This window comes from Cannabis sativa, chromosome 8 (assembly GCF_029168945.1).
Source record: "Cannabis sativa cultivar Pink pepper isolate KNU-18-1 chromosome 8, ASM2916894v1, whole genome shotgun sequence".
Taxonomy (NCBI): domain Eukaryota; kingdom Viridiplantae; phylum Streptophyta; class Magnoliopsida; order Rosales; family Cannabaceae; genus Cannabis; species Cannabis sativa.
The window spans coordinates 24021685-24093140 of record NC_083608.1 but is presented as its reverse complement, the minus strand read 5'-3'; the positions used below and the strand labels follow the sequence as shown (position 1 = coordinate 24093140).

General features: G+C 33.2%; 7 protein-coding genes across 11 annotated transcripts; 2 read left to right on the top strand and 5 right to left on the bottom strand.

The window, feature by feature from the left end:
• Positions 1-10945: 10945 nt before the first annotated feature.
• LOC115698593 (uncharacterized) lies at positions 10946-14357 on the bottom strand. 2 transcript variants are annotated; one of them, XM_061102619.1, is made up of 4 exons: positions 13989-14350; positions 12473-12621; positions 11550-11644; positions 11377-11509 (listed from the first exon to the last, which is right to left on the bottom strand). In XM_061102619.1, exons 2-3 carry the CDS (start codon positions 12593-12595, stop codon positions 11573-11575), a joined length of 195 nt encoding a protein of 64 aa, XP_060958602.1. In that variant the 5' UTR covers positions 12596-12621; positions 13989-14350; the 3' UTR covers positions 11377-11509; positions 11550-11572. The 2 variants fall into 2 exon arrangements, with proteins under 2 accessions (XP_060958603.1, XP_060958602.1); XM_061102620.1 differs by lacking the exons at positions 11377-11509; positions 11550-11644 and adding an exon at positions 10946-11029 and having other exon boundaries at positions 13989-14357.
• Positions 14358-17921: 3564 nt separating this feature from the next.
• On the bottom strand, positions 17922-26019 carry LOC115699157 (transcription factor HBP-1b(c38)). 4 transcript variants are annotated; one of them, XM_030626411.2, is made up of 12 exons: positions 25550-26019; positions 25049-25232; positions 24116-24219; positions 23484-23557; positions 23176-23370; positions 22902-22979; positions 22757-22816; positions 22459-22536; positions 22298-22349; positions 21219-21490; positions 19699-19947; positions 17922-18510 (listed from the first exon to the last, which is right to left on the bottom strand). In XM_030626411.2, the coding sequence occupies exons 2-12, from the start codon at positions 25144-25146 to the stop codon at positions 18364-18366; spliced, it is 1407 nt and encodes a 468-aa protein (XP_030482271.2). In that variant the 5' UTR covers positions 25147-25232; positions 25550-26019; the 3' UTR covers positions 17922-18363. The 4 variants fall into 4 exon arrangements, with proteins under 4 accessions (XP_030482271.2, XP_030482272.2, XP_060958600.1 ...); XM_030626412.2 differs by having other exon boundaries at positions 25049-25220; XM_061102617.1 differs by lacking the exon at positions 24116-24219.
• A 596-nt stretch (positions 26020-26615) lies between these two features.
• LOC133030497 (uncharacterized) lies at positions 26616-28273 on the bottom strand. The gene is made up of 3 exons (XM_061103257.1): positions 27647-28273; positions 27327-27425; positions 26616-27161 (listed from the first exon to the last, which is right to left on the bottom strand). The coding sequence occupies exons 1-3, from the start codon at positions 28271-28273 to the stop codon at positions 26616-26618; spliced, it is 1272 nt and encodes a 423-aa protein (XP_060959240.1).
• An 18-nt stretch (positions 28274-28291) lies between these two features.
• LOC133030496 (uncharacterized) lies at positions 28292-28699 on the bottom strand. The gene has a single exon (XM_061103256.1). It carries the CDS (start codon positions 28697-28699, stop codon positions 28292-28294), a length of 408 nt encoding a protein of 135 aa, XP_060959239.1.
• A 12077-nt stretch (positions 28700-40776) lies between these two features.
• On the bottom strand, positions 40777-41907 carry LOC115696642 (uncharacterized). Its single transcript, XM_061103255.1, has 6 exons — positions 41762-41907; positions 41520-41684; positions 41337-41441; positions 41185-41257; positions 40986-41087; positions 40777-40878 (listed from the first exon to the last, which is right to left on the bottom strand). The coding sequence occupies exons 1-6, from the start codon at positions 41878-41880 to the stop codon at positions 40777-40779; spliced, it is 666 nt and encodes a 221-aa protein (XP_060959238.1). The 5' UTR covers positions 41881-41907.
• Positions 41908-47048: 5141 nt separating this feature from the next.
• LOC133030495 (uncharacterized) lies at positions 47049-54141 on the top strand. Its single transcript, XM_061103254.1, has 12 exons — positions 47049-47136; positions 49613-49941; positions 50049-50161; positions 50261-50294; positions 52289-52375; positions 52735-52815; positions 52897-52929; positions 53180-53233; positions 53325-53366; positions 53472-53550; positions 53656-53724; positions 53832-54141. Exons 1-12 carry the CDS (start codon positions 47049-47051, stop codon positions 54077-54079), a joined length of 1257 nt encoding a protein of 418 aa, XP_060959237.1. The 3' UTR covers positions 54080-54141.
• Positions 54142-60965: 6824 nt separating this feature from the next.
• On the top strand, positions 60966-65835 carry LOC115700940 (nudix hydrolase 16, mitochondrial). Its single transcript, XM_030628619.2, has 4 exons — positions 60966-61713; positions 62575-62677; positions 64096-64179; positions 65196-65835. Exons 1-4 carry the CDS (start codon positions 61643-61645, stop codon positions 65484-65486), a joined length of 549 nt encoding a protein of 182 aa, XP_030484479.1. The 5' UTR covers positions 60966-61642; the 3' UTR covers positions 65487-65835.
• Positions 65836-71456: the final 5621 nt, after the last annotated feature.

Here is a 71456-nt window from a genome sequence, read left to right as displayed (position 1 = left end):
TTCACTCAAGTTTCGAAATTTAGAGAAGAAAAGAGAAGGGAAGAGGTTCGGCCTATAGAGAAAAGATAGAGGCTCAGTTTTCATCTGACAGAAGTTCACAAAGTTAAGTGTGAATGAGAGCCATCACTATCTATTTATAGGTAACCACCTAGGTTTAGGTTAGAATTATTTGGCATTAAAATAATAGAAAAATAAATAGGAAAATCACACTAAGTGTGCCGCCCATGGATAGTGGATTGGGCCCACTTGGCAATTTCGCCATTTTGTCATTTTTTTTATCCATTGTTATAACCCTAATGTGATCAATGATCCTCTATATAGATGATTTACACTGTAAAGGGATTAAATTACCGTAACACCCTACAATGTATTTTATCCTTAAAACACTTAACCCTGTATAAATGATATTTCAGCTAAGTGAAATGAGATCTCCACCATTTATTTTCGTTTGGTTAAGTTCAAAGGAAATCATCATTTACTTTCTATTCGCCATATAGAAGCTATAGATTCCATATTTATGTTAGCGCTCCCACTCAATTGCACTACCGTGTTCCCAAAATGTACGTATCACCCTAACCCAAAAGTAGGCTTAACTAACAAATCAAAGAACACGAATAACACTCTTGAGATTGAACCTAATCATATCAGGATTAAGATCATTTGATCTAGGATCAACAGGTGATATTGAATTGAATAGATATTACGGTAAATTCTAATATATCTAATCAAAGTTCAATATCGGTCCCTTCCGATGTATACTCCATACATCCGATGCTGGTAAACTTTGCCAATGTCATGGAAAGGACATAACACTTATCCAAGGTGTAAGAATACCTATCGATGATTATACCATGTCAGTCTAAATCCAGTGTTCTGACAAATCAGGGAATAAACTTTCGAACATATAATTAAGATTATATTCCACTGTGTTGACAACACTATAATCATTAACAAATTGATATGTTTTGGACTTAAATAGAATTCATACATTATGTACATATAATCATGAAATAAATCATGTGAACCATGCAACATTAAATGTTATTTCTGATCTATATTAATAAGTAAATCTGATTATATTGAAATGAGTTTTATTTAGGGCATAAAGCCCAACAAATTTAAGGGTGCATAATTTAGATGGTTTAAGGACAATTACTCAAATAACAAACGTTATGAGAGTTGTTTGAATAATGTACGTAGAATCACCATTAGTTGAATACATAGAAGAGATTGAACCTATAATTGAAGAGCAAGAGCCAAATGAAGTGGTTTTAACTAAAAATTTAGGTACATTGGATGCTTGCTCGACAAGTGATGATTTTGAGTTGGTGATCGAAACAACACCCATCCTTGGAAGTTAGGTCACTCAACAACATCAAGCAACAACACGGTGAAAGCCAGAAGAACTTCATCCAGAGAATGATGGAAGCAGTGGCAAAAATGAAGGTTAGTGATGACATGAAACTTGTAGCCCTTCAGTCTTGACTCATAGTTGGCTCCTTGTTATGGGGAAAATGTAAAGGAAGAGGGATGAAACTCTGTCTGAGTTCATGTCCAAGGCACAAGGGATCATCAATCTAGAAGATGCTTATCAGCAAGATTTTTGAGTCCCTCCGGCTCCAACTCCATTTGCAGCAACACCAAGTATCACCCCACAAGTACATGTTCTAGAAATTACGCTTCCTCGAACCCAGTAACTCTGGCTGTCTATGGACCTTCTTCTTCTGGGACTGCACCAACATAAACTCATTTTTCTGGGTATGTAGTGGCAGAAATTGGATATAGCATCGCTCCCAAATAGTTGAAGCAACAAGTAGAAGTTCAAGAATAGAACATGAATCATTCCAGAAACAAAAGGGGTGAGAAGAACTGAAATCGGATTGAAACTTCAAAAAATAACTAAGCAAAGAATATGAACCAAAATTATCTAAGTACACTAGCCTAGTTGACACTAGGGAAAATGTGTATAAGGCGACTTGCAACATGGTTCACTACTAGAAGCTTCTAAGTATCAATTTCATCCTTCAAGTAGTCACACTCATTAGTAGTGTGCCCTCCTGGAGGCATCCTCAGAAGCTTCTAGTAGTGAACCATGTTGCAAGTCGCCTTATACACATAAGGGTTAAGATCTTAAATATGAATATCTCTAAAACAATGAAATAAACACATAAGGGTTAAGAAAACCTTACATTGGTTGCAGCAGAATATAATGACTCTTTCCGTTCAAGATCTCTAGCCCTTGATTCCTTTCTGTCGCAGAGCATTATCAAGATTTGAACCTGGATCTCTTTCTCTCCTTCAAGTTTGGTTACCACCGTCTTACTCACTATGATTGAGTACTTGACTTGCTATGTATGGGCATCGCACTCCTTCACTCAAGGTTTCGAATAAGGTGAAGAACAATGAAGGAGGTTTTGAAATCAAAATGAAAGAAACTCTCCCATCTACTAGTTCTCAGAGAATGAAAACTAGATTTGGTTTGGTTGAAAAGTCAAGTTGCAAGAGGATGAGATGAGAGCACCCTGTTCCTTTTAGTGTTTCAACTAGGGCTTAGGGTTGAATTATATGTATTAAAAAAGAATTAAATATTGGGCAAAAATTCACTCTCAGGGCCGGCCATAAAGGACCAATCTCTAGTTACAATTTTGTCACTTTATTCAACCACTTATTTTTCTTTCAATAATACCATATTTTCCAATTCAATTCTATAAATGCCAAAACTATTTATTTAATAATAATAATTAATTAGCAAATAAAATTATCATTTATATTATTTATTAATTAGACCATACAAAGTCTTTTAATTAATAAATATACCCCAAAACCTCTTTTCTTCACAATTAAGCCCTTGCTTAGTGACAATTCATAAATAAGACATAGTCTAATTTTAGAATTATAATCGATTAATTAAAATCAATTAACTGAGTCTGTAAGCAGTATTATCTTAACTAGTGAGGAGATCATAGGCCTATATAACCGAGCTTTCAATAAGTAGATCTAGAATTTACTAAGTAAATTCTCTAACTCATTAATTTTGCCTTGCGCCACTATAGAATTGGAATTAAATAGCACTCTCAATTATATAGAATGCTCTATATGTACCACGATATAGATACGCTATGATTATCTATTGTTATAATCCATAATAGTCAAAGATCCTCTATAGATGATCTACACTAAATAGGGACAAATTTACCATTCTACCCTTCAATGTATTTTATCCTTCAAACACTTAGCTACCTATAAATGATACTTCAATAAACTAATATAATTACTGAAATGAGGCCTCAATCATTTATCTCTATTCAGCCAAGCTTGAAGGAAATCATCATTTCACTTCTAAATACTTATAGAAGTTATACATTTCATATATATGATTAGCGCTTCCACTTAATTGAACTACTATGTTCCCAAGATGTAAATATCCACCAGAACTATTGATTAGCTTCCACGAACACCTCTAAGAACATAAATAATACAACTAAGCTGAACCTAACCATATCAAGATTAAGATCCATAGACCTAAGATCAACCCTTGATATTGACTTAGAAAGATACAACGAAGTTTATGATATCTTATCCAAGTTTAATATTGGTCCCTTCCAATGTATACTCCATACATCCGATATTCGTAAACTTTGCCAATGCTTTGGAAAGGACATAACACTTATCCAAGGTGTAAGCATACCTTATCGTCGATTATCATGTCAGTCTAAATCCAGTGAACTGATAAATCAAGAGAATTAAACTTTTGAACATATAATCATGATTATATTCTACTATGCTGACGACACTATAATCATGAATAAATATATATTCTGGACTTAATAGAATTTATACATTAAAGATAATCATGAAATAAATCATGTGAACCATGCAACATAGAATAAATTCCGATCTTTATTAATTAGTAAATTTGATTATATTGAAATATGCTTTATTTAAGGTACAAAACCAAACACTCAATAGGTTTGTTTCCAAGTCTACAAACAAATGTATCCCATTCTTCAACATCTTACACGAAAATAAGAAATTCGAATGGCCTGGGGAATGTGAAGAGGCCTTCTAAAAACTAAAAGAACGTTTGACCAAGGCTCTAATTTTATCTAAGCTGGTGGAGGGAGAGTCGTTATACCTATATTTGGCAGTGTCTAATCATGTCGTAAGTGCTGTCTTAGTTCGAGAAGAAAGAAGGGTCCAATTGCCATTATATTACATAAGCGAAAGACTGCTAGGCACAGAGTCTAGATATCCAATGATAGAAAAACTGTCCTTTTACTTGCTAATAACTTCTCAAAAATTGAGGCCCTACTTTCAAGTTCATGTCATCAAGGTATTAACCAATCATCCCCTCCACCAGTTGCTACAAAAATAGGATTCATTCGGTAGACTACTAAAATGGGCCATGAAACTTAGCCAGTTTGACATCTAGTATCAACCCCGAGTTTCAATCAAGGGGGAGGCTTTAGCTGACTTTGTGGTTGAGTGTTCTAGAATGAATGATCACCAAAATGAGCCAATCCTAGAATTACTAGTTTGGAAGGTCTATGTTGATGGAGCATCAAACGAAAAGGGAGTCGGAGCATGAATCATTCTAATTTCTTTGCAAGGACATCAACTCCAAAGTTCTCTCTGCTTTGAGTTTCCCTCCTCTAACAACGAAGCAGAACACAAATTGATGGCTAGCCTACAATTGGCTAAAGAAGTAAGGACCCAGAGTATTAAAGTGTCTAGTGACACTTTGTTAGTGGTAAACTAAATATCTGGACAATACTAAGCTAATGGTGAGAAAATGGCTGCTAATGTGATACGGTCAAGAGAATTTTTGCAAAGCTTCAAAAGTCACAACATTTGCCAAGTCCCCTGGGACGGAAACCACACTTCTAGACCAAGCCTTTCAAAAAAGATTCTTCATCAAGGGTACTTCTGGCCAACGATGAAGAGCATTGAATACGTCCAGAAATGTGAACAATGTCAACACTATGAAAAGGTTCTGCATGCATCACCAATAGAAATTACTTTGATGAGCAGTCCCTCACCTTTCGCAGTATGGGGACTTGACCTAGTAGGATCTCTTCCAACTGGAAAAAGGGGAGTAAATTATATTATAGTTATTGTAAACTACTTCACCAAATGGGTAGAAGCAGAACCTATGAACACGGTCACCTCCAAAAGGCTTTGGACTTTGTAATTAAAAACATCGTGTGTCGTTTTAGACTTCCACATAAAATTATATAAGATAATGGGAAGCAGTTTGACAGTGTGCATTTCATGGGTTTTGTTTTCAACGCAGAATTATAAAAAGCTTCTCAATCGTGGCCAGACCACATGTAAATGGTCAAGTGGAAGCCAAAATAATAATAATAATAATAATAATAATAATAATAATAATAATAATAATAATAATAATAATAAATCTTGCACTATTAGATTGGTAATTAAATTTTAATAATCTTAGCATTGAATTTGTGACAAATTTTACAATGTAGTAATTAATTGAATCTGTGATATATTTATTTATTTTTTCAAAAAAAATATATTTATTTATTTATGTATTTGTTATTTAATGTTTTTGTATTAATCCATTATCTCAAAGGTTATGATATTATTGATAACAAAATGATATGTCTCTGTGCTTGTGATGGAAGAAGCCACGTGTGAGGTAGTGATTAGGGCGTGGGGAACAGGATGAGCAATGGTGGGGTGGCGAGGAGAGGAGCTTTAGGAAAAGGGCTGCGGTGGCACAAAGCAACGATACACATTCATAACATGAGTATTTTATGGTTAAGAAATGTTAAAAGAGGTACACCTCTAGTAGGGGTGTACGTCGGTCGGTTTAGTCGGTTTATATTACAGTTTATTTAATTCAATGTAAAGATCAGATTACGAAAATTTAAGTACAACTCGTCCAATTAAGAAAAACGAAAAATAACTCATCCAAACCCATCATTAATTTTTTTTTTTTATTTTTACATTTAATTGTTATATTTTAGTCAAATATAATAATGAGAAAAATATATATAGATTGAATTCTAAGTTAAAATTGACCATTATAAAAAAATATATATTAATTTACTTTATATTTTTTAAATAGTCATATAAATTATATGATAAATATTAAATAATATATAATAAAAACATATAAATATATTAAAAAAAAATATCTTAATCGGATTGGTCGGGTTAGTTCACGTTGATTGGGTGGGTTAGTATTATTTTCAATCTACTCAATATAAAGATTGGACAGATTATATTTTCGTTGGGTTTTTCAGTTTGTATTTTTTATCGGGTTATTTCAGTTTGATTTAGGCGATTTACAAAAATTTATGTACAACCCTAACTCGTAGTGTTTAGTATTCTCTTGTTAAAATTATTAATTAAATATCAAATCTCATAAATTTAATATAATAATTTTTACAAAATATCGAAAATTATTTTTAAATGATATATTTAAAAATATTACACACCATTCATATTCAATAACAATTTAAATTTTTGATAGTACTATTCAGATATCTTAAAGGGGCAAAGTGAGACAAACGCACATGCGAGCGGGGGAAACGTAGACACCACATGACTTAAACCTCAACATGTGCAATTCTTCCTTCTTTCTTTTTTTTTCTTTTTTTTTTTAAAAAAGTGAAATAAAAAAAAAAGTTCTATTTCAAATAAAGTTACTCATTTTATTTTTATAAATTATTGTCACGAAAATAATTTGGCTCATGTGAGTATATGCAAATTGATTTGCCTGCCTTATCTGTCGTTGATTGGATTGGAATAAGAACATTTAATCTGTACTATTTAACTTATAATATATTTGATTTGCACTAAGTTTAAATTTAATACATTAGATTCAATCTAATTTGCATAATAGCTTAAATTTAATTTAATTCAATCTGCAAAAATACGAATTAGATTAGTTATTTTAAATTAGTTAATTTTCAATATTAATTTAATATTTATAAAAAATATTTTTTTTTCACATAATTAGTAACAAAATAAAACAAATTATTATTATTTTATGTCTCTAATAATAAATTAAAATAAATAAAATAATAAATAACAAATTTAAAAGAAGAACAAATCAAAAATTATTGTTATTTTATGTTTCCAATAACAAATTATTCAAATTAATTGAGCGGTTTAGAATAATTTATAAACTACCCAATATATTCATTGGGCGATTTGAATTTTTTATTATATTATTTCACGTTGTATTTTTTGTCGATTTATTCGATTTAGTTTGGACGGTTTATACAGATTTGACGGTTTGTAAACAAATTATTATTATTTTATATCTCCAACAATAAATTAAAATAAATAAAATAATAAATAACAAATTTAAAAGAAGAACAAATTAAAAATTATTGTTATTTTATATTTCCAACAACAAATTATTCAGATTAATTGAACGGTTTAGAATAATTTGTAAACTACCCAATATATTCATTGGGTGATTTGGATTTTTTATTATATTATTTCACGTTGTATTTTTTATCGATTTATTCGATTTAGTTTGGACGGTTTATTCGAATTTGACGGTTTGTAAATTTTATTAAACACCCTTAGTGCTTAATATGCCAAAAATAAAAGGAAATTAAAAAAAAAAATAGTCTCCTCAGAAAATTTCATATGAAATTGAATAATACTAAACAATATATTTATAAAAACTGAATTAAGGTCTTGTTTTTCAATAGCATGTCCTTTCAATCATGTTATTGAAAAAAGTGAAACTTGTTCTGCTATAATTTTTTTTTTTTTAAAAAAAAATCCTTAAGTAGGACCCATCCAACTAATAAAGATATAAGGATAAGTTATGATTAACTTTTTTTATGGAAGTTATGACTAAATTTACTATCAATAATTTTATTATTGATGGTGTAAACTTTTGTTATGCCGAAAATAATGATAATTAAAAGAAGAAAAAAAAAAAGTAAAAGAAAGAGGTGTATGTAATTAGTTCCTTAAATTATTCTCACACGCTTTCCTCCACACGTGCGTGGCAATTATTGCCATCTTGTTCGCGATGGACAAAATTCATTATCAAAGGCAATACAATAGAAAACAAAATAGTATTGCTATTAGGTACTACTAGTGTCTAGCACCTTCTTGACATGTCGCGTTGTGATTAGTTAGCGATATTTTCTAAAAGCTATTATATTAAATTATTTAGGACCCGATACTTAGTTGAACCAATAACGAAATTGACATATAGGAGGGTGCTAGACACCACTAGTACCCTTTAGCATTTCTCAAAAGAAAAATATTAACAAGTAAAAGAAAAATAAAAAAAAAAAAAAGCAAATAAAGATATACAAAATCTGACACGTGACCTATCCGTACATCTAAAAACTGTTTAATATTGTTGTATTATTTGAGATAATAAGCTTGAGGTAAAGTGGGATAGTGCATGTTATGTTACATTTGTGGCAACAAAAGATATTATTATTATTTGCTAAGACAGAAACCTCAATTATCTGGAATTAAACAAAATAAAAAATATAAAAGAACCTCAATTATCTTCTGTTTAGGACCCACATTAGTAAAACTCAATCTAATCACAAAAATAATTGGTTTGATTAATAAAGCCACGTTAACATGATAAATATTTAGAAACAAAGGAGATAATTATATATTAAAATATTTGATCAAACAATTTGAGTTATTCTTTTGTTAAATCTACAATTTTGAGCACTCAAATCTTTCTAATTAAAACTAAAAAGAAAATATTGGTAAGAATAAAATCATAATTTATTTGTTAGAGTATTTTTATGGATAAATACAAAAGTTATTATTGGACTTTCTATTTTGTTAAACCCTGTATTTTTCAAATTAATATAAATAGGATCTTGAATTGATTTTTAGTCAAAATAAAATTTAATAATAATCTGATCTAAAAGTGTTATGACAAAACTGTTTATATTTTCTGTATTAGAAATTGTCTTCAAGTTTGTTATATTAAAAAAAAATTGTCAAAAATTATACTCAAAGTCTTATTTTTATCATTTTAAAAATACAAGGTCTGTTATGTCATTTAACAAAACATAAGGCATAATCAATAACTTTTGCTGAACACAGTGTCTAAAGTTATATTTATCCTATTTTTATTTAGGCACAATTTGATATTTAACACCATACTGATATAATACGTTATAAATGGTTAGTGATTTTTTTATATTATTTATTAAATTAAATTGTATGGAATATGATATTAATTTGTACAAATAATCACATGACACTTCTTGTAGTACTTGATAATTAGCGTCGATTCAAGTTAATGGGATGATGAAACCAAATTCCAATAATGTTATGGATGATTGCATCGACTTGAGTTGTAAACCTCAGTTTTGAACAGTGTTTAAAGCAATAATACAATTCTTTGAGAAGCCATTACAATTTACAGCCCAAACAACAAAGAGAAGCAATAAATAAGGAGGGATTATTAGGCATATCAAACATTTTAATTTTTATTGGCAAACCATTTGATGAGATTGATAGATGATTTATTTAATTTTCCAAAAGATGTTTTATGAACATATTTATTAGAGATTAATACCCTTTTCCACCACCATCATCAAGGTTGGCTATGGTGTATGGCTGTACAAGTAAGTAAGTATATCATTATTATATGGGGACCAAGACCCATACAAATTAGGAAAGGCTGTAGTTTTGTTTGTGTCAGCCCTTTTAAGCCATAAAAATATAAATGGTTATCAACAACAATCATAAATCACATTCTATAGACCATAGCACTCAAAATTCTTCATTATTTAGATTTTTTATGGAAAACTTTGCTTGCAGATCACACAGATGAAAAGGGGGATGACCCATGAAACAGTGGTCTTGCATTAGGACCCTGCTGTTGAAAGTTCAACATCCAAGATAATGATATTGTTTTTGTTAATGATAAGATAAAAATCTCATTCTAACTTGGAAAGGTGTGGCATGTAATAAGACAGGGTAATAACTTTCACAACACTGTTGCAGAGCATTGGTAAGTGATACTTAAGAAGACCTCGCTTTAACAGTACCTACTACCTAACTTACTACCAATTGAAAGCCAGCTCTCAATTTGAGTATTTAAGATTTGTAAATAAATTTGAAAAAGGTGATTTTTATTGGCATCTATGGTGTTGAACACCAATGTTGCTCTCCAATAATTCTTTAAATTTAACAAAACCCCCTACGTGTTGATGTCAAATTCCCTAACTAGTGAGCTAGAAAACCCACCATAATTGATATACAGAGTTTTTTTTATTCAAAATTAATTGATATATTGAGTTACGGCCTTATTTCCTAAAAAAAAAGGTGAACACGCAAACACAGTACATTACATTCAAACCTCATTTAGTAAGCTGTATTGTACTGTGTTACATTATTTAATACAATACGATATTTGGTATTGACTTATATTAATAGATTGTGTAAAGTTTATATTTTCAATAAACTCTACCCAACATTGACTACAAGTCAAAAGTCCGGGTCCGTGTCTTGGTCCCAATTCCGGTCCCGGTTCGAATTTCAAGTCTGAGTCCAGTCCAATTTGTGCCCAATCTGTGTCTAGTCTGACGAGTCCAGATTGAGTCCGAGTCCGATTTTGGGTCTGGGTCTAAAGTCCGAGTCCGAGTTCGAGTTCAAGTTTGGGTCTGGGTTTAGAGTCCGAGCCCCAAGTCCAGGTCCCATCCCGAGTCCGGGTCTAGGTCCGAGTCTAAGGTTTGGGTCTCGTCTTGAGTCTGGGGTCAAGGTTCAAGGGCTGGTGTCCGAATCCAGGTCAAAGATTGGGATTAACCTTTTATCCTTTGTAAAGATTATAATACAAATTAATACGAACTATTTTTTATGTATTAAATAATACAATAAAATTTAGTCGTAATAATTAATACAATACATTATTTTATCTAAATATAATATTATTTATTATTTAATACAATACAATTCTTATACGACGTACCAAATGAGGTCATAACCGCTCAACAACTGTGACCTTTGATATCATGAAGTTGCTGTATTGAGAACCAATTAGTCCCATCTAATTTGAGAGGAACGTTTTGCTATACGACCGACTAAGTACACATCTTGACATGATATAAAAATACAGAGGGTTACTCCAGCAAATAGCATAAAGTTACATTATTATTTGTAATTCACATAGCATTAATTTTTCTTTTGAACGATACTATAGCATTAATATAAATACACATATTTGTAAGTATTAGACACTGTACTACAAGAAAGAAGGGATCATAAGACCGTTATGTATTGAAGCTTAATCAAGTTCTACAAGACTGGCAAGTTTTTAACTATTTGGTCTTTGCATAATTAACAAGGAGATACAGAGCTTTGATTAAAACACGTCAATCAAGATACTCTGCAAAATCATGATAATATTGTTTTGCTTTTATTCCACAGCAAGAGATGTACATTGTATAAAGAACCAAAATAAAGGGATCAAGCCATGCCAAAAATTCCTAGTGAGGCTTTCCTCATTTCTCTGAATTCTATGGTACAATATGTAATACAACCTCACTAAATAATAGAAAAACTTACAAGAACTTGATATTTAAAGATTTAACTAGTAACCATTCTGTTTTAATTCAGAATTCTTCTGTTTAGCTGATTCACGCTCTAGACAGCGCCTTTCCCTCTGTGCAACAGAAACAAAAAAAAAATATATAAGCTTATGAGGGTAGCAAGGGGTTAAATCAACTAATCAGGTTTAGCGAGATACAAAATTGATACAATAATCCCAATGAACATTGCACCGCACAAGTCGCCTCTAATCTAGTGGGTGAGTTTCAGAGTCCTCTTGCTATGAGAAAATATATGATTCTTGTTGCTGAAACAAAACTCTCTTGATTGACATTTAATTAACATGTGGTTCATAAACCTCTCATATCTATCTAATCTGGTTTTAACAAAAGAGATGGTATTCATATTTCATGATGAGCCCGCTCTAATACTTCTCAGATATTTTCAAGACAAACACACTAAAGCGTCTATGTAGCAGCTAATTGAAAGTTCGGATAATTTAAAGTTTAACATCACCAGTTTTTAAAAAAATGATTTGATAATGATCAGCCTAGTGGTTACTCTATGTTTACAACCTTGTACTAGGAAGTTTTTTTAGAAGATATAAATGGGAGCAAAAATAATTAAAATTACATACCCAAATTTTCACTAAATTGGTATAAAATTAAAGAAAAATAACTAGTCATAACAAAACATTTTGGAACATTTCTCAAACACATTCAGTAAAAGTTAATAAGCAGTTGAGATTGATCATGCTTTGGAATCTGCATGCATGCAATTCAAGTTGCGATTATTATTGGAAGAATCTATTTACCCTTGAATACTTTGTACCCCCCACAACCATTTAGAACAATAATCTTCAAGGAAGAAAGCATAAAATTTGCAATAGGAGATTATAACCCAATAATAAATTAAATTAAAAGAGAAAAGAAAAAGTGAATACCCTTCTTTCCCAATATGGAAGAAAGCAAACAAAGTCATAGACGGATTCAATGGAAGACACTAGTACAGCATTGACTCCAGTGAACACCAAGAGTGCAGTCATAGGTCGTGTTCTATGCGGCATCTTCCTTCAATACTAAGCTGTCAAATCTGTATGTACGAGTGTACATTAAAATGAAAAACAAAAAGGTAAACATTGCAACATGTAACAAGAAAACCTTATAGCCTAACGCAATCCACAATTAGTCTGAACATGAGTTGCCAGGTCTAATAGTTAGAAATGAGAGAAAATCAGTATGTGTTGTATTAATTTAAGGCAAAACTTAGTTCTCAAGAGTGTTTCATTTCGTTTCTACCTTTATGGGGGCGGTTTCCTTTCATATATAAAAAATAGCATATTATGCTAACCATTAAAACTACAATATGATCACTAGCATTGCAGAACCTCAAATAACTTGAAAACGTAATATAATAGTTCTTAAAACATTGGAGACAATACATTTTCAGCAACCCAATATAAACAAGTCTACAAGAAGAAAGTCAATACTAAAATGTTCTAATACACATGTCATCAAGGCCTTTTAAGTTTGATACATGTAATTCAGACTCGTGGGGAAAAAAAGTTATATAATCAGCACTTCAAGCAAACAACTATCAAAATATATAGAGGAAATACTTCTAGGTAATATCTATTGAACTATAAGCAACATTTGCATCAATGTAAATATTCATTTCAGTTTGAAATCTACTAGGAATGACAAAGATCACTGCAATAGCCTCATCACAGATTTATTTCAAAATTTCTATCGCACTCAATGAGAGAAACCAACCTTTTCTCCATCTAGATCACTCTAAGTCTCTAATTTCCTAACAGCATCAAATCAAATACATAATTATAACAGCATAATACTATATTGTTTCAATTTAATTTGAAACCTGTCATAAATCATAAGTACACATATGATTAAATTGTACTTACACATTCCAAAAGCGGAGAAAAAATAGACATCAAGAGGTTGACAAAAGAAAGCTAAATCAAACTCAATATTTAAAAGAACATTATCAGTTGGTTAAAGTTCACAACACACACACACTCCTATTTCTCACCGCTAATCACCTTCCACGTTAAGAACTTTCAATTAAAAAGAAAAAACTTGGATGCAACCTTAATATACTATGATAGTCAATGTGAAGTGTAAAATAGCAAATGACCACAATCATGTGTGTGTGTGTGCTGAGTGTTTTAGAACTACTATTGATGATTATAAAGAGATACATCAAACTCCTTCAGCTTGCATAGTCAAAACCATAAGGCTAATCATAATTATAACAAAAATAATCTCTTAGTATAACCTTAGTACATTATACAATGTTCAACTGAAATGAGACACTAAGATAAGTTCAAATAGATGAAACCCAAAAACTATGGAATGCTTAACTCAGAAGCACTACCCAGAAAAAACGACAAGAGAAAATTAGAATAAATAACAAACTCAAGCAAACAGTTGATAACTCACCAGGAATAAAATGGAGGCACCTCCTGGATTGACAGATGAAGAGTTTGATAGTGGTGGAAGCAGAAGAGACCACTCTGGAATTTAGGGTTTTTATAAATATGAGAGAAAACACAATCCCAAATTAGTAAACAAACACTCAAGCTTCTCACGGTTTCAAACCCAGAACAAACTCACTCAACCTATAAAGTTTACACATTTCTCGGTTTAAAAACCAAGAAATCACACTGATCTTTAAGACCCAAAACCACAAAATAAAACCCAGAAACTAAAAACCTCTCTATTCTCACGGCGAAAACTCAAAACCCAGAAACCAAGAATTAAGGAAATGTTATATTGGCAATGTGGGAGAATATAACTTGCATAAATCTGTGGGCTAAACAAGGTATCACAATTCTTATTGGAATAATTACACCAACCAGACACTATTTTTTTGTAAAAAATTATATTTTTACATTTAAATATATTTTTTTTACATCTTTATGATTTTTTCATAAAAACAACACGAAAACAACAAGAAAATTACATAAAAATAATTGAAAAATAGCATCCAAAAATATCATACAAATAACAAAAATTCAACAAAAAATTAACAAGAATACAATATAAAAAGACTGTATTTTCTGTAAATAAAATAAAAAAAAAATTATAAAAATATTTAAAATTCCGTGAAACTGTATTTTTGTAATTTTTTTGTTGTTTTTGTGAAATAATCCCTTTCTTAAGTCCGGCCCAATACAAAGAGAGCATGCAATGATTTTTTTTAGGATTATAAATTTCTAACTTATTTACTTTATTAATTTTTTTCATACTGTGTAAATTTTATACTGTATACTATGTTAAATTTTCACTTTTATTCTAAGGTTATTTTTTAGTTATTTTACCGTTGTTTTTAGTTGTTCTGTTTTATATTCCACTATTGTTTTATAAAAACACAGTATTTTGGAAAAAATATTCGTGTGACAGTATTTTTGTAAAAATTAACCCAAATTCCATTTTTATAAGTTCTCTTTTTGTTTAAGTAAGTTGCTGACTATTTTTGTGACAGTATTTCTTTCTCTCATCTCTATTTTTCTTTTCTATTTTTTTTTATCTTTGTATATATATAAATATAGGGATATAATTTTGTCCCGTGATGTACTTTCAAGGAATGTATTCCGTGGTGCATTAGATGAGTCTCAAGGTACATTAAATGAGTGTCAGGGTACGTTTCTACTTTTTAACCCTAATTACCCCTAGATCAATCTCAGCCGTCAGATCAAATAACTCCCTCATCTGACAGCTGTCGTACATCACGGATTACAATCCGTGAAAGTACAATAACGGGACAAAATGATATCCCTATAAATATATATAATAAGTGTACATTTTTAGATCTAATTTTTTTAACACTCTTTCTCTCTCTGACAAAAAATTAAAAGCACTCCTCTTATATTTTTTTATCTTTTACATTAATAAAAGTAGCATATATTTTTTTAGATATTTTGTAGTTTATTCAGAGTTAATTTATGAATGATTTGCATATTTTAACAAGATTAAAATCTTGTTATTTTTCTGCTGATTTACAGTTGTCTTTTTGTTAGTCTATAGTTATTTTATCGTTGTTTTTATGTTATTGTTTAGGTATTCTATAATTGTTTTTTTGTTATTTTATGTGTTTTTCTTTTTATACAGTTATTATTTAGTTTATGTATATTTTTTATCGTGTATATTTTTAGTTTATTCGAGATAATATTTTTGTTGTATATATGTGCATTTGTTTTGTTAGTTTTTTGTTATTTTTGAGTTTATAGTTATTTTTTTAACTATCACTAAAAAGAAAAAATGAAAAAAAAAAGTTAAAAGAATAAAGTTGTAACGACAAATTTCATGAAAAAAAAACACAATTTAATAGTACAAAAAGATAAATTAAGTTATCAAAACTTAGTAAAAAGAAAAAAGAAATTTGCAGTCAAACTCCCGTATGTTTCAATTATTAAACACTTAGCCCCTAATCTTTTTTTGGTGGCAATACCCCTTTACCTTTGATCTTGTTTGCAAATAAGTGAGTTGGGGCTTGAGTCTCAGGAAAGGCAATTTGTGCTCAACTGAGTTTTAGAGGGCAGTAAGAGCGACGAAATGAGGCTAGCTATATCCTCTTTGTGCCTTAGCTTCATTTGTGTACGCTTATATATGTTGATGTTTCCTCGCTAGCAACCAACCTTGCCCGAGAAGCAGCCTTCCCTTTCCACCCTAGTGTGTTATCTATCCGTTAAAAAACTTTTCCTTCTTTCTTTTTTCAAAGTCATGATCAGAATGAAAGGTAGTTCGATGGGTATGTTGACACTAGCTAACCAACTGCAAGAACAAGGTTTGGATGTAGGATTGTCCTTACAAGGAATGAACATTCCAAGTGCATCCAACAGGAATCGAACCTACGAATTTCCCTGGCTAGGCACTTTCACCATTCAGCCATGGATGCTTAGAGACTCAGCGAGTGAACTAGGTTTTAGTATTCCTTCTCGAGCTTCTATTTCGTCTGTTAAAGGAGATCAGGAAAAAGATGTGGGGAACAGCCGGATTGGGTTGGTAATGAACTTGAGTGGGCAAAGGAAAGGGAACTTGGGGTGCACTTGGCAGAAATTCTTTTTCTTCAAGTTGCCTTCATTAATATCTTTGTTTTCATTTTTATTAACAAAAAATTATTTACTCAAAAATATAATTGAAAAAAAATCAAATTAAAAAAAAAATAAAAAACACAAATAAGAACATGTCAATTTGCATTCTTCTACGATATTATAGATATATATATTTATTAATTTTAAAAATATTAAACCATTAGATTTTAGTCCAATAGCGACTAATAAAAGAGAAACTTAAATTTCTATGCTTAATTTAACTACTTAATTAATAAAAATAAAAAAAATACCTCTTTTTACACTATATGAAAAAAAATATATATGTATATGAAAAATATTTAAGTCAAATTTAACTTTTTTTTATCACTTTTTTGCCAAAATACTCTTTTTAATTATTTTTTTTTTCAGCTGATAGACCAATCCCAGTTTATATAATGTAAAAATAAAAAAAAATTCCAATTAAATAGAAATAGTAATCATAAAAACTCAAATTTTCTAATATTATCCTAATACCCATTAAAATTACACCCATATATATTTATTGAATAAGAATAAGAATATAAATTTCAACATCAGCCATTAGAACTTTAGGAATTAAAAAATATAGTATGTTGTATTATTAATACGCAAGAATTTTACAGATCTGTATTGAATGAAGTTTTTCTTTATTCTTAACAATTTACTTATATACCGCACCTAGCAGTGTTGTTTTATTTCTTTTCCTTCCACTTTTGGTGCTTTCCAATTATTAATACGAGTTTTGGTGCATTATATAACTTTTGAATGAAAAATTATGGAGTCACATGCTTGACACATTCAAGTATCACAACTCTCACATACTGATGATTAAAGGGTGTGGTAAAGCAGGACAGTACTTTGAGCTCATGCCGTTTAGGGGTGGAAAAAGAATGTGTGGTGGATTAAAAATGGTAAACAATGGCTTGTGTTTATTCTGTGCTTGGACACTCCTTTCACCTACCTTTAGCTGCAGCTGGAGACGAGGTGCTCGGGCCACTCCTGTAGATGGCTTAGGGCTGAGTTGCTCAACTTTCTAAGACTCCCAACCACCCCGCTCTTTACTGATATGGTTGGCCACTTGTTAGCCATTCGTACCTATTTCCAGTGTAAGCCCAAGACCCATGAAAATGTGAATTCCGGGTATGAGAAAGTAATTACAAAAACTGACCGATTCTCGTGCATCATTAGAAAGAAATGCAGCACTGACTACTACAAGACTACAAGTTTGAGGACAAAGATATGTCAAAGAGTAAAAAGTAGATACAAATAGATTAATCCCACTGCATAACAGATCACATAATAACACTGGAAATGTAATTCTTATAACAAACTTATGAAACAGTAGGTCAACAACTTTGCAAGGAAAAAAAAAGATATTTACATGTTCACTCGAGGAAATGTTCAACCAATGCACTCTTGAATCTTGATAATACGTCTGATTTCTGGTATACAAATTGACAACTGTAACCTACAATACAACACTATTCTAATTTCCTCTTTTAGTTCTATTAAATAACTAACATAATCAGATTATTAGTACCATGATTTCAAACCTAAGAAATACAACATTACCAGGTGAACATGTCTGAAACCATAAGAAGTATTTACCTTACTGCACAACAGAGGTCCACCCATTGCCCTATAATATTCATATTATTGCTCCAAGACTCTGGATCATAATGACGATTCACTCCTTGTGGAGAGTCAACCTTCAAATGACTATGAAAAAAGTAGAGTGATTTTCACTCACGTGGCCTGGCAAGCCAAAGAGAACTAAGAGCTCGAAGACGAGAAAAATAATCATTTATTGCAAGTAGCGCACGAGCTGATTGTCGGGTTGTCAATATGCGATGCATTTGCTGTAGTGTTTGTTGGCGCAGATTATCAGCCTTGAAAGTAGAAAACAAACAATCACTTACTATGACATTATAATTTATATAAATTATCACAAATCTGTCAGTTACTGTAGAGTTGAGAGATAATTTTAAAACTTGAAATTGAATGGACCTTCTATCATAAGAAAGGAGATACCTGAAAGTATATACATACATATATATATATATAAATATATATAATCATTTCAATTCCAGCACAATTTGGATCCGAATGGTAGGAAATAGGTATAATTATGCAAAAGCTATGAAATTGTCCTTGGCATCAAAAGTACATACACTAACACTTTGATTTTCTTTTTCACAAGATTCATTTATGGCGGGATTCAAACCCCAAACCACTTGCAATAGCCTAGAGTGGCGATACACTAAGGTGGCGTTTGGTTGGAGGGAATGAAATGAAATAGAATGGGAAAGAAACAACTTGTATTCGATTCCTTTGTTTAGTTTTATTTTAAAGTATTAAAATGTCATTCCTATTCTAATTATGTTTTCTTTCCTTCCAACCAAACATCATCTAATGGGGTTTTTGTTATGTGAGTTTGAGTCAGAGAGAGTAGAGCAGAAAGGAGTAGACTTGGAGGGAATATGAAACCCGTGTGTTTGAGGGGATTAGCATTACCACCATTTTAATTTAAAAAGTGAGACCTACTTGGAAACACTAATCCCTTGTCATTCAAATTTAATTTAAATTTTACATTCCCATTCCGATCAAATCTAAACCTCATACCAAACGCCCCATAAGATCATTATATTCATCCTACACTCTAAACAAATTTAAATACCCTACTCAGTTCTCAGAAGTACATACACTTAACACTTTTTTTTTTCTTTTCCACAAGATTATTTATGGGGATTCATACCCCAAGCCACTTGCAATAGAGTGGTGGAACACTAAGAAAATTATGATCACCCCACACTCTAAACAAATTTAAATACCCTATTCAGTTCTCAGAAGTAAGACTAAATAACCAACTAAGATATGGAGGACATCATCAAAATCCACTTTGCTAACAATCCTATATTTAAGCAAAAGCTTTAAAAAGGACTAGGAAGTAGGAATCTGAAACTGCCATTTATACCCATACATTGTCTAATAATTTGAACCTTAGTTTATTGGTGATCGACTGAAGTTCAGCTATGGAAGTTGAACTTGCAATACAAAGATGAAGAAACAGAAATTACCTGGCGAAGGAACCCTTCTAGAGTTCCTAGCTTTCCCATGGCCATTGCCATTTGACCCATGTAGTTTGCCACGTTCCCTGATGCTCCTGATGGTCCAGGTGAACCATTAGCCAATGTTTCGGCCAGAGACTGCTGCAGTGCCTCCATTCCCTGTGACAGAGCATCTTCAGCTTGCTGGGATGATTGCTGCAAGTTGCAGATTCCCATCAGCTGCTGCTCAGTTAAGGGCTCCAATTGACTCACAAGAAGCTGCACCCGTTGCCAACTCAATTATTACAAAAGTCCAAAGGAGCATGACACGTGAGAGAATGCTTATGAAAGGAAACAAGTTATTGTCATGCAAAATGGATTGTCACTTTTGGAAAAACTAATGATTCTTACAAGTTGAGGTGGTGAATTATTTCATCTATTTAAGGAAAAATTTCTACCCTTTGCATGCATAATAATACTGCCAATTAGATTTGGTGTTCTGAATATGACAAATGTGAATTTTCGACTTAAGAACAAACAGTAACCAAAAACCATGAATGCATGTTTAGTCGAACCATAGAAAAGTGTATTTAAGTAAAATTGAATAGTAGAGTCAACATTATAAACACCAACCTTTACATGGAACAAATAATAATAATAATAAAAGAAAGTGAACTTGGAGAGGGAGAGGAAGCAACCTGTGTTAATAGAAATACTTGATACTAGTCTAAAGGCTACAAGATTTGTAGAAGAGAACTTTGTTCTGCTTTAAGTAAGTTTTGTTCGAACTAAGCCAAGTTCTACTTCAAATAACTAACTTTGAACTAAACCATCGCGAGCTTTTCTATCGAAATGTTAAATTTGACTAGTACTATTTCAACAGTGAATTTTGTTAGCCAATTTACAGAATAACTTGGACAATTTGCGCATCTTACTTATCACAGGTTAGAAAGCTCTGAACACAATTTAACGAAAAATTGTAATATCTAGAAAGTATTTATCAAATGCTAAATATAACGGTTGAATGTGTCCTGATATAAAACTTATACATGAAAAGTACAATATTTTTGGCCATATAAATAATCTTCTTGCAAATGAAATCAGGGGCGTATGGGAAGATATAGCTTCATGTAAAGTGCTAGCCTACTTGAGTACTACGTCTGTTAGACTAAATACACACAGGTTCTTTTAGAGCTCCCAACTCCAAAGAACTCATACATATTCCCTTTTAACCTTATCAATTGAACTGAAAAAATGGAGCATAGGATTTACTCTCTTCTCTTGAGGGACTGGATTGTAGTCAAATCAGAAGACTACATTGGTGCTAGCTTCTGTTAACGAAGCATATTGTCTTCCCTTGCGGAGAAATGCTCCTCTTCGTTTTGTGCTTCTTTTTCATGTATCAATCTATGTACCAATTTCTTGTTTTTGATCTTTTGATTTATTATTTTTTTAGGAAAAAAATAAGCAAATAGTGCACAAATGAAAAGTTTCTACCACATCAACATCTTTGAAATGAGGGCAGACAAATCATGGAAAAGAATTCTCACCTTCAGGAGCTCAGATGAGCGGAAACCACCAATCCACATGAAACACCGTTCTGCTGGTGTCTTCCACATTCCTGAAAGAATGTGGAAAACATCAGCTTTTGCTGCAATCCCTTTCAACCTGAATATGTCATCAAAATGTGTAGTGACATTTTCAATAATGGTCCGAAGTTCGCCATCTCCAGCATGTGAATTAACTGCAGCCCTCAATTCATTTATCTGCCTATTGTGTTCCTCGAGCCAACGAGCATATTCAACATCAAATGCCAAAGCACCTGAATATTGATGTAGATGCAAAATAAGAAAACTTGTCACCACTGAATTTTTGCCACGGAAAGCAGCACTAATAAATAAACGATATAATAAATAGCCATGTGTGATTTATGATATATACATATATATACATACATATATATACATGTAAAAAAAATTAAAGGTTGTTTGTACAATAATAAGACTAAGGAATCCTAACAAACAAACCAAAAAGAAGAGAGAGAAACTAGCTTAACAAAGAAGTCTTTCAGCAAAGAACAATTACATAGGGAGGATAAACAAAAATGCCAAAAACATTAAATTACACAAAAATGCCAAAATCAAAGTCAAGAATAGGTACATTTTTAATTGAACAGATCTTTATAAAGTTTTTTTAATTTAATACGTAAGGTTTTCTTAGAGCACGTAGAAAACTTAATTAAAGAAAAGGAAGGGGTAAACAGCACCAAGCTTTAAAAATCAAGGTGGTGGAAAATAAACTCAATACTAAAAAAAAATTATTATAGTACCAAACCATCAAGAAACGTCACAGAGATACCCCAGATCTCATGATATCAATACCAACACAGTGACATCCATTGACAAACATTTTTGCATAATGTAAATTGTTAATTGAGCAATTATCATTGTACATTTTATGATTTAAAAAATCAGGTTAGAACTACCGATGCAGCCTAAAACTAAAAGCATGTGGTTAGAATCCTAAATCTTTCATTTTGCAATTAAGGAAGTCCTCCAAATTTGATAGCATTGAACAATTGTAAGCAATGGCAACTTATAATAGAAATTAGGCTATAAGGTTATAATACCATTTCCACTCATTGAATGTGATTGGTCTCCTGAGCTTGAAATAAATATACCCTGCATAAATAAAACAGCATCATGAGTAGTTCACAAAAGCCACTTATTCTAAATATATACAATAATGAAAAGACATATCTAAAAGATGAGTGCAATGCAAATCGGAAACCTGTTGGCGGGCGCGCTGGAGTTCTTGTTCTAGCTGAGTTAGCTTTAGCCGGCTGCTTTCCAGCTGTTGTACATACGCCTGAAGATAAAGAGATAAAGAGTTAAGACCTTAAAACTCAAAAAAAAAAAAAATAGAAAAGAAAAGAAAAGAAAAAGACAACTACCATCTTATACTAAAACACAACTAACAATAGCATAATAAGCTGAACCCAACATATAAGCATTGGTCAACTACAAACACAGCTTGTGAAGAATACCATTGACAAAGCACAGCAAAATTCAAACACAAATTAACATACCTTTTTCCGTAATCTGCTTTTCCTTGCAGCTTCACGGTTTTGCGCAAGCCTGCGTAATGTCTGCAGAAGTGTCAGTTTTTTTTAAAAAAAAGTACACAAATATAGATCTATAATGTCAAAAGTATGGTTACAACAAGACAAGAACCTTTTGATCCCCTGCTTTTTCTTTTGATTTGTCACTGGAATCAGAAGCTCCAACACCAAGCAATTGATTCCTTTCATGCTGCAAGAGAAAACAATGCTATTTAGTATCTACCATCCACCACTAAGCAGCAGACAAATATTTAATTACTGTAATAGTATTATTTATATATTCATGTTTTGCATGAGAAACAAAGAAAGTAATGTTAAGTCAAAGCATAAACAATGTACAAATGAGATAAACATAACATATGAAACTTCAACAATATAAGTATTACCCTTTGATTCTTATCATCAGTGTCATCTGTTGATGTGTCAGTTCTAGGACTTCCCTCTGCCATACTGGACTCACCCCAATTTTCACGATGACTACCAGATAAAGATGCTAGTTTTGTTTGCGAATCTTTAGGTAATGACAATGGTTGAGACCCCACAATTGCAGCAGACAGATTTGCATCTGACAATGCAAGAGACTGAATGACATAGGAGCATGCACAGTAAGAGGAGTCACTAGTGAAACTGAGCAGACACTGAAGTAGTTTCTATTGAATTTTCTAGCCCAGCAAAAAAACAATTAAAAGCTTACCTTGCTTAAAACATCAAATTGGACATCATTACCCAATGCCGAGCTGCCTGACTTAAGTTGATTGAATACAGGATCTAAAAGATACAAAATAATCAAAAGAAGGCAAACAAGATTATATTCAACTACAATAAATTTCAAAATTACAGAACAGAATGCAGTTCCACCCATGCAAAAGCTCCAGCTTCCACTAGAATGCTCCCCAAACTAACATGGCGGATTCAGATTGGACTTTTTCAAGCATACAAGCATATATAGTTGTCCTAGTGTCAATTTAGAAATTACACATCCATAAAGAAGAAAAAGGTAACCGAAACATGAATTTTGAATTGCAACAGCTTACAAGGAAACGCATCAATAAAATGAAAGCTCATCCCTCCATCACTTATATTAGTAACTTATCATAGAAATTTGTCCTAAAAATATATATAGTCATGAAGATAACAGACTATACTGAGTTGTACCATACAAAAAAGCAAACTGAAAAGATACAAGAAAACAAAAACTAACAACACAACAAGCAACATCAATTAGTATGATAGCAAAATCCAAGGCTCGTGCAGAAAGGAATTTATAGAAGGAAAAAAAAATGATCATGTCTGCATTTGAGAAAGACCAAGGATTTATTTGCATACTTCGGCCAATATCAACAGCATCCTCTAAGCGAAATCCAAGAGATTGCTCAAGTGTTCCAAAATCTGAAATTCGAGAAGAACGGGTGGTGCTACCTTCGGTGCCACTGAAAACCACAAACTATTAAAACCAAGATTTACAAAAAATGATATGCATTTACGTACTAACTATGCACCCTACTTTCCTAGCTAAAACAGAAAATCCGTAATAGGGTACTTTTATGTTATAGGAAGAAGAAAAATAATATAGAAGAAGTCTGCAAGCAAAATATCCAGTTTATATATAAAGTTAACTTTAGAAATAGAGCAACAACAATTACTTAAAACATTTGTTATACGGCACGCTGAGAAATATGCAAAAAATTACAAAACCAACACCTTGAACAATTTCAGAGTAATATCCAAACCTTAACAATCAATGCATCGACAAGATAAGAGTTGTTGAAAGTAAATGTGTGGTGAAAGGTCTGAAAATGATAACAAAAAAAACACTGGAAAACTAATGCATTCTATACATTATTTTCCCTCCAGATATTACGTAAAACCTGACAATTAACTGCAGATGACCCACCTTTGTCCTGAATAATGAAAAAAAAAAAAAAAAAAAAAAACAGAGGTATACTCTATGTCTCTTTCTAGATAGTTGTAAAAGCATAAGATTCAGTTCCAGCAAGAAGTGATAAATCAGCATTTCCAGGGGTAATGTTTACATATTTATCTGAAGAACACCGCAACTGGACATGACCCAACTAAGATACGAAGGGGGCCCACATAGACAAAAGTACCATCTCAAAGAAGACAAACATTAACTAAGCAAAAGACAAATGCGGTCTCTAAGTAGTTAAGAATGGCAACAAAATAAACACTAAAGTGAAACTCCAATCAATTGTCATAAATATAACTCAATAATACAACAGAGAGAAAATTTGTAGTTACATTGGATTAGGAGACGATATTGGAGGAACGTAGCTCGGCATCTCGTTCACGACCTTGTTACCATCATGGGCACCTATTTTCACTGTTCTACTACCCATTAATCACCATCATAGCCACCGCCAGCCTATACCCCAAGACCGGATCCACACACCCAAAGTACTCAGAGGAAGTCCTACAAAACACCCTAAGAAACAAATATCTCAGTACCACAAACAGAATTTAACCTTATGTTATGTCTGATTCCTGCCCTATGGCAATTTCCAAACTGCAACTTTAGATTGAAAAGAAAGATAAAGACGCAAAACCCACGTCATAAAACTGCTAAGATAACCAACTTAACCTTCTGAACAAAACCTGAAATCATCCCATGGAACAAAAACCCCAAACCCGTCCGTACACAAATTAGAGCCGTAGCAAAATTCGTAAGTTCCCCAAAACCCATCAAACTAAATAAACCCTTCAGTAAGAAAAGCTTAAGTTTGAAGTAAAAGGAATACTAACCGAAAATTAGTCGGTGACGAAACAGAGCTTTGAACACTGAATTGGCACAGCCAGAGCTAAATCTCGAAGCTGAAGTTGATAAAACTGCTCGAGAAAACCCTAACCCGTGAAGCTTCTTCCAGATAAATACAATAATTTTTTTTTTTTTTTGACTTTTGGACAGTATGCTCTGTTGTATTATATATTAATATTATTATTATTATATATCATACATACATCTAATTCTCTCCGTACCTCTTTCTTCTTTGCTTACCTCTATAAAAGGCTAGCAATTTCAACTGGCCCACCTCGAATTTTGGATGATTATTTATTTATTTATATTTTAATTTTCTCATAGGTTTTAGAGATAGAGAAAAAGAGAGAGAGGGAGAAAAGACGAAGAAGAAGAAGCGTGACGTTCAGACCATATCAATCTCCGCCATACGTCTTTTTCTGTAGATATACATTTTATTTTAGGATAATTAACAATTTTATCGCTAAATTTTCCACGATTTTGGCACTTAAAATATAAAGCTTGTTCTTTTTTAGTAAAAAAAATACAAAGTTTTTTTTTTTAGCCAAACCATGAGCAATTTAGTTAGCATCTCGACGAACATGAAATACACAAACATTAGAGAAATTGGATAAATGATTTTTAACATCAAGAACTGAATCTTTAAAAGATGGAGGACAAGATGCTAAGTTGATAATTGCTTTGACAAGCATCAGAGAATCTGTCTCAATTTGATCCACATGCAAGTTCATTTGCAGATCCCATTGAAGAGCATGGAACAAAGCCTTTGCTTCCATTTCTAGAGACTTGAAATTGCCCACAATCGGCTTGGAAAGAGCAGCCTAAACAGCCCCCTCATTGTCCCGAATAACTGCCCATAACCCAACTTATTTGAAGATAACACAGTTGCATTAATATTTAATTTGCACAAACCAGGAGGTGGTGGGATCCATAGAGATTGATCAGCAGCCCTACTCCGATCCCGAAGGCCAACAGAATAGGACCAAAATCCTATGATGTTATCCCATGCTAATGTATACAGAGCGTAGGCTTGCTTTGAGCACTCTAATTTCTTCAAAGTAACAGCACATGATCCTTGAGGACAATGGAGGGTGTATGTGAGACTTGATTGAAATGGCTGAGGTAAGCCATAGAACTAGCAAAAATATCAGCCGGTTTCTTGGAAGATTTTTGATGCACAACACTGTTTCTATTCGACCAAATAGACCACATTAAACATATTATTTGTTCAAGCTCCGATTTAGTGTATAACTTTGACAAGTGCATCAAAAAATCCCCTGCAGTCATTATGTTAGCTGCTGCTAAATCAAAAGAAAAATCAGAGAAACGCCAAACCAATTTAGCGTGTTTGCAACTGAAAAGCGCATGTCCAACCGATTCCCATGCACATGTACATAAGCTACAAGAGCTAGAATCAATTATTTTCCTCTGAACTAAACTGGCAGCCACTGGTATAGAGTGATGAAAAACTCTCCAAGCAAATATCTTAACCTTAGAAGGTAACTTTAAACTCCAAAAATATTTCCACCAGGTTGCATGACACTCAGAACTTGTTGTGTTTTCTTGAGCGGCTAAGGAGTATGCAAGCTGATATCTGGACTGGACAGAATACAGACCAGTAGAGGTATAATGCCAAATGAAACAATCATTCTGAGCAGCAAAAGAAAGTGGAATTTTGAGGATATTATAAACATCAATTGTTGAGAAATCTTCTTGTAGCTTAGTAACATTCCACACTTTATTTTCATTTATTTAATGAGCTACTCGAGAATCTGGTAAACCAGTAAACATTACTGGTGTGAAGATGTTTTGTGCTAGAATCCACGGATCAGTAGCAGTTCGAATGTGAGAGCCCGATCCTACCTGCATTCGGAGACCTTTAATCAATAAATCTTTACCCCAGCATATACCTTGCCAAGTCATGGAGGATACACCAGCAGAAGAGGCAGATAAAAAGTCAGATGTCCTATAGTATCGGGCCTTCAATATCCTTACCAAAAGTGTGTCGGGGTTTTGAAAAATCCGCCAAGCTTGCTTAGCAAGCAAAGCTTGATTGAATTGAACATAAGACCTGAACCCCATACCCCCTTCCAATTTTGAAGTGCAAAGAAATTTCCATTTCTTCCAGTGAGTGCGCTTCTTATCATAAGTTGTACCCCACCAAACTGAGCCATCATTGTGTCTATATCCTTACAGAATTTGGTTGAAAGCTTAAAGCAACTCATAGCATATGTTGGAATGGATTTGACCACCGCTTTAAGTAACACTTCTTTTCCCCCAATGGAAAATAGTTTATCATTCCAAGCATGCAACATTTTCCAAATTCGATCCTTAATATCAGCAAACAACTGACTTTTGTTTTGCTCAGAGTAAGCAGGAAGCCCCAAATATTTCTCATGGCATTTACTAATAGACATACCTAAAATCTGAGTGGAGGAATGTTTAATATTGTTAGTTGTATTTGGAGAGAAGGACATAACCGATTTATCTTCATTAAGGAGTTGTCCAAAAGCCCGATGGTATATATCCAAAGCTCTTTTGATAGCACCACAAGACCTATCATTGGCTTGGCAGAACAACAGGCTATCATCTGCAAAGAGTAAGTGTGTAATTGTAGGAGCAGTTCTTGAGATAGCCAATAATTTCAACCTCCCAACAACCTCTTCATATTGCAAAAGTATAGAAAGACCTTCTGAGCAAATGAGAAACATGTATGGAGAGAGTGGATCTCATTGGCGAAGACCCCGTTGAGGCAATACCGAGCCCGTGACAGTACCGTTAATGAGAAAAGAGAATGTAGTTGTGGTCAGACAATTCATAATTAGAGTAATCCAACGGATATTGAACCCCATTTTCCCCATAACAGCAGCTAAATAAGACCATTCAACTCGGTCGAAAGCCTTGCTCATGTCCAATTTAAGAGCAGCATATCCTTTAGAACCTCTTTTACTGTGCTTGATGTTGTGGATGAGTTCAAAAGCAACAAGAATATTGTCTATGATTTGCCTTTGAAGGAGGAAAGCACTTTGCGTTTCAGAGATAACATGAGGAAGGACCTCCTTGAGTCTTAAAGCCAATATCTTCGAAATCAACTTGTAAATAACATTACATAAACTTATTGGCCCAAAGTCCTTCATAGTTATTGGCTTCTTGATTTTGAGAATTAAAGTAATCAAAGTCTTGTTGAAAGAGGTTGGAGATGCACCTTTATTCAAAACGTCTAACACTACCTTGGTGACCAAATTCCCCCACAATATGCCAATTGTGTTGATAGAACATGGCCGACATACCATCTATTCCCGGACTTCAATCACTTCCCATATTCTTCAGTGCATAAAAAACTTCATCCTTAGTAAATTCTTTTAAAAGAGATTTATTATGGAATGAGGTGATTGTTGTTGGAATGGTAGATAAGACATGTGAAAGAGCCCACTGATCTTCTTTCCCAACAGTGAATAACTCATGGAAATAGGAAGAAACAATATCAGTAATACCATTCTTGTTGACCAAAAGTCAATCACTCACTTATTTTGATGATAAACAAATATTTGATTATTACTTGTTACTAATCTTTTCTTGACCATTTTGCAAGCAAATTCACAAAGTATCAATATTTGCTCGGTAAAGTCAAACATAATCAAAGAAGTGGATTCAACAAGTATATCAACTACTTCATACTTCATAAGATCAAAAGTTTTATCAAGAGATCAAGAATTCAAGACCCTATCCAAAAGAGGACTTTAAAAACTAAAAGTCAAAAGTCAACCCAAAAGTCAAAGTCAAAGTCAACTCTCGGGAAAAAGTCAACTTTGGATCAAAACATGCAAATCAAGTTAGGAAGCTCATCTACATCAAGACTACAAACAATCAAATGGTATAAATTTATTTTAGTCTTGTTAAAGTGATTTGCATAGTATACTAGGGTTTATAAGTACAAGTTTTGGCCCACTCACTAACTTGTGCAACAAGTTTTCTCACACGATAGTCCAATTTTTTTTTTTGATTGAATTTTTAAATCACATTTTGTTTAACTAAGAGAACATAATTGGAATTTTTGAAATCGGATAATCGAGTAAAGAGTTATGCGCGTTTTAGTGCCGAAAAATGCAAGTTTTGAACCTGCCTGATTTTCGGCCTACCTATTGAAAATAGGTTGTCCGTTTTTTTTTTGCAGATAGGTAGTCCGTTTTAAAATAGGTAGTCCGTTTTCCCAGGATTCTTTTTGAAAAATGTGCTAACGGCTATAAACGGCTAGTTTTTGTTCCTACACTATATAAACTTGTTTTTCACTCAAAAATCATGGTTGGTTGAGCTTCTATTGATCATATAACATCATTCTAAGTGTTCTAAACTAAAGAGTTGTCATCTTTTCATAAACACACCAACCACACACACTTGAGCCAAACTTGTTCTTATCTTCTCTAGTGTGCTTGCAATTCTCTCTAGGATTTTATATTGTTTTCCATCTTATTATAGAGAGTTTGCTTTGTATTTCAAAATTACATATTCATTGTATTGAGAGGTGAGGTTGGCACCGATAGAAAAACAACTCGGTTGTAGGTGAGGTTGACACCGGTTTTGTAAACAACCCGAGAAAAGTGAGATTGGCACTTCAACAATCCGGCGAGGTTGATAGTCCTTGGAAGAAAACTATTGTGAGAGGTTTGGGAAAAACCTTGGTGAAAAATTCCCCGGTTGTAAGGGTTAGTCAAGCCCGTTAACTTGGCTCGATATTGGAACTCAAAGCTAGGTCCATAGCTTTGAAGACCAAGGACGTAGGTGGCATAGTTCTACCGAACCTTGTAAAAATCGAGAGTTTGCATTTTCTAATCCTTAAACTCTTTACTTTACAAGTTTGATTATTTGTCATAATATATTTCTTGCCATATTACTTGCTTTTATTTGATTAAGTGGCTAATTGCTTAATTTTGTGTTAAAAGTTTTAATTTACCGAAATTAGTATAAATTTCCAATTCACCCCCCCTCTTGGAAACATATCTTGGGCTAACAATTGGTATCAGAGCAAGGGCTCAAATTATTTGATTAGATTTCACAATCTAGAGCATGGCATTTCCAAGCAATTCACACAATAACATGCTAGAAGGTTTAAGCACAAGTAGAGCACCATTCTTTGATGGGGTAGACTTTCCTTATTGGAAAATTAGAATGGAAACTTATCTTCAATCCATTGATTATGATTTGTGGCATATTGTATGTTATGGTCCTTACATTCCTATGCATGTTGTAGATGGTGTAGAAACTATAAAGAAATATGATGCATATAATGAAAATGATAAAAAGATGATGTCTAAGAATGCTAAGACTAAGTATGCTTTAATATGTGGACTAGATAGAGATATATTTAAAAATATTGAGCATGCCTCCTCGGCTCATGACATGTGGAAAATGTTAGAAGTAACTCATCAAGGAACTAGGGCCATGAAAGAAACTAAAATTCAACTTTTAGTTACTCAATATGAAAATTTCAAGATGTTACAACATGATACCATTGCTAACATGTATACTCGTTTCACAACTATTACTAATGGTTTGAACTCTCTTGGCAAGGTACTTACACAAAAGGATATGGTGACAAAAATTTTGAGAAGTCTCACCAAAGCCTACCAAGGCAAAGTAGTTGCCATCCAAGAAGCCAAGGACCTCTCAACTCTACCATTGGAAGAGCTCATTGGTTCTCTCATGAATCATGAGATTTTCATGAATGCTCAAGAAGAAGAGGAAGTTGATAAAAAGAAGAAGAACACAATTGCATTCAAATCCACTTCACATGATGATAGTGAAGCTAGTGAGGATGGTGATAGTGATATGGAGGATATAACCCTACTCACAAAGAACTTTAAGAAGTTTTTGATGTTCAAGAAGAATGCAAATAGATTTTACAAAGGGAGTAACTCAAGGGAGAGCTCAAGAAAAGATGATCAAATTATTTGCTATGAATGCAAAAAGCCCGGTCATATGAAAACGGATTGTCCTTTGAGAAAGAGGAGTAGAAGAAGGGCAATGATGGCTACTTGGAGTGAAAGCGAAAAAGAAAGTTCTGGAGATGAACAACATGAGATAGCCAATAGTTGCTTTATGGCCATTGATGATAAGGTAAGTAATCCTAACCATACAAGTGATTTTGAGAGTGAAAGTGATGATGATGCACTTGATATGTCTTATGATGAATTATCAAAATCCTTCAATGATTTGTTTGTTGATTTTGAAAAATTGCTTGCTAAGAACTCAACTCAAAGAAAGAAAATAAGTTTATTGCATGAAGAAGTTGAGACTTTGAAAGTCAAAGAAAATGAGTTTTTGATTGAAACTCAATGCAAAAATTGTTCCTTATTTGAAAAAGATGTTGTAAACTTGAAAGCTAAAATTGATGATTTAAACAAGGTGGTTTACAATTTTACAAAAGGAAAAGAGAATTTTGAAATGATGCTTGGGAGTCAAAAATGTGCTTTTTCAAAAAGTGGTATAGGATATAACACTAGTGTGAAACAAAAATTTCTTAGGAATTTCTTTGTCAAATCATCTAGTAATTTGAACTTAACTTGCACTTATTGTAACCAAGATGGTTACACTAAATCCTATTGCCATGTGAAAAAGAATGCCTATTTTGGTAAGGCTATTTGGATACCAAAGTTTTTAAAGACTAACATCAAAGGACCCAAAGTTATGTGGGTACCAAAAAGAAAGATATAAGTTTGTTTTGTAGGTATCAATAAAGAGGAACCCAAAGTTGGTTGTTGGGTGTTGATGCTTAAAGAAGAATGCCAAGTTCCTACATTACCAACAAGTCTCAAAAAGCATTGAAAAAGAGCGTGTCAATTCTTGAACACAACCCAAATTAACAAATTTGGAAATCGGTAATATCATTCTTATTCATTCTACTTATTTTGATGAGATTAAGATGCCCAGATGAAAAGAAAATGAAATTTGACGTGTTTGGTTAATTGACTTGCTTTTGATCCTTCTTGTACATTCTCTTATGCATACATGCTTAATTGGTATGTCACATACTATTTCTATGAATAAAAGTTTTGATTAGTTGAGTTTTGACATTCTTGAACTATACATGCTGAAAAATTCAGATTATAAGTCATTATGCAAATTTTTGGTGAACTTTGGACATACATTTGAACTAGTGAATATGTGAACTTTTACATGTTTGGCTAGTATATATGTTTATATGTTTGAACATGTCCAAATGAGTATATTTAGCATGCCTAAAGGTTTTTCTTGATTGAAATATGCTTTGAACAAAATTTTGGTATGTCATTTGCTTATTTTTAACTTTTTAAGGCCATAATGGGTGAAATTTGCCAAAATTTCATATTGTTGAGAAAATTGTTGTTTTGAAAGCTTTTACATGTTTAAATACTCATATATAAACTGTCTCAAAAATAATTTTTCAAAAATAATGCTCAAATCTTGATTTTGGTACTATCTTGCATAATTTGACTTTTTAAGACCTAAAAGAGTTTTTTTTACCAAACTTGATCAATTTTCAATATTTTTCAATTCTGTAAGTTTGTACACCTCACATTTAACATTCTTGAACTACTGAAAAAAGAATTTTTCAATTTGGTTGCATAGAACTCATTTTTGGTAGATTTCTAGTTTTTAAGCAAATCGAAAAGCTTACCGAAAAGTTAGGATTTTTGATATTCTTCTAATTTTCTTGTTTGAACATGTTTGTTTCATCATTTATCAGTTGTCAAAAAAGATTTTGCATAAAATCAATTTTTGGTAAGTAAGTTGCTTAAAATGACCTTCTATGACCAAAACGAGTAAAACTTGCCAAAATCTCTCATTTTTGAAGCTTTTTCTGTTTTTCCAGCTTGTACACTTCATATTAATCATGTTTAAGCTTATGGAAAAAGAATTTTTCAAAAAGGCTGCATAAAACTAATTTTGGGTACATATGTTGTTTTTGCTTAAATTTTTGAAAAACTTACCAAAAAGTCTCAATTCTTGTCATCTAATTGATTTAAGTGCATGAACACATTTGTTTTATCATCTTGAGGTATGAGAAAATATTTGAAATCATAACTATGCCATTATTTACCAGTATCTCTTACTTTCAAGGTCTTTGACATATTTTTTTTGGTAGATTGAATGTTTAAACTTGTTTTGCCTATATGAACTTTCATCTTTTTATCCATTCTAAAATTTCTCTTTGCCTATTGTGCTTCATTGATACAAGTCATATCTTGTATGATTAAGGGAAAGAAATATATTTAGCTTGACCTTGCTTCCTATGCCACCCTTTTTGATGAAATCAAAAGGGGGAGAAACATTGGAATTGATTATTTTGGCATTAATCATATTATGCTTTAAAGTATTACCAAGTTTATTGAGTATATGATTAAGGGGGAGCTTTGTCAAGTTAAGAAAAGGTAACAATAAATATGCAAAGGTAAAACGGTATAAATCAATATATGCATATATTAAGGGGGAGCTAAACTCAACATGTTTAAATTTACTTTTTCTTTCCTTTAAAATAATCAAATATTTTGATATCATCAAAAAGGGGGAGAATGTTGACCAAAAGTCAATCACTCACTTATTTTGATGATAAACAAATATTTGATTATTACTTGTTACTAATCTTTTCTTGACCATTTTGCAAGCAAATTCACAAAGTATCAATATTTGCTCGGTAAAGTCAAACATAATTAAAGAAGTGGATTCAACAAGTATATCAACTACTTCATACTTCATAAGATCAAAAGTTTTATCAAGAGATCAAGAATTCAAGACCCTATCCAAAAGAGGACTTTAAAAACTAAAAGTCAAAAGTCAACCCGAAAGTCAAAGTCAAAGTCAACTCTCGGGAAAAAGTCAACTTTGGATCAAAACATGCAAATCAAGTTAGGAAGCTCATCTACATCAAGACTACAAACAATCAAATGGTATAAATTTATTTTAGTCTTGTTAAAGTGATTTGCATAGTATACTAGGGTTTATAAGTACAAGTTTTGGCCCACTCACTAACTTGTGCAACAAGTTTTCTCACACGATAGTCCAATTTTTTTTTTGATTGAATTTCTAAATCACATTTTGTTTAACTAAGAGAACATAATTGGAATTTTTGAAATCGGATAATCGAGTAAAGAGTTATGCGCGTTTTAGTGCCGAAAAATGCAAGTTTTGAACCTGCCTGATTTTCGGCCTACCTATTGAAAATAGGTAGTCCGTTTTTTTTTGCAGATAGGTAGTCCGTTTTAAAATAGGTAGTCCGTTTTCCCAGGATTCTTTTTGAAAAATGTGCTAACGGCTATAAACGGCTAGTTTTTGTTCCTACACTATATAAACTTGTTTTTCACTCAAAAATCATGGTTGGTTGAGCTTCTATTGATCATATAACATCATTCTAAGTGTTCTAAACTAAAGAGTTGTCATCTTTTCATAAACACACCAACCACACACACTTGAGCCAAACTTGTTCTTATCTTCTCTAGTGTGCTTGCAATTCTCTCTAGGATTTTATATTGTTTTCCATCTTATTATAGAGAGTTTGCTTTGTATTTCAAAATTACATATTCATTGTATTGAGAGGTGAGGTTGGCACCGATAGAAAAACAACTCGGTTGTAGGTGAGGTTGACACCGGTTTTGTTATCAACCCGAGAAAAGTGAGATTGGCACTTCAACAATCCGGCGAGGTTGATAGTCCTTGGAAGAAAACTATTGTGAGAGGTTTGGGAAAAACCTTGGTGAAAAATTCCCCGGTTGTAAGGGTTAGTCAAGCCCGCTAACTTGGCTTGATATTGGAACTCAAAGCTAGGTCCATAGCTTTGAAGACCAAGGACGTAGGTGGCATAGTTCTACCGAACCTTGTAAAAATCGAGAGTTTGCATTTTCTAATCCTTAAACTCTTTACTTTACAAGTTTGATTATTTGTCATAATATATTTCTTGCCATATTACTTGCTTTTATTTGATTAAGTGGCTAATTGCTTAATTTTGTGTTAAAAGTTTTAATTTACCGAAATTAGTATAAATTTCCAATTCACCCCCCTCTTGGAAACATATCTTGGGCTAACAATTCTTTGATGACACCTTGTTACCATGATGATCATGCAAAAATTTGATCTGATTGTTGGATTTTCGCATGAAAAAACTTCGTGTTTCGATCACCGGATTTAAGCCAATCGATTCTAGAACGCTGTTTCCAATATTGCTCTTTAGTCGACAACAATTCATCCAAAACAGCTTCAGCCGTGAGGATTTTTTGGGTGTGATCAGGACCAGTTGCTGCAGAATTATTTAGCACAGTGACCTGTTTTTGTGCTTGCTTTATTTCTTGTTTCATACGTCCAAACTTTCTAGTGTGCCATTGCTGTAAATTTTCAGCACAATTATTTAAACACTGTACCAACAATACAACAGGATCACAATGAGAATCCATCTGCCAACTGGACTCAATGATCTCTGAACATTCAGCCGAATCTCTTCAAAATGAAACCGAGATCTTCTTCTTAAATTACCAGACTGATCTTGTTGAGAATTGAACACAACATCAATTAATAAAGCTCTATGGTCCAAACTATAATAATCCAAGTGAATGACAGCCGGTTGTGGAAGTTGATCTTTCCAAAAGTTATTGATAAAACACCAATCTAATCTTTCTTTGAGAGCGAATGAATTTTTCTTATTCTTAGCCAATGTGAAATCATCTCCCGAATAAGGTAGTTCATTTAAAAAACATTTATCCAGTGTGTTTCGAAATTCCTTCATCTGCAACTCGTTTCTTAAAGGACCACCATTTTTATGTTCATTAGAAAAAATCTCATTTAGATCACCAATCAACAACCAAGGATCTTGTGGAGAGACATCAGCAAGTCGTTTTATTAGAGCCCATGGATACTTTTTATTATCAGTTTCAGGAAAACCATAAACAGCTGAGAAGTGCCATCGAGGACCATTATCAAACATCAAATAGCAATCAAAATGATTTGTATTCATTGAAAGTAGAGTTACATCAACATCATCTTTCCACAATAACATAAGTCCTCCTTTCAAACCAACACGAGGGACTTCAAGTCCATTACTAAACTTTAAAGATTGCTTAAAGCGAGAAAGAGAATTAACCGATACTTTTGTTTCCATGAGAAACAAAATATGAGGAATTTGCTCGTGGACAAGCAAACGCAAACGACGGAACGCACTTGGGTTCCCCAAACCCCATGTGTTGCCCTTAATTTTGCCCAAAATACGTGGACCAATGCGACTGCGACACGTGGATTTGAGAAATATGGTTCTGAGATAATTTGGCTAAGTCTTTTTGGATCAAGAGTATCAATAAGAAAATACCTCCTGGAGAAGATATGAGGGCTCCACGTACTCCCGGAGGACAAAGTTGTGGCAAAGCACCTCCGGGAGTCACCAGACCCCATTTGAATAGTCACCTCACATTTAATGCCGCATGGGAGGAGACGTATTGAAACTGCCATAAGCATTAAGTCTGACAGCGTAAGCCCTTTTATGCAGCTATTACGCTATGATTAATAAGCCTAGTGACGACTACTTTATGAGGGATCACATCAGTCAAGAAGGGATAAAGGATTATATCCACCTAACCCCTAAGATACCTAGGGTATAGGTCATGCATTTCCCATTTTATATCTGCTGGGAATGTGTGCCCCTACTGAAAATACACAGAAAGACAAGAAGTTCGGTTCTAGGGATCACCCTAGAAAAATACTAGGGGTGTGCAGAAAGTCATCCAATCCAATTCCAACCGACCGATCCAATCTCAATCGATCCAATAGAATCGGATATCCAATCATAATTGGATCGGATCGGATGCAAATTTTAAAAATCCAATTGGATCGGATCAGATGTTGGATGAGACATCCGATCCAATGGATAACCGATCCAATCCAATCCAATATCATCCAATGTCCATCCAATCATATTTAATATTTATAATTTTATATATTTAATTATTTTATTTAATATTTTATATATTATTTTATTATCTAGGCTAGATTATTAGGTTTTAAATTATGTTTTTTTATATATATTTTTTTTAATGAAATTAGCCTAAATAGTGGTTAAATTGGATTGGATTCATCCATTGGATCCATTGGATGGATCCAATCCAATCTAATAAAAAACCAGTTAAAGCATCCAATGGATGGAACCGATCCAATCCAATACATCCATTGGATCGGATCGGATCAGATGACTCAATTCAATCAGATTGGATCGGATGGAAAAATCCAATATCCAATAAATAACTGGATTGGATTGGATGGGTCCAAATCCATTGGATGTGATCCAATGAACACCCCTAAAAAATACTATAAATACCCCCCAAACACATTAAGACGGGGGTCGAGAATTCTGGGTTTGTGAGAATTAAAGAGAGAAAAACTACCAAGAACATTCTCTATAATAAATACTCTCATAAATAAAAAAGACTCGTGGACTAAGGCTCATTAATGCCCCAACCACGTAAAAATCTCATGCATTAAACTTCCTACAGCTTTTCTTATATATTATTAAATCGGTTGCCAAAAACCTCGGTCAACATTTTGGTGCTTTCATTGAGAGCTGAAGGAAGCATCTACAAATAGACAACAGTCTTATAAGCTAAAGCAACAATGATGGAGACTCACAACACACGTCAACCCCGTCCTCCTCAAGACGCCCAAAATCCTGAAGATGAGGAAGTGGCCTCAAGAGTCAACGTGGACTCTGAGGTAGGAGGAGAGACCAATGACGATGAATACGAAGGAAACTTTGACGAGTACGACGCCTACGACGAAGGTAGGTACACAAAACTAGTGCTCTTGAGACAAAAGGCTGCTGATCATGAAGCTGAAATCACGGCCCAAAAAGAACAAAACAAAAGGATGCAAGAGGTGATGCTCGCCATGCAGAAAGCCATGGAGGCAGCAGGGATCCATGTACACCCTAAAGCCATCCCTGTAGGACTTGGAGAAACACCAGAAGAGTCCTCACCAAGCACCCAAAAGCATAAGTCCAGGGAGCCTAGCCCTATACGGTATCCCTCTGAAGGGAGCAGCAGAAAAATCCTACTTCCACCTCGGGGAAAAAGAAAAAGGTACAGGATCCGCGAAAGGTCCGCTCAAATTTCCCGAAAGGGAAAGGTCCGCAGAGGGGCAAACTCCAAAAAGGGAGTCTTGGCCCTCAGGATCGAGAGGACCGAAAGAGTGTTTCTGTGCACCAGGAACCCGGGGAGAAAGGAAGAAGGAACCAAAGATACCCTCCCGTTGATCTAAGACATCAGATCAACAGAAAACATGGTGATCTCTGGGATCACCTAGACCAAAAGAAACATATATTGGCGGTCTCCACGGGAACGCTGAACGAGGGAATTATGGCTGAGCTTGCCATACTACGCAAAGATATTGCTCGGGTCTCCCGGAGATAAAAAGGTGATGACTCAGACTCTGACTACGAGGACCGAAAACCGTGCGCCAGACACATTCTGGAGGTGGAGCTCCCCAAAATCTTTAAGATGCCCGAAATGGCAGCTTACACCGGGGACTCGGACCCCATCGATCACTTATCTCGATTCAACCGAGTAATGACGGTCATGAGAGTCAGCAATGACGCCAAATGTTTATGCTTCCCGCTACAGTTGAGTGGGTCTGCGGAGGAATGGTTCAAGAAGTTGGAACCAGGATCAGTGGACTGCTGGAACAAGCTGCAAGTTAGTTTCCGGAGACAGTTCGTCGCCGCAAGAAAGATAAATCTCGAAGTCAGCGCCCTGACTAACATCAAGCAACTACCCACGGACATTGAAAAATTTCATAAAGAGGTTTAACGAAGAAGCCTCGAAGACTAAGAAAGTTGATGACGGACAACAGCTTGCACTTCTTCAAGCAGGGATCCGTATAGGAACTCCATTCTAGAACGAATTATAGCAAGAAGGAGCTTCGAACCTTCAAGATTTCTAGAAAAGAGTCCAAAAATACATCAACTTAGAAGAGGCCCAAATAGTGGCTTATAGGGGATACTATCCGACCGGAGTGGCGGGATATGTGCCCGGAGTCCAACTCCCGAGAACCTTACCTTCGGCTACTCCACCAATAACCGATATACAATTCTCCGCTACCCTAGGATATAATCAGAGCCAGGCATTGGCTCCCGCATCTTCGCACTATGGGAATCCTATTGGGATGAGTGGACAAGTCCCGTCTCACTCCGCTCCTGCTGCAAGCCTAGCTGGACCTTCTCAAGGCTCTCGAAGTAAGAGGTCCTCGAAAGCACTACAAGAAACCAACTTTTTAGCAACGAAAGTTTAGCTACCAAATGTAGTTGGTAGCAGTTAATTAATATTAGTTACTAAATTTTCGTAGCAAAATAATTTTGTAGCAAGTTCTAATAAAAAAATACTATATGAGTTTCCTACCAAATATTTTAGTAGCAAATTTATATTTTTAGCTACAATTATCTTTGGTAGCTAACATTTTGAGCACTAAATAAAAATTTGCTACTAAATTTTAGTAGCAAAATGAGTTTTAATCAAAATGACACTAAATATGCTTGTTACTAAAAATTTTGGTGGCATATGAATACTTTTAGCTACTAGTATTTTTTGTAGCTAAAATTTTATATTGGCGTAAAATATAAAGTTGATGCATTTTGTGTATATTAGAATTTATTGCAATTATAAATTTATTGCTACTAAATTATATCATATTTTTACACTAGCAAATAAATATTTCTAGTTAAAGTGTTAATTTATGTATTACTAATTAATAAATGTAGAATATAATATAATATATACGTAAGAATAGTAAACATAAAAACATAATTAAATCTGTACTTGTGCTCCAAATTAAAAAAATTAATCTATATTTTCTTAAAAAACAATATGTATATAAATTATATTTTGTTGTAATATTAAAGAAAGGTAAAAAGAAATAATTAAATTTATAATAAATGAATAAGATAAACTAAATTTAAAAAATTATAAACGCCACAAAAAATTGAAAGAAAAATAATGTAATAAACAACTACATAAGTCATATAGGATATATATAATTTTGTTGAAACAAAGATACTAGATGGACCCTCTAATAAGCTTCAGTAAAAATTTCAAAGAAACCAACATAGATAAAAGCATCTTAGGGAAAAAAAAACACTTACTACCTTAAAACAAATTAATAAACTGAAAGGTTTGCATAACACAATAACAATGTTTCTTTTATTGTGATCACTCAATTAAAGCACTCTATCTTCTGTAATTTCTTCTAAAAATTGGTCAGCCCATTCCAAACGAATTTCATCAATTTCTTGTTTTGTATAAGTTTTTTTCCCATTCCACTGCAATGAGTAAGGTAAGTATTAGTTCATATAGTAGTATTTATAATAAAATAGAAAAATATTTTATCATAGTGTATATACCCCAAATATATATATATATAACTTACTTGAGTGGTTAGCCAATTGATAGGTCTAGAATTCATGCAAAATTCACGCATGTATCTCATTACATAATATCCACACTCAAAATCCGATATTTGTTGAGGACACTGCACATATTTATGAAATAAAAACACATAAATATTTTAAAATTTATAGAATAATTACTATATTGTTATATTAATGTAATTTTATTTTACAACTTACTTTTATAGATTTCCATGTAATGCCAGACTTTTTTGGCTGCCTATTAGTGGAAGCATTGTAGTAATCAAAAGTCCTAATAAACAAAAGAAATATTAAAATAATTTAAAAAATAAAAATTAAATTAGACTAAACTATAATATTATTTAACTTACATTGCCATTAGAGATTTAATTTTATTAGGCGGGGGTAATCCAATTGAGTCAAGCCAATAACATGTTTCACGCAATACATCAATAATTGCTAGCATCCAATGGTCTCTGTTGACCACCAAAGTAAGATATTATATGTAAGTCAAATATATTGATAACATAAATAGTTAATTAAATAATTCTTACCCAGTATTAACAGAAAGCAACCAAAATTGTCCCGCTTCTGTTCCTTCCATGCGATCTGCCATTGTCATTGCATTTTGTGCTTGACATGAATCCAAAGCTAAAATTGGATGAAAGAAACGAAAATATTGTGCTCGATTTGCCTTCACCAACTTTTCATGTAAGATCCTAAATATTACAATTAGATTAATAAGGAAAAAATATTATTTAGTGCATTAAGTGTAATTTAAAGATAAATTTTTTACCTAATGTAAAATACTATGCAAGCAGCTCCAATCCGTTTCATAGTGCCTAGATGAATTACATCGATAGGTGAAATATGTAAATATTCATCATTATCCAAAATTTCTGGGTCCATGACCATGGAAAAAGTGTGTGAAGCTTTTATAAATCGAACAACTAGTAATGCAGCTTTTACACCCTTTGGAGTGTCCTTAGGAATCTCAAATTTAATTGGAGAATCTCGCACTTCTTCTAAATTTGAGGACGATTTAGTGGGTTTTTGTGAAGATGAGGGTTGATCTTTTTCTTTACTTGGCTCCAGTTGCGTGAAAAAACTATTTTGTTTATCCTGAATCAAAAAAAAATTGTTATAATTTATTTTAAATACATGAAAAAAAATATGTAAGAGTAAATTTATGTTCTAATGAAACCATTGATGGAATTCTGATTGGTGACTCTGATGATCGTTCCTCTAATAATCTGCCTTGTTGTGATTCATAGAATATTTTCATATTCTCTTGAACGATTCTTGCAACATTATTATCTTGGTCCTTCCTTAGATCTTCAATGATTTTCTCTAATTTGTCCAAACATTCTTCTTCAATCTCTTTATGTTTGGATGATAATTCCACTGAGATCTTTTTTCCAGGTGTAGGACCTAAACCTCGTAACCAACTGTATTTTCCTTCACCTAACACCTGCCTATATATAGCAGCCTCATCAACTACTAGTAGCAAGCCATCTTCAAATTGAATAAGTTTATCTCGTCGCAACTCAACCATTTCATTCTACAATAACAATAAAATAATGAATTATTACTTTTACAAAAACGATTAAATAAAATTACTAACTTTTAAAGTTAACATACATATTTTTCCTTGGCTATTTCGTTGATCCATCCATTCTCAATCGTATAATGAGTTTTTCGAAACATTTCGATCTCTCCACACTTCATAGTTTGTTGTTGTACTTCATCACCTATGCTTTGTTTTGATTTCTGTAATACATTTAAATAATAAATAAAATTAAAATATAATAATATTTTAATGCTATTATACGAAAAAAAATACTACCTCTTCATGTAAGTATTGAATAAAGGATTTTGTTCCACCAGAATGCATAAAAGAAACTTTTGCTCTATTTTTAGAACACAGCGGTGACTTTTTCTACATAACATATTTCATGTCAGTATTGAGAATTTAAAAGTATTAAATGTGTACAAATTGAAGAAATATTATGATACCTTCCATTCTTCATTAGAAAAACAGTTTTTACACATCCATTCCCAGTCTTCGTCTGTTAGCACCAACTTTTTAGGTCGATTTTCTAATGGATTTTTACCTTCCTCGATAAGAGATTTGTATTTACTGTGGCATTTGTTACGGTAGCCCCTATATCTCTCTTGACAATAGTGATTGCAAATAGTTTCGAGGTATGGATCTTTTTTAAAATCTATGTCAAAGATGTCCTAAAAAAAAGATAATTATTAAATAAATCATAAAATTATAGCTTTATGTACATAAAAATTGTACTATAAATATGTATACCATGATGCGAGCATATACTGCTTTCTTATCTTCTGGAGGAATTTTGGCCCAACCACTATACTGAAGTGGAGCATGATGACGTACTTTTACACCAACAGTGTTTCCAAATATAGTTGCATTTGGCCCATACACTCTAAGTTCACCTTTCCTATAAGAAATTATTTTCTTACTTGTATCATTTTTTGATGAACGTCTAACTCCATCCCCACGAGTAGGGCCACGGGTGTTCTTCTTTGATTCTGTCCATAATTACAATATAATTTGTGATATAACTATATTTATGTATATATTATCTTAATTAAGTCATGCATGTATGAACGGTTGTACCTAACAATTCTTGAATTTCATCATCAGATGGTGTTGTTGAATCTTCATTTGGAGAACAAGGCACAGGAGGTGGAGATTTTGTAGATGTTGAATCATTATTATGTGTCTTCTTTGGACCAAATGACCTTGTACGACTTAATGGTAGATCGCGTGACTTCTTATTTGACATGACTGTAAAGCTGAAAAATACCAAATTAATTAGTATTGCATGTAACAAATTTTTATATTGAAAAATTAAAAAAACAAAAAATTGACGCACTTTATACCTAATTAGTTTTATCACTCAATATTATATCTTCAGAATCATCAAGTTACGGTTCTTCTTCTGTATCATCATTGTGATTTATTGGAATATCACTAAATACTCCATCATCACATTCTATATCTTCGATATCATCCCGAATAAGATTGATATTACTTATTGTTGAATCAAAATTTAAATCAATATTATTCGAAAATTCTTCTTGATATGCTTCAGAACCGATGATAGTGGGATCTTCATCATCATCTTCACCATGATACGCTTTGGTGGTATATCCCAAATGTGGCGATGATTCACTTTACGCACTACTTTCCAATCTTTATTTTTTTTAATATCATCTAAATAAAAGATCGAACATACTTGATTAGCAAGAACAAATGGTTCATCTTCAAACCATTTTGAGCTAATGTTTATACTAGTAAAATGATACTCAGTATACATTTTATTCCCATTGGTATTGTACCAAGAACATTTGAACAATACAACTGTATTCCAATAGAGGTAGTGTACTTCCCAAATTTCATCAATGACGCCGTAAAAATTACACATTTTTCCTTCATATTCTGCTTCAACCAAAACACCATGATTTTGAGTTGTACGTTTTTCATCTCGACTTTTTGTATGATATCGAACTCCATTAACCATACAACCATCATATGAACAAACCAACAAATCAGGTTGCACTTTGCAATTGCATACAAATCTTCTCTTGCTTGACCGAAGTTGTTTCGTTCATTTTTTATCTGTGAATATTTCAAATTTCATATTGTCATTTTATGATGCAAACACAAATTTATGTTATAAGATATTTTAATTTATATTTTATACTTACTTTATTTTCAAACCATCTTGAAAATTCATTTTTTTGTACTTGGTCAATGTCGGAAAATCCTTGAGATTGTAAGAATAATCTATGTTCTCTGTTTTCATAACAAGTACTATGAAATATTAATTTTATGCTAAAACATAAATATTATAATATTTGGGAAGGAAAAACAAATTAACTTACGTTAAGTATGTGTCTAACTCAGGACAATTATTCAAAATGTACCATTGAACTTGGTTTCGTTCCTCTTGAGTTAGTGTGAAAGATGATTGTTTGCCAAATGGTCTTGTAGGCATGTTGAATATAGACAAGGTAGATTCTTTTCTGACGCCAAGGTTTTTAGAATTACGATCGGGGCGATTAAATCGTGTCTCTATTCCACGAAGATACATGGAACAAAAATTTAATGCCTCGGTAATAATGTATCCTTGAGCAATACAACCTTCAGGTCGAGCTTTGTTCTTTACATATTTCTTTAAATGACCTAATTCCCTGAAATTTATTATGTTTTCAATGTATAATTTTAAAATATTGTACTCAACAATTATCGAATAATACAAATTTAACTAAAATACACTTTATGATACCTTTCGATTGAATACATCCATCGCATTTGTACTGGACCTCCCAACTTAGCTTCTAATGGCAAATGCACCGCAAGATGAATCATCACATCGAAGAAAGCGGAGGAAAAATACTTTCCAATTTACATAAGGTAAGTACAATGCCCTCTTCCAATTCATCTAAGTCTTTCACATTTAATGTCCTCGCACATAGTTTTCTAAAGAACAATGATAACTCAGCAATTGCATCCATCACCTTTTTATTCAAATATGGCCTTAAACCAATAGGTAACAACCTTTGCAGTAAGATATGACAATCATGGCTTTTCAACCCAAATAATTTTCCATCTTTCATGTTAACATTTCGAGAAATATTTCCTGCATATCCATCAGGAAATTTTACAGATTTTATGAACGTACAAAATTCTTGTCGTTCCTTTGCCGATAGTGTATAACATGCTACCGGTTTCAACCATTTATTCCACTTTCTTTTTCATGTGTAGTTTGCTTAGAATATTTAAGTCTTGTAAATCAAGTCTTGCCTTTTCAGTATCCTTAGACTTCCCATCGATACTAAATATTGTACCGACCACACTCTCACATATATTTTTTTCAATATGCATCACATCCAAATTATGTCTTAGTTTTAACTTAGGCCAGTATTCTAACTCCCACAAAATACTTTTTCGCCTCCGAGTTTGTTTTGTTTTCATAAGATGCATCCTTCATTTGTTGCTTATCTTCCTTAATGATCTTATCATTTTTCCACGGCCTACATTTCCATAAACCTTTTACTTTGTCCAAGATTTCATCTCCTGTTAAAATTCTTGTAGCCAGAACGTCTTTCAATTGTGCCATCGTACTCTTTATCCTTGCGCCATTGGTGGTTCAGACTCAAATCTCGACGATGACCCATGAAACATGTTTTTCCTCTTACTCGAAGTGAAGATGTGTCTTCCTCACAAACAGGACAAGCTTTATACCCTTGAGTGCTATACCTAGACACAGTACCATATGCTGGAAAATCATTAATCGTCCATAATACTGCAGCACGCATTGTAAAATATTCTTTGTCAACAATATCAAAAGTACGCACCCCATTTTCCCATAATTCCTTGAGCTCATCAATTAGAGGTCGTAAAAAGACATCTATGTCTTTGCACAGACCGGGTCCTGGAATTAGTAATGCCATCATTACGAATTCTCGTTTCATACATTTCCATGGAGGCATGTTATATGGCATTAGCAACACTGGCCACATACTATGTGCGTTTGATAAATCACCGAATGGATTGAATCCATCTGTTGCAAATCCCAACCTAACATTTCTAGTTTCTTTTGCAAAATTAGGATATTGTCGATCGAAATCCTTCCAGACTTCTGCATCAGCTGGGTGTCTAAGTTCACCATCAGTATCAACACGTTCTTCCTTATGCCACCTCATATCAGTTGATGTATGGCGAGACATAAAAAGTCGTTGTAGACGTGGAGTTATGGGAAAATATTGCATCTTTTTGTATGGGATCTTCTTGCCTTTAGTTCCTTGAAATTTGTATCGTTCATGATCACATACAGGACATCTTTCAGCATTTTCATTCTCTTTCCAAAATAAAGCACAATTGTCCTTACATACATGAATGGTTTCATATCTTAAACCAAGATCACGCAACATCTTCTTAGCCTCGTAATATGACCGTGGAATCTTATTGTCTTTGGGAAATGCTTTCCAAAGTAAGTCCAACAACGAGATCAAATGATTTGTTACTCCAATCACACATCACTTTAATGTGCATTAGATTAACAATAAATGTTAAGCTCGAGAATACTGTGCATCCGGGGTACAACTCCTTTTCAGCTTCAGCAAATAAGTTAGGTAATGAATTCCTTGCATTGTTGTCGCCATTTGAATCTCCAAGGTTCACAAACTCACTATTTCTATGAGATTGATTAGCCAAATCCTCTAATGCTGGTATCATATCGTCATCATCTTCATCATCACTATCATATAATGTGTTGTCTTCCTCAACGATTGATTCTGCATTCTCTTCATCCTCGTGTATTTACGTGATATCTTCCCCGTGGAACTCCCATAAAACATATTTTGTATAAAATCCTCTTACAAATATATGGCGCTCAATCGTCTCCAAGTCATAATAGTATAAGTTCATACATGAAACACATGGACATCGAATCTTATTTTCATCATTCAAGTGAAAGGATGATAATTTGAGAAAATTTTTAAGTCCATTGAAAAACTCCTCCGATAATCTATCCTTTTGGAAAATCCAGTTCTTATCTATCATTTCTTATTGTATCTTCCGATAAACACGATGAATTATACTACAAGAAAAAATATTTAATATTAATAATTTTGATAAATACTATATTGTATTTGAAAAAATATATGAAATAATATAATAATAAATAATATGATTTTTTTGTTTGGGTTGCTCGGTAGTTTATATGTGAATTTTTGTTACGATTTAGGTTGTTCAATTACTATGAGGGTTTCTATGTGAAATTATGTGAAGATACAAAAAAATTATTTTCAAGTGTAAAAGTAAAAAAATCCTATCAAATATTCTTTAGTTATTAATAATTATAGGTGCCGGTTGGTAACACTTTTTTAATCACTTTTCTGTTTTTAAAATTAGAAAAGTCAAAATATTTTTCAAAAACATATTCTATAAAACTGTTTTTACTTTTCAATATTTTTAATTGAAAATTAAAATTTTAAAAACAAAAAAGTCACTTTTACTATTTTTTTAAACAATTTTTTTAATCAATGTTTTAAACTCCGACTCAGACCCAAAATTTTTCAGAAACAAAATTTTAAAAACAAAAATTCTACCTCATTTTTGTAATTTAAAAATTAAAAAACATAATTGTTACCAAACGGCACCATAGTGTATAAATTTTTGGGGTTTTTTCAATAATATACTTAACATTGATTTTATTTGCAAAAATACCTTTAACAAATTTATTTGCACAAATACCGATGTGCCACATCAGCATAAATGCCAAAATTTAAAATTATTACCGAAAATTAAAAAAACTTAAAAATTCTCGCTTCCAGAAATTTCAGTGTTTTGCAAGTAAAAAAAATAGTAATCTTTTGGTTGCTTTTGATGTAAATAATATATCAATTAGTTACTTTTCATTAAAAAAATATATATTTCAAAATAATTTTTCTCATACACATTTAGTTGCTTATTTTATGGATTACTACAATAAATATTATAATAGTTTATATTTAAGAGTTTGCTAGAATCTAAATAAATTTACTTTAAATAAGTAACAACAACACATCCTATCTAACAGAGAAGATATCATGTTTAAAAATTTAGTTTCTTATAAATTATTTTAGAAATTAGTTGATATTTAAAAATTCGATTTTCTAGTAAAGAAACTAAAAGGTTACTTTTGATTTTAATTATTTTTTCCGACATCAGTAATAAAATATATACTTCCCATATGTTAAAACGATCTCCTTGAAAAGTAGATCGTGGTGATATAATTTTTGAGCTCAAATAATTATCGGTGTAACCAAAAAAATTGTTTAAACTTTTCTTAAAAAAGACAAAAAAAAAAAAAAAGAGTTATTTTTTAATATTAAAGAAAATTATGAATATATTATGTATATATATATTTTTTAAGCCTACTAATTCCTCTCACGTAGCTACTATGAAAGTGGCCAATAAAATGATATGGAATGCTTACCGGAGAGAGAAAACAATTTAGAAAAAGAAAAAGTTTAAGAGAAATAAAATGATATGAAATAAAACTTATCCTAATTTGAATGTATACCGCTTAGCAATTTAAGAGAATTAATATTGGGTATATCCTTAAATTAAATAAGTCATCATATATCTATAAATAAAATATAATTAACGTCTCCTGCTGTAATTAATCCTAAATTTTATTGGCCCAACTAAAGTGACGATCTAATATTTCTTATTTATTGTTGAAGTGTATAAATAAATTCATATTTATATTTATAATTGATAATTTATGGTTTATATATAGTTTCAACTCAAAAATAAGTGCTACACAACTAAGTATAAAGAATATAATACTAATTTTTGTTTCAGATATATATACTTAATTGCTACTATTTTTGAAAATTAAAAGTTATGATACTCTAATTTTTTTAGTAATTAATTACATTTGTCATTTAAAAATAAAACATATTATATTTTTTAAAAATAAGGTCACTCAATTTATTTTTTGTTAAAAAAATATTTTTTAAAATAGATTACATTTAATTAGTTTTGGTAGGCTAATAATAATAATATAATAATAATAATAATAATAATAATAATAATAATAATAATAAAGACTATATACAGCTAGCTGCAAATATACGCAATATCAAAGAGCAGCTGTATCAACCCTAAACTGCTCTTTCCCTTTGTTCGACTTCGCCGAAGAACGACAGCTCTCAGTATCAACCCTAAAATCGATCTCAGTCTCTCCCTCTCGTTCTGCTCTGTTCGATCCCTCTCGTTCTGCTCTGTTCGACTTCGGCGAAGAACGGCAGCACGAAATATGGAGAGTTCAAGAGATTTGGCGGTGGGGACAGTGGCTGTGGGTGCATCGTGTTGCTAAGTCTGTCTCTCATCAACGTGAGATTGAGAGGCGGAGAATGAGGGATCAGTTGGAAGATCGGCTACAAAGAGTAATAATTTGTTCTACTGTCAATCTATATCTGCATTTTATTTGTTGATACTGTGTTGCTTGTGTTATATGCATATTTTCTAAAAGTTCTCTTTCTATGATTATCAGGCAATTAGGAGACAAAGAGCCGAGTATTTAAGGCAGAGAGGAAGATCGTTGAACGGTATTCTGCACCTACTGTTGCCAGGTCTTCGTCGAGCAAAGGTTTATCAATTGAGAAGGTAATAATACTTACAAATTCTGGTATTTTTTTGGGGTTGTATGTTAAATTTCCAATTTCCAATTTTTAATGCATATATGTTTTATTTTTCAAATTTCAGGGTCGTGGTACTCAGCTCAAAGACATTCCTAATGGTATGTTTTCATTTTTTACCTTTATTTAATTGTATATATTATTATTGTGAGGTTTATTCTTGAGGATTCTGCAAAGTCACAATGTGAGAAACAGAATTTAGCTAGACATTTCCTGTAACGTAATATTAAATAACAAGACTTTGATTGGCCTTTCCCTGGATTTCAGGATTTGATTAGTGGTTGAGTGATGATGATTTCTTAGTATAGTAATTTAGATGGTTTCTCAAGAAAAGATAGGAAATTTGATTTGAGTTGCTTATCTGGTTGATGTGTAATTCTGCATTTGATATTTATATTTTGATGAGTTTTTGTTATAAGTTGTTTCCTGCTGTAATGTCCCCGTGGGAGTATTAATTATTTAGGTAATTATTTGTAATTCTAGTTATTTATAATATGTTATTTGAAAGCATTGTAATGGCTTTTTCTTCTATTTCAAAATGGAATTGCATGCCACCAAAGTAGAGTAAGAAGATTGTAAATTCATTAGCCCAACAAAGAACAACTATACAGATTCGAAAACGAAGATAATTAATCCATGTCAATTCTATATTTCCTAGTTGATTTCAATGCATATTGTTTTAGTGAAATAGTATAGAAATTTATTCAAACTTTGTTTGTGTGTACCCACTCCTTGTATCCTTTTTGAAATTCTTTGAAACACCTCACCAATTGAAACACCTGAAGGGATTTTTTAATTAACAATCTAATCAATGCAAGATTATAATGTCAATCATGATATATATCAAATATCATTTAGCTCATACCTTTATACAACTATGGCACTTAATTGCTCTTTAGATTTGTTGAGGCTGTTGAGGCAAATTAAGGTTTTTGAGAGAAAAAAAAAATCGTTAACAGTGAATGTGAATAGAGTAAAGAAAAAAAAATGACGATAAAAATTAATGTATGGTATATATATACATACACGTATTTATTTAAAAACCAAATTCAAATTTTAATTTTTGAAATTTTTGTTATTTTTTAACCTTGTTTTGTGGGATACTTATCTTTTTTTGAAATTTAAATTTAAATTACTCTGTCCAGATTGTTTGTTTATAATTAATGTTTTTATCTTATTTTAAATCTTATAATAAATGTTTGCTAGGATATACGTCTTTTTTTCCTTTATCTTTGGATAAATTAAATTTAATATTCTTAAGTTGTTTGTTAATTTTATAACTAAAATGTTCTACATTTGTGGTTTAATTATTTATAGGTATAATTTTTAATTTAAAAATACATTAATTAAAGCGAAAAATTAATTTTTGATCAAAAATTAAAGCTGAATTTTTGATTTAATTTTTGTCACCTACTGCTGCTATCGATATAGTGGTATTGTTGGCATAAGGCTTAAGTTTATGGCTATGTGAATGGTTTGGTGACATTCTCCTTTTCATATGCAGATAGTATATTGAAACAAATTGGTTATGAAAATCATATGAAAGTTGCCACTTGTGACTATTCCAAGCTATATTTCCATTGCAGTCCAACACTTAGGAGCATTTCTCTGGTTTCTTTCTTCATGAGTTGGGAATGTCGGGAATCGGCGAAGTGTTCTGCTGGTATGTTTTTTCAATTACAATAAAAGACTAAGGATAACCAAACATTATCTACATTAATTATTCCAAACGAAAGGAATTGATCCACTTTTGGAGGACAAGTTCATTAATTTGATCCACCCTTGTAGCTAAAAAGAGCTTTACTCCATTTTTAAAGGATAGAACTTCAACATTATTGGAATATGGGTTCAACAAGTAAAATGAGAGTTGAATGAGGGTTTATGATACCTGCCAAACATGGGATTGTACCAACTTTGTACTATTTTTACTTTGCCCTTTTTAAAATTGCATTTGCATTAGTTTAGTCTTTGCAGTAATTAGATTAGAGTAATTTGTCCTTTGCAAATGCTATTATAACTAATGATTTTGAAACATATTTTGTGCCCTGTTTATTTCAATGAATTGAAAATCCTATTACTACTTCAACTTGCACAGTACTATCTAAAGGCAGCTTTTGGCTTCGTCAAAAATCAGTTCTCAGAAATTTTGATGATGGTTGGTATAGGTTCTATTGCTTCTCAGGTATGTTTCCTTATGGAGCTTATTATCTCAAATTGTTTATTCTACAAAAGTTCATACATATGTCATGGTTTGGATTGATATTTCTCTCACCTCACTGCATTTAATATTTTTTCTCACAAGATGGTCATATAAAAATTTATGCAAAAGTTGAAAAACCAGTTCTCATAGTCTTACCCTTGACTAAGAAAGTAGTATGAAGTTCACAATATCATTTTTTTAACGGTCTTCTAATCTCTTAGGTGAATTATTAATGTGTCATAAGCATTTAAACTCATCTATATAACCTTTCAAGATCATGCTTAGTCCAATTATTATGCATTTTTTGAATGAAAGATTTGGGTTTTTGATGTGCCTCCCAGATGGTGCTGCTTCCACTAATGAATCCATTGGTTGGAGAGAAAGTAATATTGTGCATGGCCTTACTTTCTTCTATAGCTTATGTAAGCCACCCTATTAAATTATTCTCATTTCTCCACTAAAAGGAAAAAAGAAATAATCTAATGATGCTTTCTTACATGCAGGCATTACTCTATGGTTTGGCTTGGGCAACTTGGGTAAGCACTGTGAACAACTTGATAAAAATATTAAACAAGATCTATTTTGAAAAGTAGAGATTTAAAAGACCAATCAATAAAGAGGCCTAGTCAAAAGGAACTGTTTATTTTCTTCAACAAATCATGCTTGACTTAAATTCTTCCATGAAAAGATCCTTAGAAATTTGCAGCCTTATAACATACTTGATAAAAAATTTCCGTTGATAAAATAATTGTTCTGGGAATAATGAAAGTAATTATCATATTGCAGGTGCCTTACTTAAGTGCCTCATTTGGAGTTATCTATGTTCTTGTGAAACCTGCTGTAAGTGATTTTTTGTTTTTTCTTATATTTATGTTGGTGAACTATGAATATGATTGTTCAATAATTTTGCTGTCAAATTCTCAATATGCAGACTTACGCAATTATTTCAAAAGCATCGAGCTCAAGCAATCAGGTTTGTTCCCAAATTGCATGAAAAATCATGAACTGACACTCATTATAGAAGAGATGCAAGTCTTTTACTTCCATTCTCTAAATTTACTCTATTCTTCTCTTTCAGGGGAAAGCACAGGGATTTGTTGCTGGTGTACAATCCATAGCGAGCTTGCTATCGCCACTCGCTATGAGTCCACTGACTTGTGAGATTTTTTAATCTTTTTTCTCTTTTCATTATTAATGTTTCACTTTCAAAAATTTGGATTTTAGTTCTTTTATTGACTTGTGGTAAATCAATCAAATATCAGCATGGTTCTTATCTGAAGATGCACCTTTCAACTGCAAAGGCTTCAGCATGGTTCTTTTATTGACTTGTGGTAAATCAATCAAATATCAGCATGTTTTTCATGTCCTCTAGTTAAACCAAGTCCCTTTATGTAGACTGTTAATTGAGTAATTTCTTTTCATGTTGTTGTTGGTTTAGGTGTTCACCTTCAGAACCCAACAACCCTTATTGCAGCCGAATACCTTGATCTGGTCAATTACACACGAAGAGTGTTGTGGGAGTCTACACAAATGGCATCACAAGAGGGCTCAATCTATTGTATAGCAAATAAAATGTTTGGTGAAGTACTAACAGAATTGGTCGGATATAAGCCAACATCCAAGATTTATTTGATTTTTTTAGATTTGTCTATGTTATATATTTTAAATTATGTTAGATTATGTTAGAGATTTTGTATTATCAACAATTTACTAATTGTATGTATATATAAGTTATTAATTCTATTAAAGTGAGTTTAGATATTTTAATAATAATTTTTTTAATAATTCTACAAATATATAATTAGAAATTTGCATTACTAGAATAATTAAAATTAAATATTAAATATAAATTTGGTTGAAAAATCACATACAATTCAATTTAAATTTATTTTGCAACAAAATTTCGGTAAACGGAAATTATTATATTTTTAAGTACTAAAGTTGTATTTGTTACCAATTTTAAGGTGATTTGCTACTAAAATGTAGTACTAAAAAAGTTTTAGTAGTCTTTCAAAGTAATTATTTTGCTACTAGATTTGATATTTTTTGCTACAAAAATATTAGTAGCAAATTTGCTACAAATTGCCTTGGTAGCAAAAAACTTTCAGCAACGGAGTATTAGCTACGAAGTAGCCACCAAAAAAAGTTAGTTGCAAAAAGTATATTAGCTACTAAATAGGCATTATTTGCTACCAATTTTTTTGTAGCTGAATATCCATTTTTTTGTAGTGAAGGTAGCAACCGGACGGAGGACAAGTGGCAGAAAAGGGGGTACATTCCCCAATACACCCAATACACGGAGCTGACAGACTCTCAAGAACGTGTATATTTTGCCACCAGGCAAAATACGCACTACCGGAGACCGCCTCCTCTATATAGAGATAGCTCCCGAAGGGATCCCAACAAAAGATGCGAGTACCACAACGACATTGGACACAACACCAATGAATGCAAAAACCTTAAGGATGAGATCGAGAGCTTGATTCGATTGGGTCACCTCTACGAGTGGATTAAGAACCGGCTGCACCATCTCAACCCGGTTCTGGCAGCGGGACCTTTGCCCCAAGGAATGCTAGGGGGTGCGCCCAGAGCATTAGCACCATTCGCTTCCCTGGGGGAACCTCAGCAGACTCCCGGCCTACCACTGAGACCCAATGGAAGAGTGGCTATAATCTCTGGAGGGCCCCATATCAGAGGGACTACCCGAAAGTAATTAAAGTGCTACGTCGGGGCAGTAAAACACAACGAGGTTTGGGAAGCTACTCAACTCCCAGCTCAGAGGCCCCGACTCATGGACCAACCAATTGCATTCACAGAAGAAGACGCAAAAACGACGCGTTTTCCTCACCATGATCCCTAGTCATAGAGACTCCCATCGCCAACAAGATTGTGGCTAGAATACTAATCGACAATGAGAGTTCTGTGAATTTACTCTTTAAAGAAGCCTTCACGGCGATAGGCCTCACGGACCGGGATCTTTCGCCAAGCGGTTCCCAACTCAGAGGGTTCAATGGAACAACACTTATCCCAATGGGAAAAGTGAGGTTGCCAGTCACCTTGTGTCCGGACACACCCCAAAGCACTTTTAAATACTGCACATTCGTGGTGGTAGGCTGCCCGACTGCTTACAACGCAATCCTCGTCCGACCGGCCCTAGTGGACTTCGGCGCAGTTACATCGATCCGGCACTTGTGCCTAAAGTTCCCTACTCAGGAAGCTGGAGTAGGGACCGTGAGGGGTAACCTAAGAGAGGCCAGGCAATGTTATAATGTTGCCGCCCACCTACTAATATTGATGGTCCGTGAAGTTATTTTGCTAGGAATGGCGGAAGAAGATGAGTTGGATCCCCGTGTGGGATCCGAAAAAATTGCAGAACCAATGGAAGACGTCGAGGAAATATCAGTATGTGACCTTGACCCCGCCAAGGTCCTCTGGCTGGGAAAAAGCCTAGAGCCGAAAGGAAAAAGAAAAAATAATTAAAGCACTAAGGGCAGCCACGAATGTTTTTACGTGGTGCCAAGGAGACATGACTGGCATAAGTCCCCATGTCATAACCCATGTCCTCAACGTTAACCCGGACATGCCACCAGTTCAACAAAAGCGGCGTCTCCTCGACCCAGTAAAGGCAGAAGCCATGGAGAAAGAGGTGGACAAACTACTAACTAGTGGCATGATTCGGGATGTGCATTTTCCAGAATGGTGGCCAATCTGGTGCTGGTGCCTGAACCAAATGGGACATGGCGGGTATGTATAAATTTTACCGATCTAAACAAGGCCTGCCCAAAAGATTGTTTTCCCCTACCACGGATCGACCAAATGGTGCACGCCACCTCCGAATTTAAGCTACTGTCCTTCATGGACGCCTATGCTGGCTACAACCAGATCAATATGCACGTGGCAGATCAAGAATGCACTAGCTTCAGGACCGATAAGGGGGTATACTACTACCTGGTCATGCCTTTCGGATTAAAGAACGCTAGTGCAACATATCAACGAATGGTGAACCCGATGTTTAAAGGCCTTCTGGGACAAAACATGAAAGTATACGTGGACGACATGTTGGTCAAATCAAAGGCATGTGCAAGCCATGCAGATGACCTCGAAGAATGCTTTGAATTGGTTCGGAGATACGGGATGAAACTTAACCCGAAGAAGTGCACTTTTAGTGTAATACCCTGGAATTAAGAAATGGATTAGCAAAACCCTAATTAGATAATTATGAATAATTGAGGAATTATATTATTATATAGTTCAATATATGTGAATTAATATGAATTTTAAATATGTTAAGACCCCGTTGGTGAGCTAGGGGCATTTTGGTAATTATGACCCGAGAAGGGTAAAACGATGAAATTAATTAAATTACGTGCTTAATGGAACTATATTATTATATAGTATGCATGTGTTGTCTTTTCAGGTGTGTTCTGACAGGTTGGCGCGGTATAGTCACAATCGGGAATTTCGGGCCGAACCGGGTTCGGGCCCGAAATACAAATTGGATTGATTTAATTTGCATTTTATTTGTTAAGTGATAATCTGAAATTTATTTGGAAATAATTGGGTATGAAATGACTAGAACACCCTTATGAGGGTGGATATGTGTGCTTTGGGCCCTAAGGGCATTTTGGTCATTTGACCTCTAATTACTATGTTTGGAAAAGTGATTTTTGAGGGAATTGATAATTTATTTTCTGGTTGCTTCTCCCTCTCATCCGAACCCTCTTTCTTTCCCCTAACCCTCTCAAAGATTTTCAAAGCTTAATTGGTGTGAATTGCTTGATGTTGGAGTTGGTTTAAGCTTGGTATTTGGGAATTTAGCTTGATTGTGGTTTAAATTTGAGGTAGTTCTTCTCCCTACTCTTCAATTGTTAATTTGTAGGTGAATATAAAATTGAAAGGCATGTTCTTTTAAGCTTTGAGTGTTCTTTGTTGCATGTTAAGTGGATTGGTGTTAATTTTGTTGAAATTGAGAGTTTGTGTTGTTGTATGCTTTATTGTTGAGTTGGGCAGAGATTTTATGATATTTCTAGGTTGGAAATTTCATGTTAAAGTGGTGTTATGCTGCTGGATTTTTATAGGTTGAAGTTAAGCTCAAGTTTGAGAGCTTGAGGTTGTGATTTTGAGCATGATTTTTGAGTGATTGTACAATCTGAATTCTTGGTTTTATTATGGGATTTTGATGCATGAAATACGTTAGTTGAGCATCTATTATTTGCTAGTGAACCTATTTGTTATCTTGTGAGGTTGGTTGTGAATTTGGTGTAAAAAGATTGAAGTTCTTGCTGAAAATTCGTGGAAAAGCTTGCTGGTTCTAGGTTCTGCACCCAGATGCCGCGGCATGCTCTGGAGCATGCCGCGGCCCGCCCTTGTTGGTGGAACCTGGGTTTTGTCCCAGGTGCCGCGGCATGGTTTGGGCATGCTGCGCCCGCCCTCGTGATTTTGGGCAATTTCGAGTTAAAATTTCGAAAATGCGTAACTTTTGATTCCGAACTCCGATTTGGGAGTTCTTTATATCGTTGGAAAGCTTGTTCCGAGCTCTGTATGATTATCTGAATTTTAAATGCCATGATTTAATTTTATGAGTATGGAATCAGGGGTTAACCCTAAGTGTGAAATATCTCGGATTTGTGTGACTAGGATTATCGGCACCTGATCAGGAGCACCTGGGGATTCGAAATCTCTATCTATTGCTGGACAACAGGTAAGACAGTGGTTAACACGTAGAGTATGCACAGTGGCGCTTATATTGAGAATGATATGCATGAGTGTTTAGTAACCGAGATTAGGGTTATTACCCTAATAGGAACGGTCTAATAGCCTAGGGTTATTACCCTAGTGATATATGTGTAAAAATGCCATGCCATGTTAATTGAAATGAGATTTAGGGATTATGCGCTCAAGGCATAATCGGGTTGGACTCGGTAACCATAACCGAGATGAACAAATTCTAAGGCCTTAATGTATATAGATGTGTGAGCGCAACACATAGGTCTACGCCACGTAGACATAAATGGGCATGTCAGTGTGTTATGCAGGTCTGTGTCATACAGATATATGTGAATGACATATTTGTTTAAATAGTATGATGAGCATATTATATTTATTATGATTCATACTGTCTTGCTGGGCTTGGCTCACGGGTGCCTACTGTTCAGGAAAGGGTAAGACATTAGCTGATTAGCCATGAGTTTTAGGAGCTTAGCGAAGAATGTACATGTTCGAGCCATATCAGACCGAGCGGGTTAAGGGTCTACCAGTGATGAACTTTTGAGATTCCATTTTGCCACTTAGGTCGGCTAGAAAAGAAAAGACTTGTAATAAAGTTTGTAAATATGTTTTTTTGGGATCCCAATTGTTTAAAAGTTTAAATGTATTGCAAGTCTTATTTTCATTCTGTTTAATATAAAAGTTTAAATTCTGCGCTATTTTGATTAGTAATCCCGATTTAGGGGATTAGGGTTTCATAAATATTTTGGGTAGCGTACCTAATTATTTAGGGCGTTACAATTTGGTATCAGAGCGCTAAGGTTTTTAAACTTCCTGTAGACCGGCCGAACATGTACATTCGTCGTCAGAGATAAGCTCGACTCATGGTGCAGTAAGTATTGAGAGTAAATACTTTACTGTTTGTGTGATCATCTGTTTACCGCTTTCCATTTTAGGCAGTATGCAAGCATCTAGAGTATGTATGTGTTATGTGATGCGATGCTTTAAATGTTATTTGCTTATGTGAATATTTTATGAGGTAAATAGATGAGTTAGGGTTTAAGGCAATAAGTGCGTAAGTGTGGTATTGGTGTTTAACTCGCTGGGGTTGTTGATTACAGGGGTACTAGTAATGGCCCCTCCGCAATCATCTAGACCACAGGGCGAGCAAGTAGAGCCTGGGGCTACCCGAACCGATCCACCAGCACCGCCTCCACCTCTGCAGAATCCGAGGGATAACGCGGGGGCTGGTAATGCTAATCCTCCTGCTGACTGGCAGCAGATGTTCCAAGAAATGCGAAGTGTCATACTTCGTTAAGAGGAAGAGTTGCAACGTTTGAGGCAACAAGCTGCCCCAGTTAATCAAGGGTTACCACTAGTTCCTGTGCCAGTGGTGGGTAACCAAGGGTATATTATGCCGCACCGGGACTCTGTGTTTGAGCGGTTTGTGAAGCTGCAACCTCCGACTTTTCTGGGAGGTATTGATATTATTAAGGCCGATCAGTGGATGAGCACTGTTATCCGTATCCTCGATAATATGGGGTGACGGGAATTGAGAGAGTGAATTGTGCGACCTTCATGTTTCAAGACCATGCCCGCGTCTGGTGGGATATAGTGAGTCAGACCCGAGATGTCAGTGTAATGACATGGGAAGAATTCAAGAAACTTTTTGAAGAAAAATTTTATAATGTTGCTGTGAGGACTTCACATCAGGAAGATTTTGGGAAGTTGACTCAGGGAAAGATGTCTGTGGACGAGTATACTCTGGAGTTTGATCGGTTGTCAAAATTTGCTGGTGATCTGGTGCCTACAGATTTCACCAGAAAACAGAAGTATGTTCGAGGACTCAATGCTACAATCAGTCGGGACTTGAAAATTACCACATCACATGACACTCTGTATAAGAGAGTGGTAGACTTGGCTCTAATTGCTGAGGAGGCGGAGCAGCAAGTAATGAAAGAGCAGGCTGCAAATGATGCCGTCATGGCATCAAATCCTCCTGCTAGTGGTAATATCAGTAAGGGGACCGACAGTGGCAATCCTGAGCATAAGCGGAAGGCTGAGGCTTCTGGAGCATCAGGGGGAAATAGAAAGTTTCGGGGAAACCGAAGTGGCCGTCAGGGTCGCGGGTCCTCATTCCGATCATATCCCGAGTGTCCTAAATGCAAGAAGCATCATCCTGGTGAGTGTCGAGCCAAGGCATGTTTCCAGTGTGGCATGGTGGGCCACTTTATTAGAGATTGTCCCCCGACCAAGAAAGAAGAGCCTAAGAAGAATACTGCTTAGAACCCAGGGCGACTTTTCACTATAACTCAGGCTGATGCTGATGCTAGTCCGTCAGTTGTAACAGGTCAGTTGTCTATAAAGAAAATATAATTTAAAATAATACCACATATTTTTTTCTACGTACAATTTTTATCTTCTTTCTTTTGAATTTGTTATTTTTATTTTAGTAATTTAAATTTGTTGTTGAAAGCATAAAATAACAATAATTTTTTTTTGTTAGTTATGTGAAAAAAAAATATTTTAATATATATTAAATAATTTAATATTAAAAAATAATCAATAAAAAATATCGATTCAATATACATTATTGCAAATTAGATTAAATTTCACCCTATTGTGTAGGTGGGATTGGATTTAAAATATGAATAAAAAAACTTAATATCAATTAGATGTATTATAAATAATATAGTATGAACAAAAAATAAAGATGTAAAATGCGGGTGGCCTATTTCAATACATCCAACACACACCCAAATGGCATGTTAATTTGAGTTCAAACTCCACAAGCAACAGACATTGCAATTGAAGCATTCATAATTTTGATTTTATTTAAGTAAATTGTCTAACTTCTTTATCCATTAAGGTGTGACCAAATTTGTCTTTAATATGTAAAATTGAACATTTAGCAAAAGTTTGAGAAGAGAATAGATAAAGATGAAAGTGGAGAAAGTGTGTGAAACGGAAATGGAAGATACGAAAATAACCGACCAAAGCAGAGGAGCTGGCTAATGGTCCACGAATGCTGACCAAATAAAGAGAGAGAAAAAAAAAAAAAAAGCTTGGGGTTCCCAAACAAACTGATTCCCATTCCAGGCCTCATTTTCTTTCCTTTTACAAATATAAAATTAAGCAAAAAAAAGTGGAAAACCGGGTACCGGCTAGGTTGGTGTACGGTGGTTCATGGTTGATGGGCGCGAAAATTGAGAAATTGCGGTGAAACTACTTAAATGCGGCAGGTCCCTTCCTCAGGGCTCACTCCCATTCGTCTTTTCTCTTCTTTTTTCCCTCTTTCAGATTTTTAGATTTAGAGAGAGAAACTTCTATTAATAAGACCTTTCTGTTATATAATAATATATTGAGAGAGAGAGAGAACGAGAGAGAGATAAACGAGCGAGAGAGAGAGAGGGAATATGTTTCAGATGGCTGTTTATCTTCTTCCTTTTACCCCTCATTTACAAGTTTGTTGAAATATCATAATATCAACACGTACGGATTTGACGAGAGAGTGAGAGAGGTTATTGTTTCGTTTAGGGCCAAATGGCGGAGTTGGTCGCTCGTACTGGTCGTCAATTGCAGCGATACAAAGACGGTTGCCGTCTCATCGCCGGGTATGTGTGTATAAAATGTGTTCTTGTTTTTCTTCTTTGTTGGAATTGATTGTTCGAAACTGCAAATTGGTAAATTTATTATTTCTATAATTTAATATTAGGACGGGATAGGGAAATGAGGGGTTCATTGGCGTGGAATGTGTTGGAATCGTTTTCATCAAATGGGTTATTGCTTTTTTCTACTTTGTGTTGTTTAAGCGTGATTATATTGTTCAATGGATGGAGGGTAAATGTGCATGATTGTAGAGGTAGATGAGGATTATATGATTTGAAGTTATATGGATACGAAAGTGATAAGCCGTGTTCATATTATGGAATGATATGACTTTTGATGAGGGAGTCTTGTTTTTGGGTAATTAATTATTTGTTTCGGAAGATTTAATAATGGTCCATACCGTGATAGGTTGGGCAAGGGTATTAGTGATCTTAGCTTTCCCGTTTAGGAAGAATGATAGCATTCGTGTACAGTTTTCAGGTTAATGTTATTTGTCAACTTTGGAAATCATTATATTTTGTACCTAAAATTCAAACCTATTGACTTGGTTGTGTTGACTTCTTAACCTTTTCCCCAATTTTTAAATTTTCAATTCAACTTCATTGGAGCTGTACACTGAGTTGAGTAACCCAACAAATATATTGATATGCGTATATATTAACTCGAACATGTGCAGATATTCATGTGATTTGGGTCTAACAGTTACTGTGTTAACATATATCAGTTTTATCGTTTAGTTATTTGTTAATGTATTATATAACCCAGAAGGTAGATTGGCATTTTCAATCGTTGATTGAATATCTTGCGTCAAATCCATATACTTTAAATCTTGTTAGTCTCAATTGTGTTCATTGGCAATTTGGCAGGTGTATTCCTTTCAGGTATAGAAACTGTGTTGAAAATGGTAACAAGGTTGTGGAGGTACTAATGATCAACTCAACTAGTGGACCTAATCTTGTGTTTCCGAAGGTACAATTTGTTTGTAAAATGCATATGTACCCTCATTAATGCTCGTTGCAGATTACCTGTTTTTCACACATGCATGGTGGCGTCAAACTTTCTTTTGTTTACTTTAAGTTAGGATTGTAGGTTCTTTATATTGTCATTTCCATTTCATTCTTCATAAGAACTATGGCCAGCCTTTTTTTTTAAAAAAAAATGATTTAAATATGTCCATGTTATCTTTCTATTTATTATTGTTTTGAAATTGACTGAAAGTTGAAGCCTTTTCTCACGAAGTGTTTTATTTCAGAATGTGTTACAAGAAACAGCGTCTATGTTACATTATTCTAGTTTTCGAATAGGCTCTTTTAGTTGTCCCCAGGGAGTTGATGTACTGGCAAGGGTTCTTTAGTTAGGGCAGACTTCCAAGGTTTGAACCTCAGCTACTACCAAAAAATGCTCTGCTGTCTCCTGGGACCTGGCGGTGGGGCCTGCAGGGTATCCAAAGTTCAAAAAAAAAAAAAAAAAAAAAAAAGAAGAAAGAAAAAGAGAATAGGCTCTTTTAGTTTTGCATAATGGTGACATCCCTAGACTTGGTAAAAACCTATTTTGCTCTTTTATCTGATTGGCAGTCTAGTGTTTGCATGTAATGTAAGAGAAAGGAAATAGGAAGAGGAAGACTGATCCATTTCTGAATTACTTCTCCTTTTTGGCTCTGGGACCTGTTATTTAACACCTCTGGTGCTGGTTTTTCTGTCTTTGTTTACAATCAACAGCACCATGCTTCAAAAATATAAAAAGCCATAATTCTGAAGAGCTTGCTTGCAGCCCACCATGCTTAATTGGTTATACTAATTGTTAAATTTTCTTGGATCAGTGTATTTAATAACACTTTGTTCCACAAGTATTCCCATGGTGAAGTTCCTTGGATAAAGTTTAAATGGCATCCAATGGTACAGGAATACAGAATGTATTCCTGCTCTATTTTTGGTAATATGTGAGAACCAAAGAGCATTTGTACCTTATTTCCCTAAACTATTGAGAGTTGAGGAAAATTTTACAACAGTATCTTTCTCTCAAAAAGAATTTGTATTCATTATTATGAGCACTATTCATCTTATGCAGCTACACCAGATATAAACTTTTTAAAATTTCCATGATTCACATAAATATGTTTATAGAAATTACATTTGATTGCATATGTTGATACTTGAGCCAAAGAAACTGACAAATGGTTATGATGGATTTGTATTGAAGACCTAAATAGTATTTTTCTTCTTAGTCCCAATTTGGCAGTTTTTTCCTTTAGAGTAGTCTAAAGAAAAACTGTTAAGCTCTATTGCTGCAAGAAATTCTGTGTTTGGAAAATAACTACCCAAAAGGAAGAATTGTGAGAAAATCTTCATTTTGTTTTTGTTTGCTAGTAATCATTTGATTTAACATAGGGTGGCTGGGAAAACGATGAAACAGTTGAGCAAGCCGCAGTTCGTGAAGCCGTGGAAGAAGCTGGAGTTAGAGGGGATTTATTGGTAAGAATCAATGACTCTCTTTTGTTTTATGAATCATGATTGATAAATTGTGTTTGTGCATGTTATTGGTGTTTGTTGAAATGAGAATTAGCAAAGAACTTATTTATTGAATAGTGTGGGTGTAGTGAAACTTCTATATGTTGAATGAAATATAAATGAAGAAACTGAATCCTATATTTCAACTTGTTGGCTCAATTATATAAAAAGGTTATAATTGGCATTGGCTATCTTTTCCTTTTTGAGAATTGCAAGTTCTTACCTAAATAAATCTTGGTATGAAGGTCTGCATCCATTTAATAAAGTTTTTACCTATATTTTTTCAAAAAAATAAAAATAAAGTTTTTACCTATATAAATCTTGAACCCCTTCCCCTCTGTTGGGGTGCTTATATCTAGGATGAGTAATGATATGTGCACATAAAGTGTGTACCAAATGCTTACACAGTGACACAATATCCTTTCCAACCATTGCATTATGTGTTTATAGATTTTCGATATTAGGTTGTCTTCACTTGTATGTAAATTTTTACATTATATTGGTTTGCCATGTCACACAAACAGGATTTGCATTGGGCATTGCACTGGTTGGAGGAAGGGAGTTCTTTTAGCATACTGCTAGTTAGTCAGATATAGTTTTTTCACGATAGCTAAAGTTAGCAGAACATTAGTCTCGGGAAAGTATGTCATAGATCATTGAAAAAGTAGGGTTTTGAATTTATTTTACGATAGCTGCAAAATCTTTATCAGTAGGGTATCTGTAACTTTTCATGGAAATTTGCAATCTCTTTCTCTTATAAGCATTCCTAACAACTTGCAATGTTGACTTCATGCCTCATAATTGTGAAAAAATATGAAACTATTACTGTAATACCAAGATCTTCTTACTTGTTTGAGCAAAAACAGAAGTATCGGACTGACTTCATGCTTTCTGCAAAAGGCATTTTCCGTATCAAGTTTTCGACTGATTTATTTGGCCAGTATATATTTTTTATTTTATTAAGGCTGTGTTTGTTTCAGCACTTTTTGGGTTACTACAGTTTCAAGAGCAAAACCCTGCAAGATGAGTTTTGCCCTGAAGGTTTGTGCAAAGCTGCCATGTTTGCTTTGCTTGTAAAGGAGGAGCTCCAGTTTTGGCCAGAGCAAAGTACTCGCCAAAGAAGCTGGCTGACCATTCCGGAAGCCATGGAGCGATGCCGGCATCAGTGGATGAGAATGGCCCTTGAGGAAGGCTTCTTGAAATGGCATGAAGATACTTCGAAAGGAGAAAATAATCTGATTTCATCGGATTTATCCCTGGAGCAGGACTGATCTCGCATGGGCGTATCTTTCACGAACTGAACTTTCTTTTCAATTTCAAAGTTAGATAGGCCAGATTAAGGATATCAAAACATGTGTTCATCCTTTTTAGGTGTTTTGATTTTTGTTGTTCTTTCGCTTTGAACGTATAATCAGTTTGTTTTGTAATCAAGTCTGAAATGACAGAAGAGAAATGAGGAAAACAAAAGCCAAAAAATGATCCATTCTTTTGCCTAAAGGAAAGCCATTTCTGGGTTTCCAGACTTTCCAAGATTGAGAAATGTCCTCATTTATTTCTCAAAAAACAATAATAATCTATTAGCTTATTACCAAAGAGTGGGTTTGCTCACTCATTTAGTCATTTTGTCATTTGTGTTTTGTCCATCCCTTCATTATTATTTTTTTTAAAAAAATATTTTTTTCAGATGAATTTCATTTTGATCTTTTTATAGTTATTCTGTTTTATTCATATAACTAGGTAATATTTTCTCTCAATTGTTATATTATTTGAAAGATAAGTTTTAATTTATAATTATTTTAGTATTTTATGTATATTGTTAAGTGTGAAAATTTTATATTTAAGTAGTTAATATTTTGGGTATTAGGGGATATGACTGACCACCACATGGCACCACTGTGGCGGGCAACTTTGACAACCACCATGGCCTACGGTGGCCATGGAAGCCACGCAGAGGAGCAGGTGCTACATGGGGCAGAGCGAGATAAGCAACATGCGGGTTGACTGAGACCCAGACCCTCACGAGTTGTGCTTGCATGGTTCACGGACGTCGGACGTCCCGCATGCATGCATGCTGCTAGTGTCGAACAAGAAAGGATCGAAGGTCCTTGTATTGTGAAAGTCATAATGGCGGTTGAACCACCTTGCTCTTCAAGGGACTCATGTCCCACTCGCATGCATCACATGCATGGATTTCTTATGTGGGCACGGTACTCGAAGCCACTTGGGTGGCTGCGCATGGTCGGGGAAAAATTCCTGAGCTCGCATGCATGGTCGGGTTTCATGGTTAGAAACCGAGCTCACATGCAATGAACATTACATTGTATAATTTTTACGTAAAAATAATTTAATAAAATAAAATTACATTAAAAATTCCTATGCCCCATAATGGCTTACATTATTTTCTAAAAAAATAAAAACAAAATCTACACTCAATTATACCATATAATTAACGATCCACCATCTCTCAAACATTCACAATAATATTACCATCTATTCACAATAATATTATCATCCATTCACATACATATCACATGTATATATATATATTTATATAAATACATAAAATCCACACAACATTTAATGTATCTACATTCATGGAACTGCTCTTGATACCAATTGTTGGTTCTTATGGTACTAGATAAGGTACGCAATAGAAGAGTTCATATTATCTGATTAGCATTGTACCATAGTCCAATAGATTTCCAGATGTGTATGCTTTAAATCTAAATATAAAATATAAGTTAAGAACATATACCTCTTGATGACTATCAAGGTATCCTTGAAACTTCTCGTATGATTTATCTTTTAATCTAGATGATGAAGATAATGCAAATTAACTCACACCAGTGTCTTCCGAATCGATCCACCATACACAAGAAATAGTGTGGGCTATTAAGATAAAGTGTGTAATGTGTTCTTATTGAATTCTCAACACATGAGCAAGAACAATTTGAGAGAGAAAACAGTTTTTTTTTTCCTCAAGTAATTTCGAAAATTCGTATTGAAAACCAATATTTGATTTCTCAAATTAGGCTTCTATTTATAGTAGTTGAATTCTATTAATTAAATCTTATTTAATTATTTAAATAAATATCTATAACCGAATTCGATTATTGATATTTATGATGGAATTTCTCAATTACTTGAGAGAATATCTCAACTACTTTGAAATATCTTTAACTATTTTTCAAATTCAAATTTTTTATCTAATTTAATTAAACCCAAAAAGATAAAACCAATAGGGACATAGGCACCTACCATGTCTGAATTAAGACAAGGACGGTGTCTTTTGTCCTAACAACTTTTGTCTCAACAAATATTGTCTCGACGAAATTTATTTTAACAAATTTTGTCTTTTCTCTATTTAATTAATTTAAAAATTTAATTATTTATTTTTTTTCTAATTCAAAATAGATTTTTTCGAACAACATTATACAACTCTTTATCTCTTCCCTTGACAATGTTTCAAGGTGGCAATTCGGGGACCATGAACCTATAAATCTAAGCTCCAATAAACTAGATTATTTATTGAGTCTCATCAACCAAATAATTTTTGTTTATTAATTCTATGATTACTCCACTATAAATATGAAATTGAACTCTTAGTAATTACAGAATAATATTTACTGAGTTTTACTGTAGTGTCCATTGATATAATCAGTTCCAGTGATTAATCCTTCATGTGTTGGTTCCTAATTAGTTTTAGTCAAAAATATTGTTTTGCCTTTCTAATTACTCATTTATCTTTTAGTACCATTAATTCAATGGTGGAAGTATAATTTATATCCCATCTAAATTTGTGAACAACTTCCTAATCCTAGAATTAACACCTAGGGTGTATTTGGAAAGCCACAATGTAATTGGATTTGTGTGTAATTGGAGGTAATTACACAATTTGGCATGTTTGTCTGACCATGTAATTACACTGTAACTGTGTAATTAGAAGTAATTAAGGGGTTCCAATTACACTCTCCAATTCTCATGGCCCCCCATGAGAATTGAATGTAATCACACTGTGTAATTACTAAAAACTTTCCATATTAAACATTAGCTACTAAAAAAAATTATTTTCCTATGTAATTACTAACTATTTTGCCAAACAAGATATTAGGAATTCATATGTAATTACCACCTTATATCCAAACACACCTTGCATTTTTAAAATATAGTGTAATTACTAAACTGTGTAATTACTACCATAGTAATTACCCCACCTAGTAATTACATAGTTACTTTCAAACACACCCCTAAAGGGAATTAATATTCGATCCGTTTAGAAAGTCAGGATTGTATAATTGTAGATCATGTTCCTAACCATCCACATTATTAGATTCTCAAAATAGAAGTTGTAAAAATCATCTTCTCTAAGAATCTTTAACGAGTGAATAAAAAAAACTAATAACATGAATAGGAGTTCACGATTTATCAGAATTTAGGTCGATATGCTATTGATCATCATTATAATATGAATTAGGTCTTTATAATAAACGACATGTTAGATAAAGACAGATTTATTCATATCATTCCTTGTCTTATATAATATCTATTATCTATATCACCTTCACTTTGATGTCATACTATATCAGCAATCTGAATCGAGATTATTTGTACCGAAGAACGAGCATCAATGAACCGCACTAACAACTATTGATTAAAAATTCTATAACTTTAATATGTTGCTGGTAGTTTTATTCATAGCTAAGTGATCTTAGTTCTCTGTACAGCGACAAGTCACAACCTCATATATGAATAAAAAATTTTCTTATATTTATATATAAATTATTCAATCATAAATATTAATAATTTAATATTCATGCATATATCAAAATGTTCAACTCCTTATTAATAATCAAAAATATCTTTTAGATTTTTCAGGGCATTAACCCTAATACTTCATGTGACTCTAATTCTGGGCGCCCTATCTTAAGAAAAATATGTGTAACACATATGCATTTATTATTGACAATACTATGCATATCAAAAATAATACTTATGTTATAGTGAGATGGATCTCCTTGGGTCTTCTGTATGTATACCATGAGTATCCTTTGGGCTAACCGACGATCGGCTTTGATACCAATCGTAACGTCCCCACTTCAAGTTTTCATTGGGCCTTCCTCCTAGTTTTATAGCTCTTATACACGAGTATGTCACTCTGGCTGCTTCTTGGATTGACGACTGATCCTTCAGACGAACACGAGTGTTCCTAGCGTGCTTTGTCCTCACTCGCACACTTCTTGAAAACTTCCCAAGAGATCACCCATCCTGAAATTATCTCAAGTCAAGCACGCTTAACCGTGAATATCTTTTGTGATGATCTACTAGAAAACAAGATATATACCTTGTTGATATTATAAGTAGCATCAATCAACTTATCTAAGTCATTTTCAATTATGTAGTCCTATACCTACACAGCCTTAGAATCATCACACTTGACCTTTCTTAAGTGATATAGGATTGCACAGCTTATCTGGTATTTTCTTATAGATCACAAAAGTACTGACTGTCATAGTATCATTTTGAGACAAAATCTAATAAAGTCAAGTATGTCATGTTGGACCATTTTTAAGAACAAGTGGTGGTGGGTATAGATTATGAAGCAAGTGGTAACTGGTTGTCTGCTGTAGTAGTAGTAGTATAAGCAGCTTGGGGGGTAGTGGTTTTTGAATGCAGTATCTTAATTTGGCTACATATATAGAGAAATGTTTAACAAAATTTAAAACCCCACACACACACTATACCACAATCAACCACACTGGCATCGTTCTGTCTCAGCTTTTTTAGTTGCTTTTCTTATGTATGTATTGTATGTATGGTGTATATTCTTTCACACCCTGGATAAGACATCTCACATTTTCCAATTTCTTTTCCAACCTAAGTGTAAATTCACTTAATTAATTAGACATAAATCATCATAACTCTATAATTATATTTATATATGAGAGAGTACATTAAAATGTGAAAATGAAGACCGAAAAATAAATTTTTACAAAATAAAATATATGGGATGTGAATCTATAGTTTTGGTAGGAAATGTTAGTTGTAAGTAATTTGGATTAAAAAATAAAAAACTCAAAAATGCCAAAATTGTTAATGAACAATAATGGATAGGGCCTGGAGTCTTGCCTTTTGGTTGGCATTAATTGCTTGTAGAAGAGGGCAGATGAGATCTTTCCAAAGGAGCTAACAAGTGTTACTATGTTAGTATCACCTCGCTCACCTATCTATACTTCATCTAGCTGCGCTTCCTAAGCTACCTAAACCACTAAAACAGCTAACACCATCTATGATGTTATTGGGTAAAAAAATGAGAATTGTTAATAGGTACTATTAGTGCTTAACACCCTTCTCAGTGTCATGTCGCTATTAGTATAATTAAATATCGAGTCTCATATAACTTAAAAAAATAACTTTTAAGCAATATTGTCAATTAATCGTGAGACTACCTATGAAAGGTATTGGGTACCAGTAGTAATGCCCAATAACAATATTTATACATAATAGCAACATAAAAACTAGGTGCCATAATCAATAAACTAAATGTATATTTTTTAATAAAATAATAGCAATATTATGATTGAAAAAGTAGGTTAAAGTAAGTCATTACTGATGACGATAAAGTAAATAAAAAATATACAGTAATTATGTGTTAAATTTAATATAATGCTATAAAATATATCAAATTTAACTCATTTTTTTAGCATGTATCAAATTTAATACAAGTTATAGTATACAATTGAAAAAGAATTTTTTCTACAAAAATATCAAAATATAACATTACACTACTTATTTAATATTTCTTGGAAATGCTCTAAAGGGCACCATTTTCTGTTATAATAAAACAACTCCCAATACAAGAAAGGGCATTTTACAATTTTGTATACATTATTTTAATTAATTACAAAATATGTGCAAAAAAATTTATTATCATTTTCTCATACATTTTTATATATAATTAAAAAAAATTTTTCAATTTTTTTTTTATAATATATATAGTAATAATTATTGATTATTATATATATGGTAATATTGACTATGTTTATTTTTATGTTTACAATTATAATAAGAGTGACTATTCAATGGTTACATTTTTATTGTAACATATGGTTACATTTTTTTTGACCTGTAATAGCAGGTTACTAATAGGTAGACATTCTTTTTTTAGAATTAATTAATTATAATTAACTATTTTCTTAAAATAATTAATTAAATATTTAACAAGACCTCTTTTAGCAATTAAT

Bases quoted from the DNA above. Each gene is read 5' to 3' on its own strand.
- LOC115700940 (XM_030628619.2), top strand. From the start codon at position 61,643: ATGGCGGAGTTGGTCGCTCGTACTGGTCGTCAATTGCAGCGATACAAA. The intron at 61,714-62,574 runs GTATGTGTGTAT...GCAATTTGGCAG, and splicing joins GGTTGCCGTCTCATCGCCGG to GTGTATTCCTTTCAGGTATA. The intron at 64,180-65,195 runs GTAAGAATCAAT...TGTTTGTTTCAG, and splicing joins GAGTTAGAGGGGATTTATTG to CACTTTTTGGGTTACTACAG.
- LOC115696642 (XM_061103255.1), bottom strand. From the start codon at position 41,880: ATGGTCATGGACCCAGAAATTTTGGATAATGATGAATATTTACATATT. The intron at 41,088-41,184 runs GTAAGTTGTAAA...AAATATGTGCAG, and splicing joins TTACATGGAAATCTATAAAA to TGTCCTCAACAAATATCGGA. The intron at 40,879-40,985 runs GTAAGTTATATA...TACTCATTGCAG, and splicing joins TCAATTGGCTAACCACTCAA to TGGAATGGGAAAAAAACTTA.
- LOC133030496 (XM_061103256.1), bottom strand. From the start codon at position 28,699: ATGAAGGACTTTGGGCCAATAAGTTTATGTAATGTTATTTACAAGTTG.
- LOC115699157 (XM_030626411.2), bottom strand. From the start codon at position 25,146: ATGGGTAGTAGAACAGTGAAAATAGGTGCCCATGATGGTAACAAGGTC. The intron at 22,350-22,458 runs GTTTCCGATTTG...TTATTTATGCAG, and splicing joins TCCAGCGCGCCCGCCAACAG to GGTATATTTATTTCAAGCTC. The intron at 21,491-22,297 runs GTATTATAACCT...ATCAATATTCAG, and splicing joins ACATTCAATGAGTGGAAATG to GTGCTTTGGCATTTGATGTT.
- LOC115698593 (XM_061102619.1), bottom strand. From the start codon at position 12,595: ATGCCGCATAGAACACGACCTATGACTGCACTCTTGGTGTTCACTGGA. The intron at 11,645-12,472 runs GTATTCACTTTT...TCTGTTGCACAG, and splicing joins TTCCATATTGGGAAAGAAGG to AGGGAAAGGCGCTGTCTAGA.
- LOC133030495 (XM_061103254.1), top strand. From the start codon at position 47,049: ATGTGCATTAGATTAACAATAAATGTTAAGCTCGAGAATACTGTGCAT. The intron at 47,137-49,612 runs GTAATGAATTCC...GACTATATACAG, and splicing joins AGCTTCAGCAAATAAGTTAG to CTAGCTGCAAATATACGCAA. The intron at 50,295-52,288 runs GTATGTTTTCAT...CAACTTGCACAG, and splicing joins GCTCAAAGACATTCCTAATG to TACTATCTAAAGGCAGCTTT.
- LOC133030497 (XM_061103257.1), bottom strand. From the start codon at position 28,273: ATGTTTCTCATTTGCTCAGAAGGTCTTTCTATACTTTTGCAATATGAA. The intron at 27,426-27,646 runs GTATGGGGTTCA...CTCCGAATGCAG, and splicing joins CACTTCAAAATTGGAAGGGG to GTAGGATCGGGCTCTCACAT. The intron at 27,162-27,326 runs GTAGCTCATTAA...TATTCTGTCCAG, and splicing joins CTGGTTTACCAGATTCTCGA to TCCAGATATCAGCTTGCATA.